The following is a 72,089-nucleotide window of genomic DNA, read 5'->3' as shown; positions in this document are numbered from 1 at the left end:
GAAAAGGCTAAAATTATTTATGAAGGATATACTCGGTGACATGCAATAAAAAGGCACTTAATATCCTAGTGCTCTCTCACAATAATCTTAAGAAAATTTCCATTTTTTAGATGAAAACAAACACCAGAGAGATATAATAATTGGCAAACAATTTAACATTTAACAAATGTTTATCTCTTTGTCTTGCTGCCTCTAAAAAAATTTAAATTTATGTTATATTTTATAAACTTACATTTTAATCATACTAGAATGATTCCTTTTGAAAACAAAACACACTATTCATTAAAAATGAAAATCATGGGGCGCCTGGGTGGCTCAGCGGGTTAAAGCCTCTGCCTTCGGCCCGGGTCATGATCCCGGGGTCCTGGGGTCAAGCCCCGCATCGGGCTCTCTGCTCAGTGCAGAGCCTGCTTCTCTCTCTCTCTGCCTGCCTCTCTGCCTACTTGTGTTCTCTGTCAAATAAATAAATAAAATCTTTAAAAAAAAAAAAGAAAATCATTTGCATATATATTTTAAGTGAGCAAAATGAGTATTTATTTTTGTACAAATCAGAGCATAGTTTATATCTTTAGAGGTAGAAGAAAAATGATATTCTTTTGTAGGTTTCAGAAATCTGAAGATTTATCATTGAAAGAGGTGCCCTAGACTTTCCTATATTTCATTCATATCAACATTCTATCATCTTTATTTTTTTATGATAATATAAACTATATAGTAGCTGAAACATTGACAAATATTTTAATGAGATATTTCCAGTGTTATTAGAAGGTTTTTAAAAAATTGTTCTCTTTTATAAATAAAGAAAAAAAAAACCCAAATTACATCAAACTATCTCTCTTCCTGACAACCCTTATAAACTTCAGGTTAAATTAAACAAAAATTTGAGGGCATAGGAAAGCAAAAAAAATCAGGCAGAAAATTAGAGAGGTTATATCATTTCAAATGAGCAGAGAAAACTAGGGGTACTCCATGGTTAACTGGCATATTACTTCAGAGATCTCCTTAGTTCATAAGGAACACAGGAGATAAGAGTACAAGACAAAGATGCAGCTTCATCAGATGAAGGATTCAGAAGTTGGAATCAGAGCTGACAAAACTGCTGAGAAACACAGGGAAGGTGCCAGAAAAGAGGAAGCCACTCGGAAATGAAAACATGTCAAACTCAATTCAAATTTGCTGGTTTTCAAATCATACATTTACAAAGTGAGACTTTACGGAATATAGCAGAAATTAACACCTTGCAGGATAAAAGTGATATGTATAAATTTAATAGCTACGGAAAGTTTGAGAAAGAGAGTCTGAATTTCAATTACTGCCAATTTGGAGGACTTTGATAAACACCTTGGACTTATTATTGAAACTCCAGACAATCTAACTTTAAGGAGGTGCATCCTAGGCCTAAAGGCAAAATCAAAATGGTTATACTATTGGATAATGCCCAAAAGAAAGACCTTGCAGCATTAAGTTGATGTACCAGAAATTTCGCTACCTGTCTGAATAAGCCTAACACTTTTCAACAAAGATAACAGAATCCAGAATTCTTACCTATACATCATGAAAATATACATGACTAAAAATGTGATTTCCACAAAGTGGGAAATATGACCCATAATAAAAAGAGGAAAACAATCAATGGAAGTAGAAAAAATTTTAAAAAAGTATTTATATTGGAATTAGCAATTAATTAAAATACTCTAAAATGATTGTTAAAAGTATTTTTGCATGATTCAAATGAAGATGGATACAATGAATGAAAAGTTAGAGAATTTCAGCAGCATATAAACTCTACAAAAGATTCAAATATAAATATTTGAAAAATATCTATAGAAGCTGAAATTTTTTAAAAAATTACTATATACTTTGTAACAATAAAAAGATCCTTGACTTTGGGATGCCTGGGTGGCTCAGTTCTTCAGCTCGGGTCATGATCCCAGCATCCTGGGATCAAGTCCCACATCACGCTCCTTGCTTGGCAGGAAGCCTGCTTCTCCCTCTGCCTCTGCCTGCCATTCTGTCTGCCTGTACTCGCTCTCTCTCCCTCTCTCTCTCTGATAAATAAATAAAATCTTTAAAAAAAAAATCCTTGACATTGAAGACAGGTTTGTAATATTACCCAACCTGAAAATAGGTGTACCAATGGAATCCCACAAAGAAAAAAAAAATTTATAAAAATAAGCAGAGCCTCAATGTGGAGTTATAGTAAGCCTAAGTGTAATTACACTCCTAGAAGGAAAGAAAAGAATACTGTTTTTGGTTAATGTGTTTTGTTTTTCTTTTGTGGGGGGGTTAGGGGTGCAGTGCACAAAGTTTTGTAAATTCAATCCTCAGGTCCAAGAACTATAGTGAAAAAACAGCCAGTATGATAAATCTATAGAAAACCACTTTTGAACATGTCACAAATATAAAGAAAATATAAAGAAAACATTTTCAAAATAACTATGAGCACAGTAAGGAAGATATATCACATAAAGGAAATGATAAAAATTATTATTGAATTCACCCCCAAGGAACATAGACCAGAATAGAGTAGAACATTTTTAAAGAAACAACTATTTTTTTTTTCAATTTGGATTTTTAAGTTGAATGAGACTATTCTCAAAAATGAAGTGAAAGTTGAAAGGCTTTCATGGCAAGAGCTATCACCTCATTCCATTAGTGTGTTCTATAACGTAAATTATCTATAGTACATTATATGTGTAGATAGGATTTTGATTGAATTAAGTAAGTGAGGAATAATATTCACTCAGGGTTGAAACATTGAGTGCAATTTCATTACTTTGGAAATCGTTTTTTCAGTCAAGCAATATTATTTTGAAGATTAAATGTGAAAAATGTTTTTGTGATGATGTTATCGGCAACAATTTGTGCTGGATAGGTTTTGTTATATCTATTCCATTCTCTTCCTAATGTTTTACCCTGCAATTTAATGTATAAACTACATTTCCAAGACTATTTTGGAATTAGGAGTCTGGTGCATTGGAGGCTTAGCCAATCAGATGTAGTCACAAGATCTGGAAAGTGAACGTGATGCAGAGGCCAGACGTCTGCTGTGGCTTTTGTTTCAATTCACCAGCGGTGTTCAGGTTTTAGGGGTTTCAGCGTCAGCATTAGTAGATGTCTCAGTGTTCAGACTTCTGTTTCATGAGAGCTGAGAGGCTAGATTTGAGTCAGTGATTCTGCTGATAACAGAATGTAACTAGTATTACACAGTTCTGCACTAACAGGTTCCAATTTTGGTGATTTCCATATTGTCAGGAGCTCAGCTGAGCTGTGAAAGAGCAAGCTGAGCTATCAGGTGCCAGAGGAACCAATTAGATCCACAAGCCAAAAATGAGAATTAAGTCTCTTTATCACTTACTGAGATAATATAAGCAAGAGTCTAAAGCTAGAGAAAGTGCTGGCTCCCTCTTTTCCATTTTGCCCTGTGGAATCCTGCACAGGTCCAGGGTCAGATGGATCAGAGCATTCATGGGCTGTTTATCTGTGAAGGGACCCCAGACAAAAGACTCTTAACAGTTTTATAGAGGTTGGGGTTGGGGCTGTGCACCAAGCCTAGTGTGAACCACTCAGCTTTTTCACAGGACCCGCAGGTGAAGCCTTTGTAATTGCCTATGGTCAGGCCAGAAAAACCACACCTAGTTTTTAACCAGGAACTGGCCACCTTATATATTTTAGCTTCGTACTATGGCACTTGGTGGGAATATCATCTAGGGGCTTTCTGATCATAGAAGAGAGAGTAATATTTTTGTGACAAAACTTTGTGACATGGTTCTAGGAAGCATTCCTTAAAACACAACTTTAAATAGGTTTGTTCAGCCATCCTAAAGACTCTATAAGCTGTTTGTAGTTTAGGCTACTATTTTTCTCTTTGTAAGAATTTATATATTTTCTACAAAAAGCCTCAATTTTTTCTTTCCAAATATTATCATAAAAAACCTGGTGTCCTAAAGGGAAAAATGAGAAAATGAAAGAAAAAAAGATCTTTTAATTTATTTACTAACCTACAGGAAAAAGAAAAAAAATCAGGGCTCTTATGCTTGAGAGTAAATTATAGTTGGGAAGGAAGTTAAGTAATTTTCTATGAATAGGCAGTGTCACTTTTTTTTTTTAAGTTGTTTTTTGTTTGTTTGTTTGTTTGTTGACAGAGAGAGGAGGAGAGAGAGAGAGAGAGGCAGGCTCCCTGCTTATCCAGGACCCTGCTTGATCCCAGGACCCTGAGATCATGATCTGGGCCGAAGGCAGAGGCTTAACCCACTGAGCCACCCAGGCGCCCCTAGGTGGTATCACTTATTAAAACCCTCCAAGATTGCTTTTAAGAAGGAAGTTTGAGCGTGTCTATCAAATAGACTTGCTCTACTCCCTCATAGTAAGACCCCAAAGTGAAAGAGAAAAGCATAAGTAAATATTTTATTAAAACAGGGAATAAATGTCCGCTATGATTGTGACTTTTTAATTTATTTAGTGTTTTAATAAGTTCAATTATATAGTTATCTTTATAACAAGAATGCTATAGGATGATATTAATCTCAACATACCATCTTACTTCATAAAAAAAGAGTCTGTATATCCTCTCTGGCTCAATCTTTTAGTGAAGTGGTCACTTCACTGAAAAAAGTAGCTCAACTCTACCCAAATACTTCCAGAAATTACTCTTCATGAGTGAACTTATCTCCTCTACATTCATTCACTTCTCATCCAGAATCAAATCTGTGTCATAAAATAACTGTTCATAAAATAGCTTTCTTCAGATTCTTAAATTTTTAGTTCTACCCAAAGTTAGAAAATATATTTCACCCACTTCAAAAGCAGTTTCCTATGTAAAAGGGTTGAGCTCATGAGCTATCATAATAGATTTTTTCAAATTAGTATTATTTCAAGATACTGGCTTTTCTGCTCCCAAAATAACTCCTTTTTCTACACAGTTCTTGGATCACATATTACATATTGATTTATGTGGGTAGTTTTAGAGCATGGATGGTTTTCAAGAATTAACTAAATAACGTTAAGTACTCATGTACTATTAGTACCTAAAACACTTTTTCAACTGGTATATGGAGCTAGGCCACATTGGGCTCTTCCAGATGAAGGAAAGTATCATGAAATGTGAAGTCAGTGCCAGTTGAGATATGGAGGTGAGAATTTTAGCAGATTAGATTTAAGTAAATCCTGACATGCCAAGTCTCTCATAAGCAATTTATATTAAAAATTCTTTACCTAAAAATCATGCTTACATTTCTTAGGAGACGTAAATTATATTACTTTGTCCCCACACTCCAAGACAAGTTAAATTTGAAGAAAATATGAAGCTATTTAATCTGAATGATAGGGAAATCACTAAAGCACCAAGACAAATTCCAAATGCAAAGGGACAAAATCTATGACTGGTTCTAATCCACACTGTTGTGTGGTCAGATTCCAGCCATACTGGCATTTAAGAAAGCAGTATTTATCAAGACATATGACTTACCAGCAATATGGATTTGGCTAATAAAGTTATACAGACCCCAGTTATCCTTAACACAAGTCATTCTCCTTTTATAGAAGCTATAATGTTTGAGTAGAATTAACTTCAGGGGCTCAAAAGTGATCATGTAAACCTAACTGTTAAAAATGTGTTAAATTTTATTTTATTAAAGTTTATAATAAAGTCATCACAAATATAAACTATAATGCTTCTAATTACAAATATTAGAAAACCCCTACCCAAATGGATTAAGCAAGCAAGAATACAAGTGGGCTATCATATATGCTTGAGAAAAAAATCACATAAAGTGCAAAAAGTTGTGGCCTTTGAACACATTTGATCAAGACTTGAGACAAGACTAGGCTATGGTCTTATCTCCCAAGATTCCATTTGCCATTCTCCAAAGTTGTAGCCTGCTTTATTTTATAAGAATACTGCTATGCCCTCCTCCATATTTGTGATTAAACCATCTTGGGAAACTGCAGAGGAGGCTGAGGAAGCTGTTGCTTGTCTAGTCATTTGTTTCTGCTGTGAACTAGATGGTAACTAAATTTTCTATGGGAAAATAGAGGATAGCCACAATTAAATGTTTTGAATCTGGTAAAACTTTCCATTTTTTTCATAAGTTTACATCCATAATTCCTGATGTACCTCCAACTTTCTTACAGAAAACAACACTGGTATTCTCTCTTATTTTTCTCTTCAACAAAATTATCAATTTCTGAGTGTAATTTTGTTTTGTTTTGCACTCTTACTACTCACTCAAAAGTATACATGTGTTGTTGCCCATGTGTTGTGCATTTCCAAATTAATAAGCTGGTAGGCAAAATTATAGTATACAAGTAAGTCTCCACTTATTTCAAGGAACAGTTCATGTTTTTAATAACCCCCATAATGCATGACAATCATTTAACAAATGTATCCTTCCTTAATCAATAGATTATAAAATATTTATCAAGTTCTTAATATGTACCAAACTCAGTGATTACACCAAACATATAGTATACATCATGACAAATCAGGTATCTACAATTACAGGAAACAGAAATATTTCCATTAGATGTTTTATAATATGATTTCATTCACTGAATGAACATGTTTTCATCAAATATAAATATTCTATCAAGAAATTGATTTGCTGATTATTTATTACAATCACTTTACCTGTTAAGATTAGGCAACTAAAATGTAACTTGAATATTTGGGGAGAAAAACTGAAGAATCTTCATCAGTAACTTTTCCTATTTTCATGTATGGCTATCTCTATGAAAGTTAATAAAAATAAGTATTTTAGACAATTAATTACAAAATGCACCCACCTGAAAACAATGAAAGAACCATTACTGTGTTTTTAGTACATATATATTACAGAATTTAGACATCACACTTTAAGCCTAACCTTGACAAATTGAAGTATTCCCAGAAAAATTGAAACCAGGATTTAAAGATGATTATATTTATGACTATATGAACTAGTTCTGTTACTTTAATTTTAAACTTTTGAAGCTTTCTTTATAATGTATTAATATAAATAAAAAGGACATTTGTTCAATGAAGAAGCACATAAATAATTGCCTGTTAATATATAAATCACAAATATTGGCATTCTAAGCATCACAAAGTTTCTCAGTGTAATGCATATATGTGTGTGGTTATGTGTGTGTGTAGAGAGAAAGAGAGCAAAGGGAGGAGGAAAAAGAAGACAAGGAGAAGGAGGAAAAGAAGGGGGAAGGGAAGGGGGAGGGAAAGACTTAGAAATCTGTACTTTCAGGTTTCAGATTTTTTGTGTTTTTTTTTTCCCCCTAAACTCTTTATTCAGCACCTCCTATATGTCTTCACTACATGCCAGGCATTATTGCTGGTATTGTAATTTGTCCCTGTCCTAGGACAAAACAAATAAAATACATAAGTAATTTTAGGAGAATTTTTTCTAAATTCTAAAAGCTGCTTAAAGTACAGGGAAACCACCAGGGACGTTGAGTACCACTGAACTACGAAGAGTGGGGGATTCTAGGCAAACAGATAGGTTATGAAACACTGGAAACAAAGCTGCTTTGCAGAAGCTATGACCTTTGGTTGATGGATGAAGTCAGCTGATGGTGTTCTCACAGGGAGTTGACTGAAGGAATCAATAATTGACCTCAATCCTCTCTTTTTATTGTCCACCACTGTATGAGCCCCCACCATCCAGAATCCCTAAGGCAAGGGATCCATTTATATGTTCCAATCAAGTCAGTTGCCAAGGCACAGAGCATGGCAGTGAGGGATGAAGAGTGCTTCAAAAGGTAGACCTGTGATAGTCAGCCCAAGGAAGAGATTTTGTAAAAAAAAAATTTCTTTTTCTTTTGTATACCTAGTTAAATAAAAGCCGTGTTTTTCAATGTTCACAATTATATCCACCAAACTTTTCATAGAGTAAATTTTAGAAACACAATACATATTTTTAATGAATGTATGCATGAGTAAGGGAGCAGTGGCAGCTATTCTTAAATTATTTAAAACCAGAATATAGAGTACTCTTGTTCTACTTTGCTCCAGAGAATTAAAATTATGATGAAAGGATTATACATAGGAGGAGGCTAAACAAAAGAAATACATTTTTAAAAACTAGAAATTGTCTGCTAAATAATGAAATACCTTATTAGTGCTGAGCTTTCTGTCAATGAACACATTCAAATAGAGATATGTTTTAGAATGGCCAGAGCACAATGAGTCCAGGAACTGAATAGGCTCTTGGACCAGCTGCACACTAATATCTCTACCTCTTCTAAGATTCTTTCATTATGGGGCTCACAGGAGACATTTATTTCTGTCTTAGTATCAGGAGACTGGTACTTCTCTTGAGGAACTGTTTGTTGTTAGCCCATAGGGACATTCTAAATCTCTATGTGGATCTTAGCTTTGGCAGTCAAGAATTTTACTATCAAATTTGTGGTTCATTTTAGCAAATGTGTAGAATGTTTTATGACTGTTGTATTTGCATACTAACACTACCTCTGGTTTTTCTTATTTTTCTTCAATGCACCATACATCTAATCTATTTTTTATTCTTACTTATTTTTTTTCTAATTTATTTATATGCCTTTTTGGGGAAAAAAGCAGGTTATAAACAAAGGCTTCCATATTTCTGTTGTTTAAAAGTTCTAAATAACTCCAGAGAAGAAAAATAAATAGGTAGCTGACAATTTATTTAAATTCTCTTCAAAAATACACGGAGCAGGGGCATTTTTGCCTTGTAAATATTGCCCCATCCCTTCACCATTTGGTTGATAGAGATCAAAGTTGTAGGGGAGGTGCTGATAGACTTGCATCGTATAAAAGCAGACTCCTAAAAGGAATAATTTTGAATTATTTCTCTCTTTAAGTTTTAAATTATTAAAATGTCTCTGATACTTGAGATAATCTTGCAAAGATGAGTATAGGAAAAATAACAATGAATTATTGGGAGTAATTAACTAAGGTGGAGAAAGGTTATGAAATGAAGGACCAGGTTCAATGCCAGGGCCTCTCCCATGGTGGCATAACGGTTGTGTTCACATTGTGTAGATATGCATATAGTGGAAGCATTCTTTGGAGTTAACAATTTTAGAACTAGAAACAGTCATTAATAAAAGACTGAGTGTAAATATAAAAAACACAAAAGTAAAATAATTTGGGGATCAAATATAAAATAGTATGTGTTAAGCAGATTTGAGTATAAGATGAGCCTTCCCCTACTCTATTCTCACCCCATCCCCAAATATGAACACAGATATCAGGGAATCTTCAACATTAGTACAGAAGAAAAAGGGTCATTATTCTTTTTTGAAGAGAATCATATTGGAAACTACTAGTTTCCAATAATCTCTCTGTTTGATGCTTGTAATTAGGATGGACCCTGCTATCAAAGTTTGAAAGTAATCATAATTCAAAGAAGTGTGTGTGTGTGTGTGTGTGTGTGTGTGTGTGTGTGTGTTGCATATCCCTGAATTCCTAGCTGAAATAATAGGACATACTAGGGATATTTATACCGATCAAGCTGAATTTTAGTTTCATGTAAGGGAAAAAAAATCATTTGTATTGGCATCATTTGATTCTCACAAAAATCAAGTGAAATAAAAACCATAAAACACTTTTTATCTTAACAAAAAACAGGCTCAGTGGATTTATGTGACCCAAGGACATCACAACTGCATTAATTCATGCCAAAGTTGGGATCAAACCTGGGGTTTTATCACAACTAAGTTTTCACAATAGTAAATTATTAGGACTTTCAAGAATGACTTATTTCCCATCAATATAGGATGTTATAAGAGCCACAGCAACCTCTTTTTAGGAACATCACCAAAGGTAAGGGAAGCAAGGGCAAAAATGAACTATTGGGACTTCATCAAGATCAAAAGCTTTTGCACAGCAAAGGAAAAAGTTAACAAAACCAAAAGACAACTGACAGAATGGGAGAAGATATTTGCAAAGGACATACCAATAAAGGGCTAGTATCTTAAATCTATATATAAAGAGCTTATCAAACTCAATACCCAAAGAACAAATAATCCAATCAAGAAATGGGCAGAGACATGAAAAGAAATTTCTGCAAAGAAGACATCCACATAGCCAACAAGCACATGAAAAAGTGCTCCATATCACTCAGCATCAGGGAAAACAAATCAAAACCACCATGAGGTATCACCTCACACCAGTCAGAATTGCTATTAACAAGTCAGGAAATGACAGATGCTGGCGAGCATGCGGGGAAAGGATCCTCCTACACTGTTGGTGGGAATGCAAGCTGCTGCAACCACTCTGGAAAACAGCATGGAGGTTCCTCAAAAAGCTGAAAACAGCCTTACCCTATGACCCACCAATTGCACTACTGGGTTTTTACCCTAAAGATACAAATGTAGTGATCCAAAGGGGCGCGTGTACTTGAATATTTATAGCAGCAATGTCCACAATAGCCAAACTAGGAAAAGAACCTAGATGTCCATCAACAGATGGATGGATAAAGAATAGGTCACACACACACACACACACACACACACACACACACACACTGGAATACTATGCAGCCATCAAAATTGAAATTTGCCATTTTCGACAACATGGATGGAACTATAGGGTATTATGCTTAGCAAAATAAGTCAATCAGAGAAAGACAATTATCATATGGTCTCCCTGATATGAGGAAGTTGAGAGGCAAAGTGGGGGGGTTTGGGGGGTAGGAAAAGAATAAATGAAACCAGATGGAATCAGGAGGGAGATAAACCATAAGAGACTCTTAATCTCACAAAACAAACTGAGGGTTGCCGGGGGAATGGGATAGGGAGAGGGTGTTGGGATTATGAACATTGGGAAAGGTAAGTGCTATGAAGTGTGTAAACCTGGAGACTCACAGACCTGTACCCCTGGGGCTAATAATACATTATATGTTAATAAAAATTAAAAATTAAAAAAAAAAAAGACCACTGGCTTTGTAAGAGGCACCATGCACCAATGAGAAAATAGCTCAACAAGGTTGTATTAATAAATCCTTGAATTTCTCATTGAAGTAAAAAATACATATGTTTATTATAGCTGAGTAGAAAGTGTAAAGATTTTTAAATATTGCCTAATGTAAATATTAAAGACTAATTTATTAAATTGAGAACAAAATCTTAATTTTCCAATTTATTAATAGTAAAATCATTGAAATTCTACTAGGATTTCGTAGTAAAAACAAAAACATTTCTTTTAGTCATGAGACACACATATACTCAAACATGCACTGTTACTTTTATATTCAGACTTATAAGACAGGATGGTCTCATATGTTTGGTACCTAGCATGATGGATCCAGAATGACATAGTAAGGATGAGGCAGATAATGGAATATTGTGCAGGCTAATCCCATAAATGTAGCCTAGAAAACAAGAACAATCTAATGTTGTAATTTAGTCTACCATTAGCACTAGTCTAGAATCAGCAGTCTTCAAAATGTGACTATAATTACATGGATATTACATGAATATATTATAATAAGAAGGAATTCGGACAAAATTCTTAATCTGTTCCTAATTTTCTAAATTTTTAGTTTTCAATGAGGACATTTGCTTATAGAAAATAGTATTTCCAAAGAGTACATTGGGATGAGATTAAGTTCTAGTCCAAGCCACCATAGATTTCTTAAGTTTCCTTACACTGTTCCACTCTTAAGGGAAGAGTAGAATACATGAGTAGGAAGAGGACCAGAATGCTTACACACTAGGCTTACATGACAATATGGTTGGGTAAAAAAAGAAGACATCAACCCAAGATAACATAAGCATACCTAAATTCTCCATGAGTCTTTAGTGCTTGAGGTCCTACTGGGAACAAAAGACACTCAGAGAATGGTAGGAATGTGCATTTACCATACCAACAGTTAAAGAAGATAAGTTATGATTATCTTAAAATACAGAAAGCTTATTCAAAGTAGGCTGGATTAATTAAAGAAAATAAAACATATAACTAGTTAGTCAAAAAACCTTAATTTGATGAAGTCTTAATAAGGGAAGCATCATAATTTGTAACAGACTTAATATTTTTGAAGTTAATTTATATAAATACTACTATCATGACTTCCACTCAGTATTACCCTGAAAGACCAAGCCAAAGCAAAACAATCACTAGGACATTACTAGTATACTATTAATAACTTTAAAAAAGTCTAACAAAAAATCATAGGAGAAAATCTATATTTTTTAGCAATCATGACAACATCTACAAAATTTGCAGGGATAATTTCATAAGATTTGTACTAGAACATAATAAAGAAAAGTATGAATATATATATATATATATATATATATATATATATATATATATATCCCTGTATATATACAGGGAGATATATAAGAAGTTCATGGAAGAATGTACTGAATATTATACAAAAAATAATTCTCTGTATCACTTAGGATTAAATTTGATGGTATATGATATATATGTGTTCACAGTAACATAACAAAATCAGAGTTTATTTTATTCATTCAAAATTTTTGGACAAAGCCTATGTGGATTAGTAAAGCTGCTCCATGAAAAGATCTGTCCCAGTTTCCTTCTATCTTTCTCTTGTATTAATCTTCGCTTAAGCATATTTTGAAAATAAACAATCTTTTTGAGGACTGGTTGTTGGTTATGTAAATGTAGGTTAGAAATATCAGTAACTCCAAATTGTTTCATAATCACTTTGAAGGACAGAGTTGTCATCAACTGAGATAGGATGCTGGGTCATGGCAGGGTAGGTCAAGAGTTCATTTTGACATTCTATTAAGCAAAGTTTGGATGGATGGAGGTCATGATTATATAGATGTCATTTAAAGTCTGTACAGAAATTTAACTCCAAGGGAATACATGCAGAAGAAGGAAGGATTAAGAATGGAGCCCTGAAACAGTCTAGCAATATATGTTTATACAGAAAAGAAGAACTAATACAAGTATTTTTTTAAAAGTATCCACTGAATTGAAAGGAAAATTAAGAGGATAATGACCTGAAAAAGAAATGAAAAGGACAGATTGAGGGACTGTGTCAAATGTTTCTGCGATACTATGCAAAATGTAAAGATTAAGAATTGACTTTTGGTTTTAGTAGTATTAATTGATATTTTTATATATTACACAGTGTTTGTATAATGGTTGAGTTAGAAAAGTTAGAAAGGTTGATTTGAATTAGGCAGGAATGGGGAAATAATTGATGCTTTTATTTTTTTTATTTTTTTTTTTATTAAAGATTTTTATTTATTTATTTGACAGAGAGAAATCAAGGTAGTCGGAGAGGCAGGCAGAGAGAGAGAGAGAGAGAGAGGGTAGCAGGCTCCCTGCTGAGCAGAGAGCCCGATGCGGGACTCGATCCCAGACCCTGAGATCATGACCTGAGCCGAAGGCAGTGGCTTAACGCACTGAGCCACCCAGGCGCCCTAATTGATGCTTTTAAATATTACATAATTATTTTATCTTTTGAAGTATGTTTTGCTCAAAGGAAATCAAATAATTACAACTATAGCTGGGGGAAAATATATATAGTTTTTAGTAAAAACTAACCTTATAATGTTGTAGCGAAAAGAGTGCATTTTTCATGGATGTCCTAATGCAGATGAAAGTGGCTAGAACCTAGGGCCATTATGGAAGGGTTTGATTTTGATTAGAGTGTAAGTAGTTTTTAGGTTATCAGCTGGGAACATGGCATAGTTGTATTGGTGTGAATCATTGGATGATTCCATTCTGGTTGTTGATGTTCATTTCAACAACTTCTCTCTCCTGCCTTCCTAGCAAAAAAAAAAAAAAAAAAAAAAAAAAAGGAAAGAAAAAAAAGAAGAAGAAGAAGTAATGATGAGGAAGCAGTAGAACCCACATCAAGAAAATTATCCCAGGGGCACCTGAGTGGCTCAGTTGGTTAAGCCTCTGCCTTGAGCTCAGCTCATGATCTCAAGAGTCATGGGATCGAGCCCCGCATTGGGCTCTCTGCTCAGCAGGGAGCCTGCTTCCTCCTCTCTCTCTCTGCCTGCCTCTCTGCCTATTTGTGATCTCTGTCTGTCAAGTAAATAAATAAAATCTTTAAAAAAAAAAAAGAAAGAAAATTATCCCAGATATTTTCAGTGGAATTTCATTTACTAATCACTGGCTACCATTTATCTGACACTGACCAATGTTTTGCCTTTTCTTTTTAGCTGAATATATTATTGCACTGAACAAAATGGTGGGTTTTTAGCAAGGTTGAATGAAGAATGGAATTTGTATAGGTAAGTATCAGTGTCTTTTACACTCAATGTGTAGCTCAAGATAATCTTTCACAGAACCTGATAAGTTGGATTTAAATTCGTGTCAACAAGAAAATTGAAAAAAAAAATCGAGAAGTTTGATAAAAAGAAGACAACAAAAAGAAATTTCTAATGTCTGGATAGTGAAACATGAGCAAGCAACTACAATTAAATGAGAAGTGGTTCCAAAATGAACACTTTTATTAATGTGAAAGTATAAAGTCCAGAAAGAGATTTAATATATAATGTAACCAGGATAACTGTAGCATTCTCTTCAACTTGACTACACAGATTTCTTCTCAACTCTAGGCTCCTGACCTACTTTTTCTCAGAATGTTTATGTTAGAAAACTTAAAATTGTAAATACTTTCTTTGCTCCTTGAGATATAAACATTTCCCAGTTGTTTTTTCTATCTCTCTCTCTCTTTTCTCTTTTGTTTTTCTTCCAAACTTCACAACCAAGGAATGCCTTTCTCAAGAACTTGGGAGGTATCCTTCTGAAGTGTATTCATCAAGAAAGCTACAGCTCCTATTGCTCAGTCTCTGTGGGAGGATAAGAGCCTTCTTTCAATAAGCACCAATTAGCAAGCATATTGACCTAATTACATTGACAAATCTTTCTCTAGTTCTTTTCTACTAGCTCAACTGAGTGCTTAAAAACTTCTGCCTTTTGTTTCAGTGGAGGTTGGATTCAATTTCTCTCCCTATTCCCTTACCCCCTTTTCGAAATAAGCCTCCCTCTTTAAGTATTCCTTGCCTGTTTAACTTGTACAGTGTAATTTTTCTTTGACAAATGAAGTTATGTATAATGGTATTATCAATCTGTAGGGAAATGATTTTTTATTCATAAAATTACATGAGAAGACTAGATATCTAATTGGGGAAAATGATCTTATTTCACAATGTTTGCAAAAATAAAAAATTAATTAAAAAATAAAGGTTTGAAAAAATGTAAACTATAAAAAGATAGGATAATGCATACATTATTTTATTCATGAGGATACTTTTTGTGTGTTTTATTTGTTCTGGGGTCTAGTAATAATAGTAGGAATTTGTAAACATGAGAGATGTTATTTATCTCTGCTCTCATAAAAACATAAAAAAATGATCAATTTGACCAAAGAAAACCAACAAATCAAATAATCAATACTTCTATACTTCAAATGATATTATACAAATAGAATAAATATAATTGAAAACCTAGAAGAAAGTATGTCCAACAAATATATGAAAGCTCTATACCGAATATATCAAATATTTCCGCAAAACAAAAAAAGGAAACAAAATCTTCAAAGGAAGTTAAGCAAAATATATGAATGAGTGGTTTGTAGAAATGCATATTGGTTTCAAAATATATTAAAAAAGAAGCCCATGCATGTCTCTTTTTCATGGCACCTCAGATGCAACAGGGGGGCTTTATCTACTGGCTGCCAGAAACTCACTGAAGTGGATTATGAACACAAAATTAGAAGCTATGGCCACAGAAGGTTGCTGCTAAGGCTGTAGGTGAAGAATGGAAGGTTATGTGGTCCAAATCATTGGTGGCAATAAAAAACAAGTCTTCCCCATGAAGCAGAGTGTCCTGATCCATGACCACGTTCACCTGCTGAGTAAGGGGCATGCCTGCTACAGACCATGAAGGACTGGAGAAAGAAAGCACATACCTTCTCAGGGTTTCCATGGAGATGCTAATTCTCAGTGTTCTCAACTTGGTCACTGTAAAAAAGGGGAGAAGGACATTCCTGGACTCATCGATACTATTGTGCCTCACAGCTTGGGGTCCCAAAGAGCTAGCAGAATCCACAAATTTTTCAGTCTCTCTTAAGAAGATGATGTCTGACAGTATGTTGTGAGGAAGCCCTAAACAGAAAAGTAAGAAACCTAGAAATATGAAAATGTGGCTTTAGAAAATAAATTTGATCATGATATTTTAATATTCTCTACTATCCAAGATTTGGAATTTTGACTAAAATACATTTCTATTTATTCATAGATTCATAATAATATAAAATGTATGATCTAAACTTAGAAGTAAGTAATTTTTAAACTATAGTTCACAATAGTAGTAATTACAAACATTTTAATTAAAATTAGTATGGAAAATATTCAAAAAAGATGTTGAATATTAGCTTTGCTTTTTAAATTTTTTCTATCTATAGTAAAATAATATGGCAATGTTTAACTTAGAAGGTGGTAAAGGATCTACTTTATTAAAAAACTATAGAGATTTTTCCCAAAATATGAGCAGGGTACTCTCATTCAGAACAGCATTTGTTATTTCCTTTCAAAATATGCTCATTTTGCATATAATTTAGTCATATTGTTTAAACTTTGCACAGCAAATTGCACTACATCTATAATTCTCCCTTTTCATTGTTTATAAGTGTTTAAAATACATCCAATTCACTCTAAGTTTCCTACTAAAACTACAGTTCATTGTCTCAAATACTTTCCTATTTGAGTTTTATATTATAAGAGCCTCTGTTGCAATTTAGCAGTTATAAAACAGAAAGGCTTTGCACTTACAGGAAACCTATTGCTGGAAATGATGTTCCACTTGTCACTTCAAAAAGTTTCAAGGGTTTCTCTTTTTCAGTATTTAAATGCTATATACTTTAATTTAGGATGATTTATTTAGATGACTCTTGAGCTCTCAGTTACTATGGAATCTGCTCTAGAAGTAAAACAAACAAAATTACCCAGAAAATACACCTTAGAATCATTTCCCTTTTTCCTTTGAATGTTTTCATTAACTAGACATTCCTTTCACATTGAAAAACACATCTTAAGCCTTTAAATGTGAAACAATCAACAGATGGACAATTATATTTATTGATAGGATTTTGGATTTAAAAGCAGGAGAAATGAGTTCAAATACTATTGCTATACTAATAGCTCTGTATCATTAGAAGAAATCTATATCCTTAATTTTTTCTTCATTTATAAAATCAAGATTGGGATAATTTTATTTTATATGTATTCAGCCATTATTTTTTAATTTCCAGCTTTGTGCCATTTAATTTTCTGGATGTTGCAGACATACCATTAAACAAAACAACATACTTGTTCTCAAAAATCTTAAATCATTTGGCAGGATTGGGGTAGAGAGAGACCAAATGAATAAAATAAAAAAGTAAATGGATATAATAGATTAGAATCAATACATTAGACAATGGACACTTGTTTGAAAGTAACAGGCAAAATAATGGAAGGAGCATTGGGTGAAGAGGAGTGGTCCATATTTCTCTGTTAGGAAAAATTGCATGTGAAAGCCTTACAAATTCTTTTTTTTTTTTTTTAAAGATTATTTATTTATTTATTTATTTGAAAGCAAGTGAGAGAGTTAAGTGAGAAAGAAAGAGAGAGTGCACATGAGCAGGGGGAAGGGGCAGAGGCAGAGGGAGAAGCAGGCTCCCCACCCCGCAAGGAGTCCCATGCTGGACTCCATCCCAGGACCCAGGGTCCCATGACCTGAGCAGACCTAAGACAGAAATTTAACTAACTGACCCACCCAAGCACCCAGTCTTACAAAATCTAAAGCAATAAAGAAATACTGAATTTTCTATTAAGGATATATGATTACATTATACATTCCACAGTTTAAAGAAAGATATTAATTATTAAAGTTACAGGGACTTTCTTCTCAGTTTATCTAATTTAATCATTGCTTGGAGCTAAGTAAATAAAAATTATCTCATTTCCTTTTCTTTCCCCCCTAACACTGAGACTTGCAAAATATTATTTCTTCAGCTAAGGACATGAAAGATATAACCACTATGAGACAAATTTCTATAATTTGAAGGAAGCTACAGAGGCATGGTACATTGGAAAAAACTAAAAGCTAAATTAAGAAAATGCACAAATTCATAAGAAGCAGTATATGGATGCACAATTAAATGAACAGAAGAAAATTCTATAACTAAAGAGAAAATAAGAGGCAGATGAACACAGGACACAGAGAAAATGAACAGAGTAACATGGTGTTAGGATGTTTAGCAGGTCATTTCGTGTGTGTGTGTGTGTGTGTGTATCTCAAATGTTTACATTATCCATATAAACTGGAGCTTTTGAAACATGAATTTAATCATTCAAAAATAAGTGGTAATACTGTTTTTACTAGGAGAAATTTTTTTCTTGATATTCTTACAGACACTGTTGTTTCTATATCTGATTAAAGATTAACTTTTGAAATTTGTTTTCAAGTAAAAAATGTTTATGAATTTTCTAGCTATAAATTTGTTTCACATATATATTATACCTGATTTTTATTAATTTGTTTCATAAGACATTAGAATGGCTAAATTCTATAATAACTGAAAATTTTGTTTATGTTTTTCCCTATTTTTTTCTTTCCTTTTGTTATCCCTCATATTTTATTATTATATACTTACAAAGACTTGTTTTACAATCGAGAAAGTTCAATATTAGGGGGCAGAATTTACAAGGACATATCAGTCATCTTTATTGTAAGATTTGTGAATTTTGTTCCAATGTGACATGTGGATATGTTTTCTCAAGTTTCTAAATTGATTACTTCTTTAGATTTAGGCCAGCAAAGCCAAGTTATAAAGCAAATATTCACCATAAAGAAACAAGGGAAGCCATTACGAACATTAAAAATATAGCTTTAATTAATTTATGTGTTTATCACAGTGATAGAGTATGAAATGAGAAAGAATATGGTACAGACTTTAATAAGATTTAGTGATCTTGAATAATATTTGCTGAGAATAATTTCTAGGAATAAAAATCAGATTTCATCTACTTTTCAATTTTATTAAATATAAGTCCTATTTTAAATTATTGTTTTTACTTGTAAATAGACATGCAATTAGTGCTGTATGTGGAAAAGATGTTTTGGAAATTTAATCCAAACAGTATATTTTAGCTATTCAAAGTATGAACTATAGATTCACCTGGGATTCAAATGCTGGTCCTGCATTTTATTCTTACTAACTGTGTTACCTTGGACAAGTTGGAAATATTCTCAGTGCATCTGTTTCCTAACTTATTGAATGAGTATGACAATAATACCTATCTCTTAAGGTTATTATAATAATTCCATGAACTCCTCTACATAAGATACTAGGAGTATATTGGGCTTATCTTAGTACTCAGTAAACAAAACTATTTTCAAAGATGTTCTATTTATACCTAGGAAGCTCCAAAAAGCAGTTAGAGTCATGTTGTTAGTTTACTGAAACAAGATTCCTGAAATTGACAATTTTTTTTTACATCTATCTCTATTATTCTACTGTCTCCAAAACATCACTTTATTACCCTATTGCATTACATCTAGAAATAAAATTAGGTTTAATCATATGAAAGTACCAGTATTTGAACATTTTGCATACTCAGAAACAACAGTTTAAAATGATTCGATCTATGAATGACCCTCTAATTCTTCATTCTGGCTTCAACTCCCTGCTTCCCCATTCAATATGCCCATTATACTGCTACCAAAGTAATATTTTTTAAGTATGATTTTCATCCTGTCAATATTCTACTGAAGCTCCAAGAGATGGACAGGTGTCTCCTGATATTTTAAAAAATTCTTTGAATGTGGAACAAGATTCTTTATGATTTATCTTAAATTTAAATTTTCAAATATATGCCAAAGTATTATTTTTATTTTAAGTCATGATTCTTTTCCTCTGCAGCCCCTGTTACTCCTTTACTCTGACTACTGGATTCCTAGGAAACTTTACTAATCTCAGGGACTCAATTCTAAAGAACTTATTATTATTATTTTTTAAATGAATTCGAGTTGACACTGTCTCCTTTCATGAAACACCTTTCAGGGTTTTCCTTTCTCATACTGACTTAACAACTAACTAGCCTTAGCCATTGCAAGCTGTGAGAAGAGGTACTGGGAAGAACATATATGTAAATAGTATCTTTGCTTAACACTTAGGTATAGACACTCTAAAACTTTTTCATCAAGGTGTCTCAAAATCTTGCTACCAAGGATACATTTTGGTCCAATTAGCTTCTCACTGATTCCTGACTATTATATAACATTAATAGACAACACAGATATTAAATTGCTATAAATCATATGCATCAAAAACATATAGCTGTCCAATGCAAAAGGGTTATGAAATTTTACTTAGTGGACTGATGCACACAGAATGAAATGAAGAATATTAACAACGATGACAGTTCCTAAATGGATAATGAGACAGAAGAACTATCTAAGTCTTCCAGATTCACATACTAGCTTCTTACATTAGGTTCTTTATATTCTCCAACACTAATTTTATTACTATCACTATTTTTAGCCTTGATAATGTTCTCTATTCTTGGACTATGCCAATGTTCTCTTTAATTTCAGATATTTAGCCTTTCACAGTCCTCTATCTTAAATCTCTTCCTGTGATTTATAAACATCTTACCTTCTTTAAGGCCACTAAAGGATCTGTGACCCAAGAGTAAATATTAATAGCACTCACTTTCAGACTCAAAAATTTCCTGTATAGAATGATAAATTACACAATTATAATGCATAAAATAATTGAAATTGCAGTAATATGTGCTACTCATGGGAGTTTTGTATAAATTTCAAATTTCCATAATCTCATTATTTTTGAGTACAGTGAATTGATATAATTTTAAAATAATTAGTAAACAATTAATTTTTCACTTGCATGGAAATCAATTTTTCTCAAACTATCAATTGTTTTGTTTTATAATTTCAAGTCATGAATCTCATACTGCAAACCATTACAAATTAAAAATATTTTAAAAAGCTCTTAATAGAATACAATGTCTTCTGTGTCTTTTTAGAAATTATCTCACTTCAGTGTCTAACATGAGTAATATGACTAATGAAAATATTGCTAATTTTGTTTTTTAAAAATATTTAATTTATTTATTTGGAAAAAAGAGAGAGCGCAAGAAGGAGAGAGAGAGAGAGAATATAAAGCAGACTCTGAGCTTAGCGCAGAGCCAAATACAGGACTCAGTCCCATGACCACAAGATTGCTATCTGAGCCAAAACCGAGAGTCAGGAGCTTAACTGACTGAGCCACCCAGGCACCGTGAAAATGTTAAATAAACAGTAAATGAAGACATTTTTAATGGTTGTCATTTTTATTACTATAGTTTACTGATTATAAAAGATATAAAAATATTAAAAATACAACTTTAAATTGTGTATATTAAAAGAAATAATTATCTAATAAGGGAAACACACTCTGGTTAGCCTAACAAGTGAATAACTTTAGGTGATAATTTCTTATGTATAGCATACAACTATCTTCAAATGGTTCTTCATATTCTGTGGTGAAGCATTTGCTTTATGAATTGAATCCTAGGTACTTTTGCCTTCCCAGTATCCATTACTCATCTTTCTGGAAATAGCATCACAAAACTGCTTTGGAAATAAGACTTTTCTCACAGACACAATCTTGCTAGTACAATTAACTTTCTTCCTGCTCCTTTTTAACCCAAAACAGTTCAGTCATGTGAGTTCTCACTGAAATTTGAATGTTGAACAACCACACAGAACAGGAAATAGATAGCTCTGCATACTCTAAAGAAATTCTCCACTAATACTTGTTAATTAGATTCTACTGATGCCCTAGTTATTGCCATTTCTGACATAGTGTTCTTCAAATCACACTTAAATTATTTGAGGTATTATATACCCATTCAGTAAATTCACTATTTTCTTCTGTTAATAGGGTACACTTCCGTTGCTTGTCATTGAGGGATCTAAATTAGTATACCATAAAACAGAGATGTTTATCATCTAGCAAAGCAAATAGCCAATTTCACACATAGTTTAAATAGACAATTCAGTAAATAATCTAAGTAGGCTTTTAAATGTCCTAGTTAAGACCCTGGCCTCAAGCCAGACTGTCTGATTTTGAATCATGGATTAATCACTTATGAGCTATATGACCCAAACCTTACTGTCAGTGGCTCAATCTCTACAAAACTCTAAAAAGGGTAATAATACTTTCTAGAGCTATTTTGAGGAGAAAGTGTGTTAGCAGATTTGAAGGCCTTTAAAGAAGTCCTGAACATTATATGTAGCTAATAAACAGTAACTGTTTCTTTAAAAAATAATTTTAAAGAATGGAAACACATCTATTGTGGAAGGGGGTTCAGGAACTTGTTAAGGTAAGGTCACACTGATCTACCAGTACAAGGTAAATCTTAAAATCTGAAAAAAGTGAAGGTAATGATCCAGCCCTGAAATTCTACATTCCTGATTTGCAGCTTCAATGCTAAATACCACTAGCTGCATATTAACAGATGTAAACAAAATCTGTGATAAAATCTTGGCAATATGAATGAGAATCATAATTTCCCCTTAGAGTTCTTTAAGAAGAGCTTGACAATTATGGAAGTACCAGAGTGTATCTCTTCTGAAACACAAACATATATATTTTCTTCTTAAAATTTTCAACTGTACATCTGGGATGAAAATAAACATATTTCAATTCCTCCTTAACAGTGTTGTAATTCTATTTCATTTGAGGCCAAGATACAAAATATATTTGCATGTTTCCTAATCATACTTTTCATAGGAAATAAAAAATATTTCCTTTAATGAAAAATGTGTCAAAGTAATACTATTACAGAATTCTGATATTGCATAATATGCTTATAATTTGTTAAATTAGAATTATTTGTTATCCACGTGTTTTCATGAAAAAAAGATGACTTCTAACTGAAAGAAGGATGTGCTTAATTTGTTGAAAGGATATTGTAGATGACAAATTGTAACCAAGTTTCTGTAATGCTGGTGGTATGAAATAAAAAGTCTCCAATACCATTTATTCTGTTCATTCTGTGTCAAAATAATTTTATCTTGTAAGCTTGAGAGATGAACACTATTATTTAGTTGAAATTCAAGATGAAAATCTGAGAAGTTTAAATTAGCTATAGTAATTGCAGTGTTTATTCAAAAGTGGCTGTAGTGAGTTCTGTTTCTACCTATGGAGAACTACCTCATATTTGACAAACTTCCTTCTGAGAAAAACTGACGTGTGCTGGATCAAATATTAATAACACACACACACATATGATGCCTGATTTATAATAGTTGACTTATGAATTTTTTTATTTATAATCCTTAAAAAGTGATGCACATTCAGTGGAGACTGTAGTTTGGATTTTGAATTTTGCTCTTTTCCTGGGCTAGAAATATGTGGTAAATATTCTCTCATGATGCTAAGCAGCAGCAGGCAACCACAGCTCCCAGTCAGCCATGTGAGGGTAAAAACCCACACACTTACAATCATTTTGTACCCATACAGCCATGCTGGTTTTGACTTACAGTATAGAAGTCAATAAATTACACGATATTTTCAACACCATATTATAAAATAGGCTTTGGGTTAGATGATGTTGCCCAGCTACAGGTTAATGTAATTGTTCAGAGCACATTTAAGTTAGGCTAGCCTAAGTTATAATGTTTGTAGAATAGATGAATTAAATGCATGTTTGACTCATGATACTTTCAATTTATAATGTGTTTATTGGGACACAATCTCATCATAAGTCAAAGATATCTATCTATCTGTCTGTCTGTCTATCTATCTATCTTTCTATCTATCCTCAAAGTTATTTGAGAGATTAAACCCCCTCAGATTTGGGCATGGAATTATGAAGAGATAAGCATTAAATTCAGAGCCACTTTTCAACTTGAAGCAAATCAAAGTTGGTGGATAGGAATTTGTGAACTAATCACAGTATTCTGTAGTTTCACTCTATAACAGAGACAAAAATTGAAGTCCCTGTCACACCAACATAGGCTACACCTCAGGCTTTCAGTTGAGATCTGTAGGGCTAAGAACTAGAAATAATGGCAACTGGAAATGAATCAGGTCTTATAAATGATGTTCTCCAAACTCAAATTAATCTCTGACTGGATTAATATTATTTGCCTTCAGCCTAAATTGCCCTGTGACTCTGAGGAGGTAAGAAGATATTTCAGCAGCCTCAAAGGTTTCAGGTGACAAAAATTTGGATTCAAGAAAATTATGTTTTCAGCCATGAAAAAAGAGCTAATATTAGATGAGCAATCCACCCCAAATGATTAATCCAGATTAAGATCTGGATTAAATATATGAAATAACTGAGAGTCTCAGAGAAAATCTAAGCCACTTATGACTTAAGGGTCTAAGAACCCAGAGAAAACATTGGAGTACCACAATGACTTCCACATCCTACTTCACATTTTTAATCAAGGCTTTTGCTGATGTGTAGTTTAGAGAATAGAGAATATAGATAAATGAGAAGGGGTAACTAAGACCTGCAACAATCTGATAGGAGTTTGAAAAAAAAAAAAAAAGTTGGAATTCAGAGTTCCCAAGACAATTAGGACTTGAAGGGGCCTCCAGAAGTGTGACTAAAATTTCAAGTGAAATTTCATTTCAGGACTTGACTCCTATACTAGGGAGGTATAAGACAAACCTAAGAAAATAAGGGGAAAAAATAGTCAAAACACCATCTTAGAGAATAAACCTTGAGCACAGATTTCAGCAGTCTTGCTGTTCTGAGGAGGCAGGATTTAGAGTTCATAGGTGGCAGATTCCAAGACTGCTGATAATTCCAGAAACTTTCTTTCCAATGAGAAGCTGAAAGGGCTGACCTCTAGAAGAAAATAAATTTCTAGAGGCAGAAAAAATAAATTGGCCAACACAAATCATACTTAACAGAGCATAAAACTTTTGTTAAATCTCGTGATTATTTTCCATTATCCTATCATCCTACTAAAGCCTGAGAATTAATAGCTTTTTATACAAATAATACAACAGCCAATCAAAGTTCACTAGGATGGATGGAGGCAAGATGGTGGAAGGATAGGGGATGTCATTTCATCTGGTCCCTTGAATTTAGCTAGATAACTATCAAATCATTCTGAACACCTATGAATTAAGCCTGAGATGTAAGAAAAAAATGTCTGGCATGATATATTCAGGGTACTAAATGAGAAAATATGCAGCCAAGAATACTTTATTCAGCAAAGCTGTCACTCAGAATGGAAGGAGAGATAAGGAGCTTGCAGACAAATAGAAACTAAAAGAATTTATGATCACTAAACCAGCCCTGCAAGAAATACTAGAGGGGATCCTGTAAGCAAAAGAGAACCCAAAAGTAGCACAGCCCAGAAAGAAACAGATACAATCTACAGAGACAGGGACTTTATAGTTAATACAATGACACTAAATTTGTATCGTTCAATAGTAAATGGGCTAAATGCCCCAGTCAAGAGACATAAGTATCAGATAGTATAAAAAAGCAAGACCTATGCTGTCTACAAGAGACCACAAGAAGATCTAAAGACAACTCCAGATTGAAAGTGAGGGGATGTAATCATTTATCATACCAATGGACATCAAAAAAAAAGCTGGGGTAACAATCCTCATACTAGACAAATTAGACTTTAAACCGAAGTGTATATAATAAGAAATGTAATATATATGATATATTATGTTATATATTATATATATAATAAGACTTAATAAGGGATGAGGAGGGTGTTGGAGGTCACAGCATGTTTGGAGTCGTGGATCAAACCAGGCCCTGACTTGTGTCTCCTGTAAAGTCCCGATGCCTTGATAAGGGGTTAAGGACAGGAAAGTCATGTCTCAACCAGTACCAAAAGACTGGGATTAATCCCTGCATATTTTCAGGCCACAATGCTTTGAAATGTGAACTCAATTACAAGAGAAAATTTGGAAGGAACTCAAGCACTTGGAGGTAAATGGGCATCTGTTAAAGAATGAATGGGTCAACCAGGAAAATAAAGAAAAGTTTAAGATTTTCATGGAAACAAATGAAAACACAACTGTTCAAAACCTTCTGGATACAGTAATGGCAGTCCTAAGAGGGAATTGCATAGCACATACAAGCCTTTCTCAAAAAATTAGCAGTCTCATATACACAAGCTAACCTTATCTCTAAAGGAGCTGGAGAAAGAACAGCAAATAAAGCCTAAATCAAGCCTAAGATGAGAAATAATAAAGAATAGAGAGAAAATCAGTGGAATAGAAACCAAAAGAATAGTAGAACAGATCAATGAAATTTGAAGCTGGTTCTTTGAAAGAATAATATCAATAAATCCCTTGCCAGACTTATCAGAGAGAGAGAGGACCCAAATTAATAAAATCATGAGTGAAAGAGGAGAGGTCATGACCAACACCAAAGACATACAAACAATTTTAAGAACATATTATGAGCAACTATATGCCAACAAATTAAGCAATCTGGAAGAAATGGATGCATTCCTGGTACCTTATAAACTACCAAGCTGAAACCAGAAGAAATAGAAAACCTGAACAGACCCATAACCAGAAAGGAAATTGACGAAGCAATCAAAAACCTCACAATAAACAAGACTCTAAGGCCAAATGGGTTCCTAGGGGAATTCTACCCAACATTTAAAGAAGAACTAAGACCTATTCTTCTGAAGCTCTTTCAAAAAACAGAAACAGAAGGAAAACTTGGAAACTTGTTCTATGAGGCCAGTATTTACCTTATTCCCAAAGTCAGACAAAGACTCCCTCAAAAAAGTACTACAGACCAATATCGCTGATGAACTGGATGCCAAGATTCTCACCAAGATATTGGCTAATAGGATCCAACAGTACGTTAAAAGGGTTATTCACCATAACCAAGTGGGATTTATTTCTGGGATACAAGGGAAGTTCAACATCTGCAAATCAATCAATGGGATACATCACATTAATAAAAGGAAGGACAAGAGCCATATGATCCTCTCAATTGATTCAGAAAACCATTGGCAAAATACAGCATACTCTCTCTCTCTTTTTTTTTTTAAGGTTGAAAATAACAGCATACTCTCTTGATTAAACCTCTCCACAGTGTAGGGATAGAGGGAACATACCTCAATATCATAAAAGTAATCTTTGAAAAGCCCACAGCAAGTAACACTCTCAATGGGGAAAACCTGAGATCTTTTCTCCTAAAATCAGAAAGATAAAAGTTATCCCCACTCTCAACACTGCTGTTCAACATAGTACTAAAAGTCCTAGCCTCAGCAATCAAACAACAAAAAGAAATAAAAGGCATTCAAATTGGCAGAGAAGTCAAACTCATATTCACAGATGACATGATACTTTATTGGAAAACCCAAAAGATTCCACTCCCAAATTGCTAGAACTCATACAGGAATTCAGGAAAGTAGCAGGATATAAAATCGATGGCCACAAATCAGTTGCATTTCTATACACTAACAATGAGGCAGAGGAAAGAGAAATCTAAGAATCAATACCATTTACAATTGCTCCAAAAACCATAAAATACCTAGGAATAAACCTAATCAAAGATATAAAGGATCTATACTCCAAAAACTACAGAACATTTATGGAAAAAATTGAGGAAGAAATGGATAAGAAATGGATAAGAAATGGAAAAACATTCCATGTTCATGTATTGAAATAATAAATATTATGAAAATGTCTATGCTACCCAGAGCAATCTACACATTCAATGCAATCCATTAAAAAATGATATCAACATTTTCCACAAAGCTGGAACAAATAATCCTAATATTTGTATGGAACTAGAAAAGACATCAAATAGAGGAAGGTTGAAAAAGAAAACCAAAGCTGGTAGCATCACAACAGTAGACTTCAAGCTATATTACAAAGCTGTAATCATCAAGAAGTATGGCACTGGTATAAAAACAAACACACAGATCAATAAAATAGAATAGAGAATGAAGAAACGGACCCCCTGTGCTATGGTCAACTAATCTTCGACAAAACTGGAAAGGATTTCTAATGGGAAAAAAAAAAAGAGAGAGAGAGAGTCTCTTCAATAAATAGTGTTGGAAATATTATATAGTCACATGTAGAAGAATGAAACTGGATTATTTTCTTATACCATACACAAAGATAAACTCAAAATGGATGAAAGACCTAAATTTCAGATAGGAGTCTATCAAAATCCTAGAGAAGAACAGAGGCAGCAACTTCTTCAACCTCAGCTGCAGCAACTTCTTGCTAGACAAGTCTCCAGAAGCAAGGGAACAAAAGCAAAAATGAACTATTGGTGCTTCATCAAGACAAACACTTCTGCACAGCAAAGGAAATAGTCAACAAAACTAAAAGCAACCTATGGAATGGGAGAATATTTTTGCAAATGACATAACAGATAAAGAGGGAGTATCCAAGATCTATAAAGATCTTTCCAAACTCAACACCCCAAAACACAGATAATCTAGTTAGGAAATGGGCAGAAGACAAGAACAGACATTTCTCCAAATAATGCATACAAATGGCCAAGAGACAAATGAAAAAATTTTCCATATCAGTTGACATCAGGGAAATACAAATCAAAACCACAATGAGATACCAACTTACACCAGTTAGAATAGCTGATATTAACAAGACAGGAAACAAGAAATGTTGGTGAGGATACAGAGAAAGGGGAACTGTCTCACACTGTTGGTGGGAATGTCAGTTGGTATAGCCACTCTGGAAAACAGTATGAAAATTCCTCAAGAAGTGAAAAATAGAGCTACCTTATGACCCAGCAATTTCACTACTACATATTTACTCCAAAGATACAAATGTAGTGATCCAAAGGGGCACCTGCAACCCAACGTTCATAGCATCAATGTCCACAACAGCAAACCATGGAAAGAGCAGAGAGGTCCACCAACAGATGAATGGATAAAGAAGATGTGGTATATACATATACAATGGAATATTATTCAGCCATCAGAAAGGAGGAATACTTACCATTTGCATCTATATGGATTGGCTGGAAGGTATTATGTTGAGTGAAATAAGTCAAGCAGAGAAAGGCAATTATCATACTGTTTCACTCACATGTGGAATGTGTAGTGGAAACAGTGTAGATGATCATAGGGGAAGAAAGGGAAAACTGAATGAGAAGTCATCAGAACAGGAGGAAAAATCATGAGACTCTTAACTATAGGAAACCATCTGAGGGTTGCTGGAGGGGAGGTAGATGGGGAAATGGGGTAATTGGGTGATGGGCATTAAGGAGGGCACATGATGTGCTGAGCACTGGGTATTATAAGCAACAGATAAATTACTAAATATTACATCTGAAACTAATGATGTATGAAACTAATCTGATGGCTAATTGAATTAAAAAAAAAAAAAACACTATGATGCCAAGAGAGAGGACCAATGATGGAAAAAAAAAAGGAATAGCCAAAAAAAAAGAGGAAAAAGTAGCAATATATGAAAATAACCAAGGTCATCTAAATATTGCATATATCAAAGAGACTTTCAAAAAACTGAAAAACATGTTCAAGGAACAACAGTGAATTGAGAAGCTCATAAGATAATGAAAATGTACATGAAAGAGTCAAACAGAAAAATTAGAATAGAAAATACAACTAAAATTAATAATGGTGGTTATCAGGTGACAGGAGGTAGGGGATATGGGGAGATGTTCATTAAAGAGTACAAAGTTGCAATTATATAAAATGAATGTTTATAGATCTGACATAAAGCATGAAGACCATATTTAATAGTACTGTACTGAATACCAAAAATTTAATAATAGAGTAGATTTCAAGTGCTCTTCCTCACACACAAAAATTGGTAAATATGTGAGAAGATAGTTAATTAGCTTGACTATAGTTTTAAAAAAAGTAATTTTTTTAAAAAAGTAATGTATTCATTTAACAACAGATTTGTCATAATAGAAGAAAGGATTAGCGAAACTAAAGACAGTCATTAGGATATATTAAAACTGAAGTATAGAGAGATAAGAGAATTAAAGAGCAGAAAATGACTAGTTATTTGAAATACAGTGTTAACAAAAGTTTAATGTGAATATAATGGGAATCCTAAGGATTGAGGAAACTGAGAATGACTTAAAAGCATTATTACAAAAAATAATATGTGAAAATATCTTGAAAATGATGAAAACAATAAAACATTAATTTTTAAAGCTCAGTGAATTCTGAACAAAAAATATGAAGAAAATGATACCAGAACACTGATAAAATTGAAGGAATAGTTAATTAGAGGAAAAATAACATTGACAACTAGATTAATAGCAGAAATGACAGAAATCAAGAGAAAAATGAAATTATACCTCTAAAGTGTTGGAAAACAACAATGACAAACTTAACAGCTTGAAGTATATAGCAAGGCAAAAGATTCTTTAAAATAAAAGTCAAATAATGGGATTTTATACAAACTAAAAATGATAGAAATTGTTCACAGGAGAATTTCATTAAAAACAAAACTTTTATTCTGCTTTTAAGGGACTTTAAATATAAGGTGACAGAAAGATTAGTTATAGAAGATGCCAGCGTCTGTAATATTCTCTCTGTCATGGAGTTCAAATTCTTACCTCTCAAATAGAATTGATAACAGATAGTTGAAAGAAGACTTGACTTCTCCTGCCTCTCATCCCATGATCAGTACCACTGAAAAATGACCTGGTGAAGGATTATGAAAGCACTAGTCCATGAGTCCTAGTTGTTTTCCAAGAAACATCCCTTACAGAAGACTTTCATTTAAAGATACTGGATACAAATTCATATTTAAATACCTTTCTTCATGAATTCAAAATTGATGCCTCCTTTCTCAACTGAATGTATTGTATCATCATTGGTTAAGCTTCATAATAGAGCTGATGATGTTAAAATAGGTAGAGAAGCTGTTTAAAAGCTAACATTTTCTCATTTTAAATCACCTATTACTTTCTTAGGATTACTTTCAACATGTGTTGTTGTTGTTTTTCCCCCCCTGAATCTATTCCTATTCTCTAGTTTATGTAATTAGGCACAAGAAAGATGAAATATCTCACAATATGCTGACTCGGATTACATAAAATTAGTACTATGTAGATAAAAATATAAATAATACATTAATCAGTTATCACATTAAAGGTTATGACTAATAATTACAAAGCTCCTTAGAAAAAGATGTTAAAGATTATGTATGGGTTAAAAGAGTACTTGTCAATTATTCCATATAAGCTCAAATAAATTAAAAAGAAAATAGAATAGGAATGTATTAAATACTGTGACCATGGTGTTTTTCTTAGTTTGCTCATTTTCGCTATTAAGTGAATGTGCTATCAAAACTCAGAGTGGCAACTTACTAGATCTGTGATTTGAGAAAGGTTATTATCTTTTATTCTTTTAGTTTCCACATTTATACATTTAGAAGAGTAACCCATCACTTACTTATGAAAGATATATAAAAGAGTATTTGTAAATCTGAACAGAATGCCTGTCATATAGTAGGTGCTGCAAAAGTTTGAGTTTTCTCTCCCTACACTCCTCCTGCTAATATTACTATAATTAGGTAACTACCTCTGAGCTATTCAAAGTGTGGATAATGTCATATGCTTTTGTGATTTTTTTTTTCAAGAAAAATACTGGGTCTGAAAATCAAGTGAATAATCAAGCACAAGACATTTTATGAAGGAACGAAGAAATGAATATAGTAATTGCAGACTGAAGCATTCTTCTTGAAACAGAGATGTAGTGATGTGTTTCAAAGTAGAAAAATTCTATTTGTTACTTTCTCTTAAAGAAGACAGGCATACAATTTATAGACAATTCTTTTGGAGTGGATTAATTGTAAGCAATCCAGTGCAAATTAATTTTTATTACCCTACAAACTTCCAAAGCTAGGAATATAAAGAGAGAATGATGGAGAGGGAAAAAAGTCTGATTGCTTTCTATGAACTTGTAGCTATAAAACAGTCAAATAAATTCCCTTTATTTCCCATGTAACTCCAGCCTCTTTGTCAGTACACATCTATCAATTTAACCACAGATATGTTATTATAACTTATGAATTCAATAAATGTTAATTAATTTACTATAGTTATATTATCATTTTCCTATTCTTTGTGGTGACTAATATACTATTGTCTAATTACACATAAAGGTAAGCTATAAGTTTCCTTTTTTTTCTCTTTTCTTAAAGATTTTATTTATTTATTTGACACAGAGAAAGAAATCACAAGTAGGCAGAAAGGCAGGCAGAAGGAGAGGGTGAAGCAGGCTCCTGGCTGAGCAGAAAGCCTGATATGGGTCTTGATCCCAGGACCCTGAGACCATGACCTGAGCCGAAGGCAGAGGCTTAACCCACTGAGCCACCCAGGTGCCCCTGCTGTAAGTTTCTTGACATAAAGAGACCTTTAATAGCTTTTCCCTTGTTTCTCCAATTGATTTACTATTAATCTTGCACATTATAAAGAAAAAATTGTTTTAAGAAAATTTCTAAAATATCGATGAGTAAACCTTAAATAGAGTCATGTAAACCATATGAAATTAGTTTGATACAAAATAAAAAATAACATTATTCTGTCTTAGAATGAATGGTATTAGAAATGTGCTCATTTACTTTATGTTGTGAAAATAAGTACTTTTTCTATTTTTGTATTATTGTACTTAGCTTTAAGTGTCTTAGTTTAAACTAAATAATAGTAAACATTTAATTGTTATATAAAATATAAAGTTTAATATATATGTGTATTAAATATATAAAATTCTTTATTTTTGTATTTCACATTTTTATTTAAATGCCTGTTATAACATACAGTGTAATATTAGTTTCAGGTGTATAATATAGTGATTCAACACTTGCATACAATACCTGATGATCATCACAAATGTACCCATCAATTATTTCACCCATCCTCCCACTCACTTCCTCTCTGGTAATAATTTGTTCTCTATAGTAAAGAGTCTGTTTCTTGGTTTCTCTCTCTCTCTCTTTTTCTCTCTCTCCCTCTTTTCTCCCCCATGCTCATTTGTTTTGTTTCTTAAATTCCACATATGAGTGAAGTCATATGGTATTTGTCTTTCTCTGACAGACTTATTTTGCTTAACATTATCTCTCTGGTACATTATCTCTCTTGTCATTATAAATGGCAAGATTTCATTCTGCTTTTATAGCCAAGTGATATTCCATTATGTGTGTGTGTGTGTGTGTGTGTGTGTGCATGTTTATCTATCTATCTATATATATCACATCTTCTTATTAGTAATATAATCAATGACTTATTCCTAAACTTCATTACTTTTCTGGTTATAAAAAATTTGTTATTCGAAATACTTTAAAGGAATAAGCAAGATGGCATAAATCCCACTCATTTAGGGAAGACCACATTAATCTTTTTTTTTAAAAAAGATTTTATTTATTTTTGACAGAGAGAGGGAGAGAACATAAGCAGGAGAAATAGAAGGCAGAGGGAAGTGGAAGAGGGAGAACAGGCTTCCATTGACCAAGGAGCCCAATGTGGGGCTTGATCCCAGGACTCTGGGGTCATGACCTGAGCCAAAGGCAGACACTTAACTGACTGAGCCACCCATGCAACCCTTCAAAGTCCTTTCTATGCCTAAATGTTTGCTTATATTTACTGTTATATATGATAGCAAATTCTTAGTGCTTACTAAATTTTTAGGACAGGTGATGTTCTAAAGCTTAGATATATTATTATTCATCATTCCACCCATTTTACAAATGGAAACTGTGGTACAAAATGTTTAATAATTTGATTGAAGTTAATTAGTGAGAAAAAGGCCAGTGTTTAAAGGGAAGCCCATGAAGTTCTTGCTATTAATGACAGTTGTGTCTCTCATTCAGACATATTATTGTTGGAGGTATAGCTCAGTGGCAGAGCATTTGACTGAAAACATATTATTGTTATCCTTTTTAAAAAATAACATTACAATTTATTTTATTTTATTTTTATTAAAATTTTATTTGACAGAGATCTCAAGTAGGTGGGGAAGCAGGCAGAGAGAAAGGAGGTAGCAGGCTGCCCACTGAGCAGAAAGCCTGATGCAGGGCTTGATCCCAGGACACTGAGATCAAGACCTGAGCTGAAGGCAGAGGCTTAACCCACTGAGCCACCCAGGGGTCCCAATAACATTACAATTTAGATACTGTTTTATAACTAACTATAATTTAATCAACCTATTACCTATTGTTAGGTATATAAACTACTCCAAATCATTTTATCATTGAATATTTTGGTTATTTTCAACTTTTTAGTATTGCTTAGAATTCAGAGGAGTATAGTATTTAAAAAGAAGGAGAAGAGAGGGGAGGAATCAAGATGGCTGAGAAGTAGCGGGCTGAGGTGACATAAGGTAGCAGGAGATCAGTTTGATACCTTATCAAACCATTCCAAACACCAACAATTCCAGCAGAAGATCAAAGAGAAGAAGAGCAGCAATTCTAGAAACACAAAATTGACCACTTTCTGAAAGGTAGGACCTGCAGACAATTGAATCCAAAGTGACGGAAAGATAGACTGCGATGGAAAGATAGACAGCTCCCAGCAAGTGGCAGAGCAATGGAGCACAAAATCAGAACTTTTAAAAGTTCTTTTAAAAGTTCTTTTAAAACTTTTAAAAGCCCCACTGAGGGATGTTGCTCCAGAGGCTAAGCTGGAAGCCCATGTGGGGCAGAGTGGTCTCAGGTCCTTCAGGGTCACAGAAGGATCAGGGGTGTCTGAGTGTCACAGAGCTCACAGATATTAGAGTGGTGAAGCTGGCTACAGAGACAGAGCCAAGGAGTGAGCTTTGAACTCGGGGTTACCTTAAACTGTGATCCATGGCACAGTTAGACCACTGCTCGGTGAGCAGAGACCCCACAAGATCCAGGGAGAGCCCCCCTGGAAGTGTGCAGGGACATGCTGGGTTTGGAGACTCAAGGCGGGGCTGTGTGCCAGAGACAGAGACGCTTGGTCACAGGCGGGGTGAGCTCTGAACGCGGCCAGAGGCCAGGGAGATGGGAGTGATTGAGCACCTTTCTCTGAGGGCGCACAGAGTAGGGCCCTGAGCTCTCAGCTTCTCCAGGCAGTCAAACACTGGGAGGCTGCCATTTTCATTCTTGTCCTCCAGAGTTCTACAGAAAGCATTCAGGGAACAAAATCTCCCAAAAGTAAACCCAAGAGGATTACTTAGTCCAACCTCTGGTAAGGGCTGTGCAATTCCTCCTCAGGCAAAGACACTTTAGAATCACTACAACAGGCCCCTCCCCCAGAATATCAGCAAGAAATCCAGCCCAGACCAAGTTCACTTACCAAGGAGAACAGAGGAATTCTAGAGGAGGAGAAAGCAAAGCATGGAATTCATGGCTTTCTCCCCATGATTCTTTAGTCTTGCAAAGTTAATTAATTTTATTTAATTTTATTTTTTTACCTTAAAATTGTTTTTTAACTTTTACTCTTTTCTCTTTTAACGTTTTTTAACTAGTTTATCTTAACAATACCGTTCATTAAAAAAAAATCTTATTTAAACCTTCATTATTATAGTCATATTTTATCCTTCATTGTATCTAACTTTATTTTTTGTATACACATAAGGTTTTTTCCTCCAAAATAATTTGGGATACAACTTATTCTAATAGATCAAAATACACCCCGAGTCTAGCACAGGGTTTTGTTCTAGTCTCCAACCTGAGTAAATTCTCTCCACTTTCTTTTTCTTTCTTTTTTCTTTATTCTCCCAACCAACTTATCAACTCCTTTTTTAGAAATTTTTTAAAAAATTATTTTTATAGTCATATTCCACCCCTTCACTGTGATCGTGTGTAGCCTTATTTGTGTGTGTGTGTGTGTGTGTGTGTATTTTTTTCATTCTTTAAAATTTTGGGAGGTAGTTTCTTCTAAGAGAGACCAAAATACTCCCAAAATTAAGTGTGTGACTCTGTTCTATTCACCAGTCTAATATACATATTTTCCTTAAAAAAATTTTTTTTTCTGAACTTTTTTTTTACCCCCTCTTTTCCCCCCACAATTTGGGGTCTCTTCTGATTTGGTTAAAACACATTTTCCTGGGGTCTTTGCCACCCTTTTAGTATTTTATTCACTCCTTCATATATTCTTATCTGGATAAAATGACAAGGCAGGAAAAACTCACTACAAAAAAAAAAAAAAAAAAGAACAAGAGGCAGTACCAAAGGCTAGGGACCTAATCAGTATGGACATTGGTAATATGTCAGATCTAGATTTCAGAATGACGATTCTCAAGGTGCTAGCTGGGCTCAAAAAAGGCATGGAAGATATCAGAGAAACCTGTTCAGAGAAATAAAAACCCTCTTTGGAGAAATAAAAGAATTAATATCTGATCAAGTTGAAATTTAAAAAAGCTATTAATGATGTGCAATCAAAAATGGAGGCTCTTACTGCTAGATAAATGAGGCACAAGAAAGAATTAGTGATATAGAAGACAAAATGACAGAGAAGAAAGAAGCTGAGCAAAAGAGGGACAAACAGCTACTGGACAGTGAGGGGAGAATTTGAGAGATAAGTGACACCATAAGACAAAACAACATTAGAATAATTGGGATTCCAGAAGAAGAAGAAAGAGAAAGGGGAGCAGAAGGTATATTGGAGAGAATTATTGTAGAGAATTTCCCTAATATGGCAAAGGAAACAAGCATCAAAATCCAGGAGGTACAGAGAACCCCCCTCAAAATCAACAAGAATAGGTCCACACCCCATGACCTAATAGTAAAATTTACAAGTCTTAGCAACAAAGAGAAAATCCTGGAAGCAGCCCAGGAAAAGAAGTCTGTAACATACAATGGTAAAAATGTTAGATTGGCAGCAGACTTATCCACAGCATCCTGGCAGGCCAGAGAGAACTGGCATGATATATTCAGAGCACTAAATGAGAAAAACATGCAGCCAAGAATACTATATCCAACTAGGCTATCATTGAAAATAGAAGGAGAGATAAAAAGCTTCCAGGAAAAACAAAAACAGAAAGAATTTGCGAACACCAAACCAGCTCTATAGGAAATATTGAAAGGGGTCCTTTAAGCAAAGATAGACCCTAAAAGTAGTAGATCAGAAGGAACAGAGACAATATACAGTAAAAGTCGACTTTCAGGCAATACAATGGCACTAAATTGATAACTCTCAATAGTTACCCTGAATATTAATGGGCTAAATGCCCCAATCAAAATACACAGTGTATCAGAATGGATAAAAAAACAAAACCCATCAATATGCTGCCTACAAGAAACTCATTTTAGACCCGACGACACCTCCAGATTTAAGGTGAGGGGGTGGAAAACAATTTACCATACTAATGGACTCAGAGGAAAGCTGGGGTGGCAATCCTTCCATCAGATCAATTAGATTTTAAGCCAAAGACTATAATAAGAGATGAGGAAGGACACTATATCATACTCAAAGGGTCTATCCAACAAGAAGATCTAACAATTTTAAATATCTATGTCCCTAACATGGGAGCAGCCAACTATATAAACCAATTAATAATAAAATCAATGAAACACATCGACAATAATACAAAAATAGTAGGGGACTTTAAACTCCCCTCACTGAAATGGACAGATCATCCAAGCAAAAGATCAACAAGGAAATAAAGACCTTAAATGACACACTGGACCAGATGAACATCACAGATATATTCAGAACATTCGATCCCAAAGCAACAGAATACACAATCTAGTGCACATGGAACATTCTCCAGAATAGATCACTTCCTGGGTCATAAATCAGGTCCAAATGGTATCAAAAGATTGGGATCATTCCCTGCATATTTTCAGACCACAATGCCCTGAAGTATTCACAAGAGGAAGTTTGGAAAGAACCCAAATACATGGAGACTAAAGAGCATCCTTCGAAAGAATGAATGGGTTAATCAGGAAATTAAAGAAGAACTGAAAAAAATCATGGAAACAAATGATAAGGAAAACACAATGGTTCAAAATCTGTGGGCAGAGCAAAAGCAGTCCTGAAAGGAAAATATATAGTGATACAAGTTTTTTCAAGAAATAAGAAAGAAAGGTCTCAAATATGCAACCTAAACCTACATCTAAAGGAGCTGGAGAAAGAACAACAAAGAAAGCCTGATCCCAGCAGGAGAAGAGAAATCATAAAGATCAGAGCAGAAATCAATGAAACAGAAACCAAAAAACCAATAGAACAAATCAATGAAACTAGGAACTGGTTCTTTGCAAGAATTAATAAGATTGATAAACTCCTGTCCAGACTTCTCAAAAAGAGAAGAGAAAGGACCCAAATTAATAAAATCATGAATGAAAGAGGAGAGATCACAACCAACACTAAAGTAATACAAACAATTATAAGAACATATTATGAGCAACTCTACACAGCAAATTTGACAATCTGGAAGAAATGGATGCATTCCTAGAGACATATAAACTACCACAACCGAACCAGGAAGACAGAGAAAACCTGAACAGACCCATAACCAGTAAGGAGATTGAAACAGTCAACAAAAATCTCCAAACAAACAACAGCCCAGGGCCAGACGGCTTCCCAGAGGAATTCTACCAAACATTTTAAGAAGAATTAATTCCTACTCTCCTGAAACAATGACAACAATGACAACGAGCAAATGACAACCACAGTATTACAGGGGCTTGAATCTTGCAGAATGTGAGTTATACAGATGCAAAATCTGACAGTATATGGTTAATACATACAGAACCTAATTTTGTCTTTGGCTAGTCGTGAATATGAGACACATGAGTTATAAAATGTTTTGTAAAACTGAATTTTAGAAAATATCTAAACTTCTAAAATATTTTATGAAATATGTTATAATATGCCTTAAAAAACTAATTTACTAGAAAATGATGACCTTAACTAACTTAATTGTATTTTGAAATTGAAATAAAAAATAAGAAATTTCTATTTTTGAGTGTAGTGTAATGAAATGGTCCAGTTTATTCTTCTGCATGTGCCTGTCCAATTTTCCCAATACCCTTTGCTGAAGAGACTGTCTTTATTCCATTGGACATTCTTTCCTGCTTTGTCGAAGATTAGTTGACGATAGAGTCGAGGGTCCATTTCTGGGCTCTATTCTGTTCCACTGATCTATGTGTCTGTTTTTGTGCCAATACCATACTGTCCTGATGATTACAGCTTTGTAATAGAGCTTGAAGTCTGGAATTGTGACGCCGCCAACTTTGGTTTTCTTTTTGAACATTCCTCTAGCTATTCGGGGTCTTTTCTGATTCCATATAAATTTCAGGATTATTTCATTTTTTCTGCTAAGGTCAGGAACACGGCAGGGCTGTCCACCATTACCATTGCTATTCAACATAGTACTAGAAGTCCTAGCCTCAGCAATCAGACATAAAAAGAAATAAAACATACAAATCAGCAAAGAAGTCAAACCTCATTCTTTGCATATGATGTGATACTTTATGTGGAAAACCCAAAAGACTCCACTCCAAAACTGCTAGAACTCATACAGGAATTCAGTAAAGTGTCAGGATATAAAATCAATGCTCAGAAATCAGCTGCATTTCTATAAACCAACAGCAAGACAGAAGAAAGAGAGATTAAGGAGTTAATCCCATTTACAATTGCACCCAAAACCATAACATACCTAGGAATAAACCTAACCAAAGAGGCAAAGAATCTGTAATCAGAAAACAGCAAAGTACTCATGAAAGAAATGGAGGAAGACACAAAGAAAGAGAAAAACATTCCATGCTCATGAATTGGAAGAACAAATACTGTGAAAATGTCTATGCTACCTAAAGCAATCTACACACTTAATGCAATCCCTATCAAAATACCATCAATTTTTTCAAAGAAAATGAGTATTTCTTGGTAATGATATTTACCTTTTACATCACATAGACTTTAGGAAATGGCCAAAGCCAAGTATAAAATCCTAAAAAAGAAAATCAAAATAGACACATAACCACTACTAGTATGATTGACAGAATAGTTAATCATTGTACTAATGACTTAAAATTGCAAAAAAAAATAACTCAAATATTTATCAGTTCTAGAATTATTATTACACTAACTTGAGAGTTTATATTTAAATAAGAAAAGTTTAAGCTTCATCATAATGTTTTTATAAATTCTAAGAGAGTTAGGAATCAGTAATACATGAGTTTTAATGTCAAGTGTTATCTTATTATAAGTGCATACAATTTACCCAATGGATCACTTCTTGAGTGATTCTTTAATTGTAATATTTAACACAGTATATAATTTATTTAAGCTTGCATCCTAATTCTTAGCAATTTGTTTTACTACAGATTAAATATTATGCAAATTTATTTGGTTTCTAGGCTTTTACTTAACAGGAACACCTTTGTGAATGATTTATTTAGTACTTCCACATAAAATAAATAGCTTTAGAAATATTAATCAGAATGAAAGTTGATAATTTGTATCCATAAGAGTAAATACATCATTTATAATCAGTGAAAATGAACAAATGATTTGCTTTATTCCACTTTTGAATGACTTCAAAATAATCTTAATACAATGAGATGAAATAACAAATGTACTAAATTTCTGAAATAAGCTTACCTTCAAAATAAGATTTTGAGTCTATTAAACTTTTTTTTCTGGGACTTAACATCAACAATAAAGAGCTTTGAAAGGGATCAAATGATCTTTTAAATAGTAGTGTTTACTACCTTCTCTTTATTAAAAATAAAACAAATTGAAATTAGGTTCTAAGATATTTGGAATAAACAAAGTTGTATTTTAGGCAGCTCATGTGTGAATCACTGTAAACTGCTTTCACAATAACTCAGGGACTAATTTCAGTTTTTATTTGCAAGCACTTGATTTATTCCCCACTCCCTCTAAAGCCCATTATGGTTGTGCCAAAATGATATTATGCCCATGATATCTGTTTTTGGATGCTGCCAAGACTTTCTGTCCATCTCTCATGACCCAGACTCTAACCCTTCTCTGATGTCTTCTGACTTCCCTCTCCCCCAAATCACTATGACTCAGTTAATTGTCTACCACCTGACACATAATGACTTTCTTATTGATCTTCATCATAATATTCTTGATTCCTATTTTGAGATACATAATTTTTAAAGATTTTTAAAAATTTATTTATGCATGAGAGACAGAGAGACAGAGACAGAGAGAGGCAGATGGAGAAGCAAGACCCTGCAGAACAGGGAGCCTGATGTAGGATTCCAACCCAGGATCCTGGGATTATGACCTGAGCTGAAGGTAGATGTTTTTAACCGACTGAGACACCCAGGTGCCCTCAAGATACATAATTTTAAAATTTTTCAGACCATGCTTGCTCTGCTTCCCAATTCAGTACATTCAGAATAAATACCGAAATGACTTACATAACAGCCTTTTTCACCCTTTTTCTTACCCAATCTATTCTGCTTCATGTAATCGTGCTATGCTGTTTCTTGAACTTTCCGGGGTTCTTTGTCTTGGTTCTTTCCTTTTTCTGGTATTGATGTTTTGGCTAAAGATTTCTATGATATTCGTCTTCACTGCTATCAGGCTCAGGCTATACTTAAAAACCAGTGAGATCTTCCTGATAATCCTTTTAAAATTATCTCCCAATACTCCCCATATCACTTTTTGATTAATTTTTTCACTATACCACATATTACCTTTATATAATATATGAGGTTCTTTTCTTTTTGTTTAACAACTTTTTCCATGTTTTCCTATTTCTCTTACTTGAAATTAAAGTCCAGAAAAAGGTTTTATTGTGCATATGAATGTATTCTTAATACTGTATTCCAGATGTTGTTATAGTGACTGATAGACACTTAAAAAGTATCTGTTGACTCTGATGGCTGAATGTTATATCTCTTTAATGGCATTAGGGATTGATAGAAGACTGCTTTTTCATTTTTTAAAACACACACACACACACACACACACACGCAAACATGCACATATGAGCCAAACAAGAGTCTGTTCCTAATACCTTAATAGCTAAACATAAATAAGGATCCCTCTGAATGAAGTTAATCTAACACAGTAAAAAAGAATGGATTCAAAGACTAAGACATTACTAATCTACTCTTTATCTGTATGTTTATATGCCAAATTAATTATGTTTTCTATATTTAGTTGCTGTTTAAAAAAAACAAACTACCACCTAAGAAAATACTGGAAATACTCCTGGGTGTTCTATAAATGTACATTTGTAACATTTGAGAATAAAAGATGGTTTCAGAAAGTAGCATGCACATGTCTATCCAATATTGGATGTTAGAGTGAGAATGTGTTCAGCTTATTTGTGCTTGATACTACAAAATATTACTAAGCTTCTTCCATTTTTGTATGAAATGTGATAAATAGTTGTATCTGGAATGATAGAATTTTCAAAAGAGGCAAATTTCCATAGTAACAAAGCTCCAAGAAATTTAGTTATGATTTTTTTAAAGGTAAAACTGTGGTAGGCTTATAAAATAAAGTTCTCTCACATCATCATATACCATTAATGAGGAGAAAGGAAAAGCACTAGTTTTTACAAGAAATACTAAATCATTTATTTTTATCATTCTTAATCAGTGCAGATATTTCACAGGAACCTTACATGTTCACATTGAAAGTAAGGAACACACAAAGAAAAATGTCTGCTTTCAATATCTATAATCAAAGCTTAGATGTATTCTGTTTTTACTTTTCATTCAAACTTGTAAATGATTAAGTAAACAAAAATGAAAGATTTTATTTTATTTCAGTAAATAATAGTTAAAAGTTTTATGTTTATATAGTGAGATATAGGTAGAATTTGAATATAGAGGTTTTAAAATAAAAAGTGTGTGCCATGCAATCTAACTTTAATTCATTTCACAAAAAAATAATAATGATTGGACATGTATATGATGTAGTTAATAATTAGTTGTATATTAAGATAAGTAAAAATATTTTTCTTCTGTCATTAAATATATTTTACCAATCTCTGTGAAGAAGACTATGCTTACTTTAAAGTCTTTTAAGCTCCATCAATGTTATAAAACTAACAGGTAGTTTCTCTAAGTAAAATAACTATATTTAACTCCAAGAAAGATGTAGGGAATATCTAGTAAGAAATGATGGCTATAATTTATTGAATGGTGGGTCTCTCAGCAACATCATTCACTTGTTGATTGATTGCTCTAACAGAGGTTCTTTTGGACCTCTATCAACACACAGTGAAGTCAACATTTAAATAAATTAAAATGTCAAGTTCTTACCATATAAAGATTACAATGGGTTTTGAGGGAAACGATTTCTAACTGGAGGTCAAAAAATAAGATAGTGACACTGCAGTTGTCAGCAGTTGGTAGCACAAGAGAGCAAAGTAGAAAATAATGAAATCAGAAAAATAAAGATAATCAAGGAATAGACAGCAGTAGAAACATTTACAGAAGGATTGTTCCTTAACTGGAAGTGGGATTTATTCTTCAATCGTATATAAGCTAAATATCCATGGTCACTAATCACTCATAATTATATAGATGGCTTATAAACTAGAGCATTCAAGCAAGAAGAGAACTTCCAATAGAGTCCAGACTCCTCCTTTCTCAGATGTGGAAATTGCGACTAAAAAATAAATTGCTAGAGGTCACATAATTAATTACTGACAGCCATAATTGCTATTTACTTAGATTTGTTATTTCCTTGATATCGTTTAGGCTAGATGGTAAAATAATTTTTTTTGTGATTATCTGTATCAAGTTTGTGTGAAGATGCCCAGTGTAAAGAAAAAGAACTAAATTTTGGAGTATTTCACCCTCAGGATCAAATCTGAGAAATATTATCATATGTGTGATCTTGATTACATTGCTTAAATGTTCTACAAGTAATTTCTCTAATTTGAAGAGAGTAAGTTCTGCTATCTACAGAGATATTATATACATTAAATGTCATTTAACTGATATTGTTAGTGCCTATTTATTAGCTATTTATTAGATATCAGAATTTTATACCATAATTATCTCCTTGTTCTGAGATCTCAATAAGAGGTTCTCAGTACATGTTTTTCAGTACACTCAAGAATTTACAGTGTTTAAAGATCCATATTCTTCTGGCCCTTAATTGCTGTAGGGAAACAGCTATCAGTATTAAAACTTGAAATAGTGTCCAATTCAGCCAAATTTTACAATGATTCTTCACCTACAATGACTGTTATTATAAGTTTTAAAACCTTGGCTTTTCCTAAGAGAATAGAAATTTTCCTCCTCTTGAAAATCTTTATATTGAAAATGCTACTTTGCATCTTAAAAGTAAATAAACAAATTAAAAACATGGGATTTAATATTCAACAGATTTATTGCCATCCCTGAAAGATGCCATTTATTATATGTAACCATGGGCAGGTTAATATTCTATCTCTAGGGCGCCTGGGTGGCTCAGTGGGTTAAGCCGCTGCCTTCAGCTCAGGTCATGATCTCCGGGTCCTGGGATCAAGTCCCGCATCAGGGTCTCTGCTCAGCAGGAGCCTGCTTCCTCCTCTCTCTCTCTCTGCCTGCCTCTCTGCCTACTCGTGATCTCTCTCTGTCAAATAAATAAATAAAATCTTTAAAAAAAAATTCTATCTCCACACTTCAGTTTTCTCAATGATAAAATAAAAAAGGAAAAATATAAAAATATAAGAAACCTTAGTAACCATCTCACAGGATATAGAGGAGTGACTAGGAGATCTAAAATGCACAGAACAACACTGGATACAGTAATAAGCTCTTAAAACTAGATATTAGTCATTTAATAAATTAGTGGGTGGGGGCGCCTGGGTGGCTCATTGGGTTAAGCCTCTGCCTTCAGCTCAGGTCATGATCTCAGGGTCCTAGGATCGAGTCCCGCTTTGGCTCTCTGCTCAGCAGGGAGCCTGCGTTCCCCACCCCTTCTTTCCTCTCTGCCTACTTGTGATCTCTCTCTGTCAAATAAATAAATAAAATCTCTTCTAAAATTTAATTAATTAATTAATTAATGGGTGTATTTGGTTTTAAGAGTACTGTTAGTTTACAGGAGCTCCCTGACTCTAAATTCATCTGCTAAAACACACCAGACATACACACACTTCCATATCCTCTGTGACCGTTAACTATTTAGGAAAGGGATGATTTATTTAATGGTACTTTAAACTGATTACATGAAAAACAGAAACCATTTTATTACTGCTTAAGAATGAAACTGACAAAGTTTCTTGTATCAGGAGACTGATCTTTGATCTTAATATAAATATATTAAGATAGATATATCACTAAATTGATAGTAATAAATGATTATTTATTATTACTTAAAAAGAAGTCTCTACTTCTAAAACTATTTTATAATATTTCAAGAAGAAGTGCTTAAATATACATAGTTATTTTTATTGATTGCACAAATTGTAACAAAATTTCAACTTATCTACCAGGTCTTTTGGCTGTTAACAGGCAGACATGATTTCTGATCTCATACAGTTCACACTTAATTAAAGCAGCATAAATCAGGAGTTAAAATATATTTGCTTAATATAAAGATGACATACTCACATGTGAAGTGTATGTCTACAGGGGATCAACAAGACTGAGGGAAGTGATGCGTGGGTGGCTCAGTTGATTAAGCATCTGCCTTTGGGTCAGGTCATGATCTAGTGTCCTGGGATGGAACCTGGCATTGGGTTCCATGCTCAATCAGGAGTCTGCTTCTCCCTCTGTCACTCCCCCTGCTCATGGTCTCTCTCTCTCTTTCAAATAAATAAATACAATCTTTAAAAAAGAAATACTGTAGGAAAAAACCTCTCCAAGGAAGGTTTACTCATATTGAAATTCGAAATGAGTATGAGTTAGTCAGATGTAGCAAGTAGAGGAGTGGTTCCACAAAGAAGGAATGACATGTTAAAAGCCTAGAACCTAAAGAAGAACATGCTACATTAAAACACCTGCTAGAAAACCTTTCAAAAGCCAAAAGAATGTAAGAGTAGTCAAAGATGGGAGACTATGAAGGAAAATATGACAGAGTTAAAAACAAGGATTCTGGGTTCTCCTCTAAATTCAAAAGGAAGCAATGGAATGATTCAAAGGAATGTAGTGTGATATGTAGCTCTGTCTGGAGAACTTAAAATTTGTTTTAATAAAGAAAATACCAATAGAAAGTAAAAGAATTTAGAGGCTGTTGCAGTGTTCTAGTGAAGTGAAGACAGTACACACTACTAAACAGATTTTGTTTGTGATATAAATAATTAACATATTTGAAAATTTAATTATGAGATGAATAGTGTGGCAATTGGTAAATGTATGTAGGGAAAGAGAGAAGGAGAGAGAGATTAGGAATAATGTTTATGTATATTTGGGGTAAGGCATGGGTGATAGCGACTTGTACAAAGTCTACTGTACTAAAAAAAAAAAAAACACAAAAATTCCCAAAGAGAAAATTTATTTTGGATATTTTGGATATCTATTTATTAAATGGGATTAAATGGCTGTGAGGTAGACAAAGAATCAGAAGACACATAATTTGGATGTAATTGAAAAGAAAAGGGAGTAGATGATACTGCCTGAAAAGTTTTTAGAATTGGAAATGAATAAGACTAAAATTTAATGTTGGTTGGTCTCAACAATTCAGGGTTAGCTAAAAGAAGCATAAATGACAAGGAATTCTCAAAAGTAGCTAAGATAAGAGTAAAAAAATGTGTAAGAAAAATGGGAGGCCATGCATGGAACTCAGGGGAAAATAATATTTCATTATTCCATAGGGAAAGAATGATCAAGAGCATTTATTGCTGTAGAAGCAAAAATAAAGCAAAATAAAGCAAGCAAAATTAAGACTAAATTATGCCCATGGGATTTAGAAACATTTAGGTCACTAAAGACCTTGGTTATATAGGGTCAACAACTTAGACAAAACAGGAATTAAAGACAAAAAATATCTTTGAAAAAGTACCATGTACTTGCGAAGTATTAACTTAATCAATATTAGTGTTATGAAGAACTATTTGATAAACTTAACAATGCGGTGGACTACATTAAAAATTAAAATTTTGTTTTAGCTCCTAATTGGAGTAGTGATTTGACACAAGTTATGTAGCATCCAAAGAGGAATATTTTTGAGTGAAGCACAGTATTAAATATTTTTAAAAAGAAAAATAATATTAAAAAGAAAAATTAATGACAGAATGAATTTTTTAGATGATATTTCAACCAGGAAAGGACTCCTTCTGCCAAAAGGTTTTCAAAACAGCCCCTCATTGATAGTCTTCGGAGAATGCTGATGATACAGAGGATAAAAAAAGGCATTAAAGCGCATACATTATCAATAAAACCATAAGGAAGAAGAGATAGAAAAAGCCAGTTCCACTGGTAAGTAGTATTTGTAATATGTGTATGATAAAACCCAAATACTGAGAAATAATTTAACAAAAATATATTACAACTGTTTTAGAAGGAAGATAGTGCAAATTCTTATACAGAAGATCAGAGAAAGATTCTACATAAAAAAGTAATTCAATGGTAGATATTTGAATCTAATGAAAAATGTTGGTGTTCCAATAGGACCCAGAAGAATGCTCCATGATAAAAGATAACTCTGACTATTCATTGTAATCTTTTTAGGTTTCATGCCAGACTTTTCTTTAATGTAATGGTAGAAATATTATACCCTCAGTACTTGGCACCAGAAGCTAATAATAAAAGAAACTCAAGCCTAGCCAGAGATGTTAGGGAGATAATTGAGAGAAGGTGACAGAAAGGAGGCACAGTCTTTTGGGATTTGCAAGTCAGAGAGCCATGGACTAGCCTATGTGATATGATCCTTTAACAGTAACACATTAAAAATGACAGTTTTATAATACCTTTTAATTATTTTGATAAGTGGAGTTTTGTAGGAACTAGTAAGACAGTTGAGTTGTCCAGTAGGTGGTTAAGATGGAACTGAAATGGGCTTCTTACACACAGGCAAAAAAACACTCATGATCATAGGGAAGAAGGAACTCTTACTTCATTGAAATCTTGTGGTTATCTCTATGTTCTCATAAGTCAAATTGGGGGGTTTGAGACAATTTACCTAAATCCCTAATAGTTAGAATAGATTCTTCTATCCAAGATTCCTTCCTCTATGTTAATAAAAAGGAACAGAAGTTATAACCATAAAACTATTGCACAATCTTAGTATTATGACATATATTTATAATCAAAGATATTTTCGGGGTATGTTCATTTCAATGTGTAGTATCACATAGGATTTATTATAATGCAATATTTTAATACACAATTTTTATTTTAAAAAAGCCCTTTATTAACTTTAAATACAAATAATTATTTCAGGTTTCTAATATAGAGATATATAAAATAGTTAAAATAGTAGTTGACTAATTCAACCAAGATTATAATATCTACAATTACTAAAAACAGAGCAATAACATTCTGTTCAAGATTAGCTTATGTCTAGTTATTCTATACTTTTATATATTTATTAATTAGAAATTGGACTCCTATTTAATCAAACAATTGTTAAAATGCTATATGAATAAGTACATATAGAATTTTTTTCTATTTCTTTCCTATGGAATCACTATTAATACAGCATTAGTAGAGAAAGAAAGAATATAACAATTTGAGAAATATATTTGTAGCATAAGGCTATTCTAGATTCAGAAAAGAGTACTGTAGTGAGTTGTGAAAGAAGTGTGGGAGAAGAAAACAAAAGAAAAACTAAGGAGGAAGAAATATGAGGAGAAAAGAATTATAGAGTAATAGAAGCACACCAATTGATGTGGGAGTGCAGTTATGAAGTTCTATAAGTCTGACCTTAATTCTCAATTATTCCAAAATTAAACGAAAGAAAGTATTTAACTTTCCCTATTGGCAAAATGAATGTATTGGACAAATTGACCTTAAAGCACCCTTCTAACTTGAATTTCCTATGCTTCCAGGAATAAAAGTTAGTGACTATTAATTATCATCATAATAAAGGGAAATGTTAAATGATGACAAATATCAGAAACTACTTTGGCACTGTTTCTGTGAACAAAGTGCATATCAATCGCTAGTAGTGCACTGAATAACATCAACCTCAAAAAAACCTTGAGAAATTATATGACTCCAACCTGCAAGTCATTATTTAATGCCTAGAAATATCATTCCATTTGTAAATGCCCTGCTGCTTCCAATGAATTATACATGCCTTAGATAAAGATTACATTTTTCTTATGCTTTGATTTGCTATCAATAAATGTTTATTAATTAATTAATTAAACACATATTTTTCTCAAGAATTTGACTTTCTCTTCTCTTTCCCTCTTTTTACCTTTTCAACAGATACAGACTCTAGGTACAGATAACCTCAACAGATACAGATCTAGATATAGATAGGTACTGAGAGAGAGAGAGAGAGAGAGCAAGTCAAACTAATGATTAAAGAGGGACAATGGCTTTATGTTTAAAAATTGTGACATATTGCTACATTAGATACTAAAGGCAAATTATTTTAATTAAACTTCAAAAGACACTGCAAGATAGGCTTTTCTTCCCTAATTTATCTGAGGAAAACATTACTTTTGAAGTTTCATTAGTTGAATCAAAGTCCATTTTTTACTCACTAAAATAGGGCACTACATTATTTTAAATCTACTTTATAACTATTGCACCTACTTAAAATATGTTTTATTATATATTTTCTATATATGGGCATCCTACCTACAGTTTCCTTAATATTCCAATAAATATTTGCATGTACTCAATTTCATTATCAGAAATAAAACAAAACAGTTAAAATAAGTGAGTCACTATTGTCATTGAGCAAAGGTGTACTAAGTGACAGGCTGTCAGAAATTCGGTTTGGATTTAAGGATTACAGTTTGCCCTGTGTGTGTAGTTCTAGGAAGAAGAGCCCCCTTATTGAGAGGAATAAATTCAAGAAGAAGAGGCTGTCTTTTTTCCATGGACATTCTTTCCTGCTTTGTCGAAGATTAGTTGACTGTAGAGTTGAGGGTCTATTTCTGGGATCTCTATTCTGTTCGATTGATCTATGAGTCTGTTTTTGTGCCAGTACCATGCTGTCTTGATTATGACAGCTTTGTAATAGAGCTTGAAGTTCGGAATTGTGATGCCACCAACGTTGGCTTTCTTTTTCAATATCCCTTTGGCTATTCGAGGTCTTTTCTGGTTCCATATAAATTTTAGAATTATTTGTTCCATTTCTTTGAAAAAGATGGATGGTACTTTGATAGGAATTGCCTCACACCAGTCAGAATGGCTAAAATAAACAAGTTAGGAAATGACAGATGCTGGCGAGGATGCGGAGAAAGGGGAACCCTCCTACACTGTTGGTGGGAATGCAAGCTGGTGCAGCCACTCTGGAAAACAGCATGGAGGTTCCTCAAAATGTTGAAAATAGAACTGCCCTATGACCCAGCAATTGCACTATTGGGTATTTACCCTAAAGATACAAACGTAGTGATCCAAAGGGGCACGTGCACCCGAATGTTTATAGCAGCAATGTCCACAATAGCCAAACTATGGAAAGAACCTAGATGTCCATCAACAGATGAATGGATCAAGAAGATGTGGTATATATACACAATGGAATATTATGCAGCCATCAAAAGAAATGAAATCTTGCCATTTGCGACAACATGGATGGAACTAGAGCGTATCATGCTTAGTGAAATAAGTCAAGCAGAGAAAGACAACTATCATATGATCTCCCTGATATGAGGAAGTGGTGATGCAACATGGGGGCTTAAGTGGGTAGGAGAAGAATAAATGAAACAAGATGGGATTGGGAGGGAGACAAACCATAAGTGACTCTTAATGTCACAAAACAAACTGAGGGTTGCCGGGGGGAGGGGGTTTGGGAGAAGGGGGTGGGATTATGGACATTGGGGAGGGTATGTGCTTTGGTGAGTGCTGTGAAGTATGAAAACCTGGTGATTCACAGACCTGTACCCCTGGGGATAAAAATATATGTTTATAAAAAATAAAAAATTAAAAAAAAATTCAAGAAGAAAAATACAGTCCAAGCTTACTACTCCTGACAAACATTAATTCTGCAAGAACATCACTTTTATGATAATTTACATAAAATTAAGAGTCAGAAAATAATATCTAATGCTAATCCAATCTAAATTTCAGAACAGGCCAGGGGAGCCTGGGTGGCTCAGCAGGTTAAGCAACTGGCTCTTGATTTTGGCTCAGGTCATGTGTTCAGAGCCCTGAGATTTAGCATCACTTTGGGCTCTGTGCTCAGTGGGGAGTCTACTTGAGATTCTCTCCCTCTGCCCCTCTCCATCCCATTCTCTCTCTCTCTCTCTTTTTCTTAATATTCATAGTAATATTTTAACCAAATAGCAGTTGCTCCCAGATTACAAGAGAACTACTATTTTAGTTTTCCATTTACAAGAAACTGTCAATAATATATGCAAGTAATGCTGTATGAAATACACTCACTAATTCCTCATTTGAAATTTAAATCTTTAAATACAATTATCAGTCACATTAATTACAGTGGGAAGAATATTCAGGAATCAAGAAGTTCCTAAATGTGCCAATTTGGATATTTTCCTAATATTTCTGTAAAAAACTGAACACTCATGATTACTGGGAAGCTTTTTTTTTTTTTTTTCTCACCCATCTGTAAATGATAAATAATTATAATTGGTTTCAGGTATATAACTCATGCTTTAAGATTTTGATAGTCTAGGGAAAAATGCAATGGTTCATAGTTTTCAGAAATCTGAAGATAATCACATAAAGGACCTCTATTAGACCATGATTGGAATGGAATATTTTCCAAATATAGGGAGCCTAAGAAAGAAACCTGAAAATCAGTTGGAAAATGCCTTTGATTCCTTCTTTAATATATCAACCAAATGTCTCATTTCTCCCTCATCACTAGCCTTCCTTCTCTTCTTTTTCTCTCTCCCTCTTTTCTTTGTCCTCACCTTCCTTCTCCTCTCCCTTCCTCTTTGCTCCTTTTCTTCCTCTTACTTTTCCACTGTGCTATATCATTTTCTAATCCTCTCTCTTCTTTTTCTCCATTATTTCATTTTTAAATTAATGTACATCCAAGTTTCTAAATTTAGCACTAGTAAAATTTTGGGCTATACATTTCTTTGGTGGCAACAGTCCTAGGCATAAAACATTTATCAGTATTTTTGGTCTTTGTTCACTAGATGCCAGGAGCAAATGTTCTATAGTCACAATAAAAAACAACAACAACAAAAAAGACTTCAGATATAGATGCTTAAATTAGTCTTAGCTTTATTGTGAGTTCTTGGTGGAATACTCTGTATTTTTTTGAATATTTTTACTTCCATAAGAATTTATTATTTTAAAGATGTTAACAAATTGCTAAATGCAAAAATACATGCTTGATTCCTTGTATTATAATTTTTTCTTGGATGATACTTTTACTTTAAAATTGTTATGGTATATTGAAAGCTGTAGAAAATATATAAAGAAAAGTATTAAAGAAACACAGAAATTAAAAACTATATTTAATCTAGTCATATCTACTGAATAGCAGTTTAGTTTTTTATTGCAGCTGCCCTTTAAACAATTTTAGTTGTTTGTATAATCAACATCAGAAACTCCTTAGTATCTCAGAATTAGAGATAACTCCTTTGTCTACCTTATCTTTGTTTTTCTTCTTGTGCCACTTAAGTAATACAATTTCTAAAAATCTTTGATATCATAATTTCTTCAATTGGTTTTCTCTTTTGGTTTCCAAAACATATTGGTAGATAAGATAAGATAAGATATTTTTTTATTAGTATAGGTAGATAAGATTTTTTTTTTTTTAGTATATAGAAACTTCATAATATTGCTTGAGTTCAGTCTCAAGTCAGCGAACATAGAAGAAAAAGGTGATACGTTGACATAAAATAATCAAAGGGTGGTTATACAGAGATGCCTCCTAAGAATCTGTATAATGTTCAGTGACATGCCAGGTCATTTATACGTTGAGATTGGGACATTATGCGGTACTGTATACCAGACTTTCAGAAGGAGTATTCTTCCTGAATATAGCATGATATCTTCAGCCATGATTATATGGAGTATAACCTTTCTCTATAAATTAAAAAAAATTAAATTCCTTGTCTTCTCTAGTATAATATTTGAATTATTTGCAAGATCATAATGGCCATAAGGTTTCTACTCTTTCTCTTCCCTAATTCTGAGAAAAAATGAGAACATAAAATTCGGATCCAATTTTTACCTATTCTTAAATAAAACCTAGCCAAGAAAAAGAGGAAGGAAGGAAAAAAAGGGGGAAAGAAAGAAAGAAAGAAAAGAAAAGAAAAGAAAAGAAAAAAAAAGGCCTACATTGGACAACAAAACTGTTTTTAGTAACAGCAACATACCTGGAAGGAAAACTTGTGAGGAGTGGAATAACACTCTTCCAACATCAACCAAATGAGAGGGTTTCAAAAAGACTGTTAAGGAGGGGGAAAAAAGAAATTCTGGTGATGCTTTTCCATAGCAGAGAAAGACACATAACAAGCAGGAAGCCAAAGCAGTTAAAAAAAAAAAAAAGGAAGAAAAGAAAAAAGGGCTATTGAAAGATATATAAGAAGGCTACCTTAAAGCACTGAAGAAATAACTGTCTTTGAACTAGATTTATTGTTCTGAGTAGGACAGGAACATAGAAATTGTGTGATTCATATCTTCAAAAAGATTAAAAAGAAAAGTTTCTTCTGAGAAAGTAGAACTAGCCTTCTCAGGGAAGGACACATCAGCAATAAAAACTGTTAAATGTTGTTTAAAGGCAAAGTTGCCAAATTAAAAGTTGAGATGTACTCATTACAAAAAGATATCATGAATCAAATCAAGCAGAAACATAAAACTGAAAGAAAGCAAAAATACAACCACAAGCCAGTACACTATAGCATACTACACAAACAACTGTTCATAAACATACATCATGTCTATATAAAGAAACACATCTATATATAATATAAATACCAGAAAAATATATTAATTATATTATCTTATATATGATAAATAAAACCAGAAAATATACTCCTTAAGGAGAAATTTAATAATCTCTGATAATCATCTCTACTCAAAATACACTAAAATTAAAAATGAAAACATATATATACATTTAGATTTTAAAAAAATAACCCCTTGGGTATAATCTAAAGTTTATCACTAACACTTAGGAGAAAGAAAATGTCAAATGTACATTCATAGCTTAACTAATTTTAAATATTAAAAAGACCTCAGGGTGCATGGGTGGCTCAGTCAGTTGTGCCTCTGACTCTTGGTTTCAGTTCAGTGATCAGAGGGTTTGAGATCAAGCATGGCCTCAGGCTCCATGCTCAGAAGGGATTCTGCTTGAGATTCTTTCCCTCTGCTCTTTCTTTCTCAAATAAGTAATAAAATCTTCCTGGTGGTGGGTATTATGGAGGGTACATATTACATGGAGTACTGGATGTAGTGCAGAAACAATGGATTCTGGAACACTGAAAAGAAAAGAAAAATAAATAAATAAATAGCAAAATCTTAAAAAAAAAAAGAGAGAGAAAGAAAGGTCTCATTCACAGAGTAGTTAACCCTTTCATGTGTTCAGATTTCTTTTATTTATTTGACAGACAGAGATCACAAATAGGCAGAGAGGCAGGCAGAGAGGGAGGAGGGGAAACAGGCTCCCTGCTGAGCAGAGAGCCGGATACGGGCCTGGTTCCTGGAACCCTGGGATCATGACCTGAGCCGCAGGCAGAGGCTTTAACCCACTGAGCCACCCAGGCACCCCTCATGTGTTCATACATTTTTGATCCTGTAATCTTTTTTTTGTGTGTGTGAGATCTAAAATCATTTTTCTGAACAGTACTTATAGGATTTACTCTCAGAGATGCCATACCAGGCCATACACAGGATAATTTTCCTAATTACTCATCCCTGACCACAACTTTATTTATCCTCCTCTTTCTGAAAAGCAGGTTGTGATGATAAAATGTAGATCCCCTTGTGATAAGACCACATCAAAGCTAAACCCCATCATACCTATTATTTGTTCAAATATCACAGCTATTATTTGCTCAAATATTTTGACTCTATTATTCTGAACTCTTTGTTTTCCTTAAGCTCAGTCCTTAGCTTGTAAGAAAGCAAATGTTTTCCTGATGGTGTTTGAGGCATTAGGAAATAAAATTTTTGGTACAATATTCACAATTCCCAAGATTCCTTATACCAATCCCCTCCTGTAATCATGGAGGGAGGGTGTAATAAAGGATGAGAAGGATGGCTGAGGAAAGACACGTGGTTGTCATTAGTAAGAAGAAACAAGCTGTTAATGCACTCTGAGCTATATTTCCCATTTCCAATGCATTTGCTGCTATAAACACTTTTTTCCAGGTAACCTATTTTGGCACACATATGAAAGAGTATCTCAACTGCTTATGTGTGTGTGTGTGAGGAAGAGAGAGAGAGAGAGAGAGAGAGAGAGAGAGAGACCATTTTATTCTGTATCTGATGATTCCATAACACTTTCTCTGGTTATTATTTCTGCCAGCACTCCATGGTGGGACCTTATTTTTCCATGCGTTCTGAGATTTTTTTTATTGTATGATCATGTGTGATCAAACTTTACCTGTGGCAATTCTTGGAAGAAAGAAGTCCTCTAGAGAGAATTTTGTTTGCTTTCCTAGGTACCTGGTTTCCTAACATCCAAAGACCATTTTAAAATAATTCCTTGCCTCCAGGATTGTTGGATCTGAGGTTATTTCAAACTCACATGTGACTTGTGGTTGTAAAATTTCTCAGTTTTATTATGTTGGTTTTCTCCTACTTTCCAACTCTTCTCTGTTTGAGACAGTGAGGTGATTTCTTATGGTCTCGTTTTGTGGATTTGATTTTATGCTAGTTTATTTTATTTTTTTAGATTTTATTTATTTATTTGACAGACAGAGATCAAAGTAGGTAGAGAGGCAGGCAGAGAGGGAGGAGGGGAAGCAGGCTCCCTGCCGAGCAGAAAGCCCCATGTGGACCCTGCGATCATGACCTGAGCGGAAGGCAGCGGCTTTAACCCACTGAGCCACCCAGGTGCCCCTCTAGTTTATTTTTTAACAAAATAACTTAAGTTTTGGATTTTGCAGCTTTATGTTTTCATCTCCATAAGGTCTCTGTCTCCTGTTTAAAAAAAAAAAAAAAAGTCTACTCTTGTTGTTAGAGATTTTCAGTTATCCATAAGGATACCTGGAGCTTCAGAGATGCTTACTTTTCTGGATTCCAATTTTTGCGTATTTGATGTCTGAGAATTTCTCTTATTGATTTCCTTTCCTTTTCAGTGATGTAAAGTCATTTTATTACATATTTAATATTTTGCCATGCAACAGTTATTCAGATTCTCTTGTTCATTGTACTTATGCAGTGGAACATCCTTTCTGTTTATGGCATGGTTTGCATGTTGTCCTAATTATTCACCAAAATGTCAATTGATTTATTAACAAAATATGATTGCCTCATTTTTAAAATTTTCAATATTAAATATTCAAATGTTTTGTTTCAATTCAATGCATTTGGATCGATGAAGGTCAATACATCAGACCTTAATGTCCATAACTATAGTACTTTTACTTCTTGTCACATATAAATTTAGTTGTTTTTTTAAAAATGTTTTATAGGTATGTATTATATTAGCTCTAACACAAAACAGAACTAATGAGTGTAGCTATACTGAGTGCTTCTAATCCCTTTTCATTTCAAGGCACTTTAGAAATATTTGAAATTAATTTTGGCACACAAAGGAACCAATATATATTTTTTAAAGATTTTATTTATTCATTTGAGAGACAGAGATCACAAGTAGGCAGAGAGGCCAGCAGAGAGAAAGGAAGGGAAGCAGGCTCCCCACTGAGCAGAGAGCCCGATGAGGGGCTCCATCCCAGGACCCCAGGATCATGACCCAAGCTGAAGGCAAAGGCTTTAACCCACTGAACCACCCAGGTGCCCCAAAAGAACCAATATTGAGGGAAAGGTTCACTTTTCACTTAATTTTTACACTTGGAAACATGAAAAAATAGCCATTTTTGTTTTTTTCAAACCAATATAAAAAACACACAAGAGTATGTGAAACTGAATACTTAAACAGAGAGAGAATACATAGAAAGAAACAAAGATAGTGAGAAATTTCACTCACAATGTGGTGATAGGAGAAACTAGTTATTCTGAATATGTAAGCTATAGCTAATCCTATATAATCTACTAAGAATATATACTTTTGACAGATCACAGAGATGTATTTATATTAAGTAAATAAATAAAATGAATATGCAAATCCTTATGACTTAGCTTAAGAAATATTTGAGCACATTTGAGACTTTTCTCAGTTATACCCCATATTTCCTCCTAAATGCAGCTGTAATCATGATTTTTGCATTTTAATAACTTGATTTTTACTAAAATTTTGTATCACAGGAAAAATTTTTGTATCACAGGAAAAATATATTACCTGAGTCTTTGTTGCTCCCTCTATACTGCTTCTACTTATCTCTCTTCCACGTGAAAGATACTGTTAGTCAACACTTATTCTCCTTATAGTTATACGACATACTTGTGCATCCTATGTTTTTCATCTTGGATGACATAATATTTAGTGTATTTTTTATGACTTACTTGTGTTCAAAATTGTTTTGATTCATTCCACTTGATGAAAATATCATTACTACCTGATATTTATAGTGTGGATACATCTATTCCAGTCTTGATGGGCAGTGACATTATTTGTTACTGCATGCCATAAGCATTCTAATACATGTCTCTTCCTCAAAATGTAAAAGGATTCATTTATACTGTATCTAAGTAGTGGAATTATTAACCTTGTATCCTCAATGTGACTAAATAATGTCAAATGCTTCTATGAAATGATTACAATCATTTAAATTTGAACTGGCAATAAGTGATTGTAACTGTTACTCCAATTCCTCAGGAAGACTTGGTGGCATCAAACCTAAAATCTAATAAAATTGTGAGTATAAAGTGATAATAACTGAGTATGTTATTTGCATTTATCTGATTGTTAATGTAGTTTATAATTTTTCATATAGTTATTTGTTATTTCCATAGACGTTTCTTCCTATTTAAATGTTTTTTCTACCTTTTTATTAGTTTATGTTCTAGTTGATTTGTTGTTCTTTATATTCCAGAAACAATGCTTTTTATAAATATCTAATTCTAAATTTGAAATACTCCTTTGCTTCTCTAACAGATTTTTTAAAGAATAAAGCTCTAGATATCAATATAAGAAGTTACCAATCAAAAGTATGCATCAATGAAAAGTTTGTATTTTAAGATACATTTACTTGGAGAAAACCTACCTTGAGATCTTAAGTAAGTTATCCTAGGTTTTGTAGAGGATATTCAACATTTTATTTTTGTCATTGTATCATTAATCTATTTGTAATTGATTTTGAAAATATAATGTAAGGTAGTATTTTGTTCATAGATAGCCAATTGTACCAGTAATATTTATTAGACAGCTGTATTTCCTTAGAAACCTGAAATTCTAATCTTCATTAGAAACCTGTCATATTTCATATTTATATAAGCTACTGCATTAAGTTCTGGTTTTATTTTTTGTACCATTGACTTAACTTTGCCAGATAATGCTGTCTCAATTACTCTAGCTTTATAATAAATTAGATTATTCTGACTGAAGCATTATTTAATACATAGACTTAGGATATTTGAAATTTCTATTATATTAAAAATATTAACTGATTTTTATGTTCAATATACTGATCTATTTTCTAATGTTTTTCAGCAAACACATGTGTGTCTCTCTTAAACAAGTATATGCATCTTGGTAGATTTTTCCTAAGTATCTAATTTTTATTGTCATTGTATAAAATGACCATACACACACAAGTTTTACTACTTAAGTGAAATTATACTAGGACAAATTAGAATTAAACTTTTGAAAATTAAAGAAAAAGGAAAAAAAAAAACCTAGAAGGCAGGAGAAACAACTTATTACCCAAAGGGAATCACTAATTTAAATGACAGTGTAGGGGCGCCTGGGTGGCTCAGTCGTTAAGTGTCTGCCTTCGGCTAAATGACAGTGTATTACTCATATGAAATCATAGAGGCCAGTGGAAAGTGGTACAATATTTTCAAATGGTGAAAGAAAAGATTTGTTGAATGAAGATTCTATATCTGGTGAAACTATACTTTAGGAGAGAAGAGCAAATAAAGATATCCTCCATGAAATACTAAAATACTCTATTGATAGTAGAACTTTAAAAGAATGCCTAATGGAAATTCTTGGAACAGAAAGGAAATGATAGAAGCAGAAGGCTTGGAGCTTTGAAGAAAGAAAGAACAGAAAGAGCAAAAATATGGTTATATATAATAGGCTTCCTTTTTTTTTTTTTTTGTAAAGATTTTATTTATTTATTTGACAGAGAAAGTGAGCACAGGCAGATAGAGTGGCAGGCAGAGGCAGAGGGAGAAGCAGACTCCCTGCTGAGCAAGGAGCCCAATGTGGGACTTGATCCCAGGAGGCTGGGATCCTGACCTGAGCCAAAGGCAGCTGCTTAACCAACTGAGCCACCCAGGCGTCCTAATAGGCTTCCTTTTTAAAAAGTTTTATAAATCATGTAGGTGATTGAATTAAAAATTATGACACTATCTGGTTCTCATGACTGTGATATTTATAAGTGAGGAAGGTAAAAGCATGTAAATTGAAGTAAGATTTCCATACTCCACACACAAACACACATACATGTGTATGCATACTCAAAATGGAAAAAAACATACAAAGAGGTATACTCAAAAACACCATATATGTATATGTGTGTGTATATATATGTGTGTGTGTGTGTGTGTGTGTGTGCATAGATATAATCCTAAAGATATATTCAAGTAACCCAAGAGAAAGGCAAGAAAAGAAACAGAAGAAGAAAGAAAAGAGAAACAGAGTAATGAGAACTAGAGGAAATAAACAGAAAAAGATGATAGAGAGACATTACCTCTAACATACCAATAATTACCTTTAATGTAAATGATCTAAATATACCAACAAATTACAAGATTGGTTGAGTGGATAAAAAAAATATGAACCAACTCTATTCTCTTTACAAGAATTGCAACTGATCATAACAAACCATACAAAGGTATTTCTTCACTTCAATAGAATTCTTTGTCTAGCCTTGGTGCTGTCATCTGACCAGAAAAACTTCTGCAGAATTCAGAGATTCAAAACCATCAGTCTTCCCAAGTAGGGATGATTGTTGTGATTCCAAGGACTCCTAAAGTTTACCCTTACTTTTATTCCATACTTCATCACAGAGTATCTTTAGGGTTTTTTTTTTCCCTATAGGAAATAGGAGAATTACCTAGAATGGATGGAATTATGTTTGCATTGTCAATTCATTTTTCTTTAAATATCTATTGATTGTTTCATCTGTAAGTTTATGTAAGAGTTGGTTTATATATTTGTATGATTTTCTTGTTTAAGATTTTCGTCTGATCTACTTATTTGGTTACAAAACAAAAATAGGAGTAATTTTGGATATATCACACACCTGCAGATTTCCACAATATTGAAAAAATAAGCTCTGTTGACTTTATATCCAAGATATACATTACTTTTGTTATTTTTCTCTGTTCATAGAGCCTGTACCCTGATTCGACCGACCCTACTTAATCTCTCACTCAGACTACATTAGTCTTCTAAATGATTTTCTTCTTCAATTCTTGCCCCATTTTATTCAACAGAATCATCTTGGTAAAATCAAAATCTTATTTCTGTTACTCTATTTAGACCTTTTATTTTCTTCACATTTTTCTTGGAATATCTATGACCAGTTCCACTACAACATAATGATATGGGGCTCCATTTGATCTTAATTTTTTAATTTGTTAACAAAGTTTACTTCCATTTCTGAGAGAACATTCATGTTACACATCTACCTGGTCAAGTCATTTATTCACTAACACCTATTTAGTCCAATTTCTGTTGCCACTATGCCTTGAAATATCTTCTGAATAAACGGCTTCCTGGAGACAAATCCACTGTAATTTCTCAGTACTTATATTGCCTGAAACATTTACAAAAATTGAGAATATTGACTATTTCATTGCTTTTTCTTTTTTTTTACTTAATTTTTTCAAAGACTATTTATTTGAGAGGGAGCAAGAGCAGGGGAAGGGGTAGAGGGAGTGGGGGGGAGAGAATCTCAAGCAGATTCTGTGCTGCACACAGAGCCCAAGGCAGGCTCAATCTCTCAACTCTGAGATCATAATCTGAGCCAAAACTAAGAGTTGGATGCTAAACCAAGTGAGCCACCCAGGTGCCCCTCCACTGTCTTTTTAAACTTTCTTTTTGGCCTATGAGGTTTTCACTCATGTCTCCCCTCCTATAGTTCTGTACTTATATTTCTGGTATCCTCACTGTATAGTATTATTATTTCCCTTATGAAAATATTAAGTTATTGAGAGTCTACTCTCAGACTTAATCATCACTATTATTTTTATTATTATAACTTTTAATATTATTTTTATTTTATCCTCACTCTCTTTGTATATCCCTTCCAAAATGTAAATCTAATAATTTCAATTTTATTGAAACCCAACATCTAACCAGATGGGTCAGGAGCATTTCTAATAAAATATTATCAAATAAAAATACAACATATTAACTATCTCCCTTATGCATGTGTGAAAGCACACACACAAACACATGCACACACACACAAACACATACCATAAACCTAAACTTTTTACATTTTCCATCTTTTATTGATTGGACGAGGGGCTGACTGGTTAACCATTTTCCATTATAAAGCAAAGAGCTATGTCTCAGAGAGTTTAAATGACTTTAGCAATACCCACGGGATAGTAAATTAAAGAGTTCAAACTCACTTTCAAAGGCTATAACCATCAAAATTAGTCTTTTTTTCCTAAGTATAAGTTAATTTATGAAGTTATTGGAAGGTGATGTTTTTATTAAATATTTTTCTTTATTCAAATTCTTTGGCTATGGTTTAGGTGCCCATTTGTTTTAAAAGTAAAGCATCAACCAACTCCAACAAATTGAGTTCATGGGCTACATAGGTGAGTGGTAAATCTGAATCTTCACCTAGTTTCCAAATAGTTTATTGAATAAATTAATGGTTTGTTTGTTTGTTTGTTTTTCCGGCTGAGCTGCTTTAGAGTCAAACACCAGCATTACTGTAACTCAAATAAGAAAAAAATTGAGCTATAGATAGAGACTGGTAACTAGACAGAGAGAGCCAGAGAGGAAAAGGAAGAGAACAAATTAACTCGCAGTAAAACACTAAGTTCTGATTTACTAGTCATAGTCTAGATCTCCTTCGCTGATGGCAACTATTTTGCTATTCATTAATTAATTGTTTCGAAGGTTTTGTCCAAATAATTAGTTGATATTTTAAAATTACTTAGAGTGATTCTGTTGCTGAAAATTATGTGGCTTGTTAAAAAATTATTGGCTATATGACCTATATGTTGGGCATGGTAGCAATTCAATGGAAGCATGGTGTTCTTATTTTTTTCTACACTAAATGAAGGACATGAGGGGAAATATGAAGTACAGAAATAAATAGGATAACTTCAAAATAATTATAAAACACTATGGGGGATTTAACTAATGAGTTTGTAATTACTAGACCATAGCATTTTAATTAAGGTTCTAATTTGAAAATATGTTTGGTTATTCACAGGAGTCTTTAAACTTTCTTTTTATTATAATTAATTAACCCAAAGTAACATTTAATATTCCTTTAGCAAATTAGCTTAATAATTTGAAGGAAAATAATATAATCGATAGGATCATAGGTTAACATGAAATTACCATAAAAGTACAAATGTAGAATTCTAGGATGATTGAAAGACATCCTATTACTATGCACTCAATATGAACTATCATTTGAAAAGGAAAGTTAAATGCTTTATTGAGTTAAAAATAATTTCACCATATTTTAACTTTTTAATTTCTATTTTAAATAGGCATTCTATCTTTTAATTTCCCCCATTTATTTTCACAAAAAATACTTTTGCATTACTGTTATTCACTTTGATACATATTTTGGAGGGCTCAGATTCTGATGAAGGATGATATTATTTTGGTTGCATGTTTACTAAATTCAAATCATTTTTTGATATATTATTTATTTATTCATGTATCTACAGAGCATATGCAAATTTAAGTAAACAAACAATAATGCTAACATTTCAGTGTTCATGAAGAATTGACTATACCTTAGACTTTTTTTCTGACATATTAAAGATTAAAGACAAATTTAGTGGATAGTAGGAACAGGGAAATTGACAGGTAGAGAATGGAGGAAGATGTTAATCCAAACTATTTGAATATTGATGAAGTAGAATGTCCTCTTACCTACAATAAAGACAAGGGATAATATAGGCAAATCTTTATCATTCCATTTTACTCTAGGCTAACTATTTCAGGACTATCATAGATACCAATCTTGGCTATTTACACAAAACTTAGTTTACCTGTTTTGTTTTGTTTTTAAGATTTTATTTATTTATTTATTTGAGAGAGGGGGTGAGTGAGTGAGAGAGAGAGAGAGATTGAGAGCACAAGCCAGGGGAGAGGTAAAGGGAGAAAGAGGACCCTAGGATTATGACCTGAGCAGAAGGCAGATGCTTAACTAACAGTGACACCCAGATGCCCCCTTCTAGTTTATCTATTAAACATAATTTTCATTTAGTCACCTGTTTTCAACACAGATGACTTAAAATGCTAATCACATGTTTAGCTAGTTAAAAGAAAAAGAGGTCTATGTCAAATGTGTTCACTTTTAGGGTGCCTGGGTGGCTCAGTGGGTTAAAGTCTCTGCCTTCGGCTCAGGTCATGATCCCAGAGTCCTGGGATGGAGCCCCACGTGGGGCTTTCTGCTCAGCAGGGAGCCTGCTTCCCCTCCTCCCTCTCGGCCTGCCTTTCTACCTACTTGTGATTTCTGTCTGTCAAATAAATAAATAGAATCTTAAAAAAAAACCTAACTCCTACAATGATAGATAAATTAGCTAAGAAGAAATTTGTGTGTGTTTATATATAAAAATATTTTGGATTTATATCCAATTTTCTTTCTTCTTTCTTTGTTGAGTGAAAGGACATGGCATAAAAGTGGAAACTATCCCATCAAAACCCACAAAGATATGAATCATTTCATGTACATTCATATGGCCCCCTCAGTAATTAAGTTAATGGTTAGATTAATGTTCTCTGTATTGTTGAAATCTCTGAGTTATCTGAATAAAACAGCATTCTTAATGAGTATAAACAATAAAGTTTTACCGATAAATTGTACATGTTTATATAGCATGATAATTGGGCCTCCTACGGTGATAGTTGATACAAACACTTTTTTGGGGGGGTGAAATTGATATGATATGATAATGCTGAATGCATATTCTGTGAAGATTGCCCTTCTCTGAAATATATCCCAAATGCCACACAAAATTCTGCCAATCAGAATTTCACAGAATTTGATGAGCCAATATGCAAACTATACCCATCTACGCACAAAGCATCGCTGCCAACATTTGGGTTTGAGTCATTTTAAAATCCAGACCAGGGTCAATTAAAGGTTCAGAGACTCAGTTTAAGAACTGGGGTTCTTGGATTAATGTGTTATATTTGTCAATAATCCAACTACAGAAAGCATGAGTGAGTAGTTTGTATGGAGAAGTGGGATGGTGAAGGAGTGAATACAATTTTCAAGCACTTTGTACTTTGAGTAAAGGTGAATGATGACATTCTCTAATGCGGGATATACTTGAGTAGTCTAAATGTTTATGAGATAGTAGATGCTAGAGGAATTCATACACAAGGAGAGTTTTGTTAAGAGTGAAATAAAGGCGTATACGTAATTGTAAAATGATAAACATTAATTTTAAATAAATATTAATGGCAAAAAAGCTCTAATAACTCTTTTCTGAAACATTCTTTGATTCCCAGCTCATAGAATCCTCTCTGTTGACATTCCTTCTATACCCCAATAATGGATCATTTTAAGTTCAGTTTTGAGACATGTCTTCATCAATTTTTTCAATTAATGACCATCGAGAAATTATCATGCATAAAGCACTATTCTAAGTTCTGGAGTGACAGCAATGAAAAACAGATTAAAAACGGTTTTCACCATGGATCTTATTTCTAGTGGGGCTGTTATGAAAAAAAAATTAATCTGGGTATGAAATGGAGAAGGTCTTTGTGATAAATCCATCCAACCAGGACAAAGATGGGCTTATGCACCTTCTGAAGGATATGCCTCTCTGTGTATATGTGAAAGAGAGAAACCTCTGGGTATAAGAATCACATCAAAGATTATGAGTTTAGCTAGATTTAACTGCATCTTTGAATCTATGAATTTAGGCAGATCGCCTTCTTTCTCCTTGGAATTAGGGTGAGACCTGGAGTGAGCTATACATATCCTTAGGGTAAGAAAAAGTCTAAGCAAAAGGGCTGCTTTTTGAGTTCAGAATGCCTTACCATTATAAAATTTCTTTCAGTAAGAAGACCAGTACTTCTGAATTAAAAAAAAAAAAAAAATAAGACTACACACACACATGCAAGCACAGAAAGAAATATCCTGTTTTTCATATGTTCCTTGAAAACATCTTAGAAGAGGATGCCTACTCTATCAGGTGCCAAAATGCACCTGAGCACCTCAGAAGACAACTGAATATCTCAGCAAATATGGCTCAGAGCATAATGAGAATAGTAGAGTCACACCAGTAAGGACTAGGGCTTTTCAAGGATTTGATTACCAAGTTCAGTGAAGGGATGAAGGGTTCTCAACTCTTCCTCTGATTTGGTTTGGCTTCCAAGAGTGGTCTCTAATTCTACTCACATATTTCAACTGCTGTTTCTCTTGCATTTATTATTATATTGAGCAATATCAATGTTTGTTCATTTCCATTTTACTCTGTTACATGAAGCAGGGAATATACAATTTTCCCATAAGCACCTAATATACCCAAAGCAATCTATATATTCATTTCAATCTTTATTAAAATGCCAACAGAATTTTTCACAAAACTATAACAAATCATCCTAAAATTTGTATGTTGCCACAAAAGACCCAAATAGCCAAATAATCATGAGAAAAAGAACAAAACTGGTAGTATTACAATACCAGATTTCAAGATACTCTTTAAAGCTATAATAATTTAAAAATGTGTGGTACTGGCACAAAAATCGACATGTACATCAATGGAATACAATTGAGAGTCCAGAAATAAACTCATGCTTATGTAATCAATTAATCTAAGACAAAGAAGCAAGAATATACAATTGGGAAAAGACTGTCTCTTCAATAAATGGTGCTGGGAAAGCTAGATTGCTATGATCAATTGGCACTCTATGATAGAAATTTTATTTTATATCTAGCAATAAGCTACTATATGGTTATATATAACAGATAAACTTACTCTGACAGAGTTTATGTGACTCTTGATTCAGTAGTATTTTGGAAGGTGCTAAGAAAAGTAGTCTCTGAATTTTCAAGTGTTTCTGGTTAGTAATGAGAAAAAATAAAATTGACATGATTTCATAACTCAGGGCAAATTTACTTTTTTTCTTTAATAAACTGTACATATCAGTAAAATATACTTGTAGTTTTTTTCTTAAATTTGTTTATGAGTATTTAAAAATTTCCTTTACTATATTTTAATCTTTAGGTTAATCAAAGGGCAAATACAAAAAAGTATATACTTCTAGAATATACACTGACTGTACATCAATTCAAAAATAAATTCAGAAATTTTTTCTTGATTTGAGTATTATATCGGACAGGGAACAAATTCACAAACAGAGAGATTTCAAACCTGCAACTGGTATGAAAATCAGAGGTCTGACCTTACAGGAAGACTTATAATGTAGAAATGAGAAAGTTGTTTATCTCTAATGACTGATTATTACCATGGAAGGTGTCCAGAAGCAGGGAGAGAGATAAATATGATTATCTTATATCATTTTAGGAAATTACTTAAGTTTCATTTATGATTATCAGAGGCATTTAAAAGAAATATTTTTCTTATATTCATGATATGAGCTAGATTAAATTTTGCTTATGTGGCTTACCTGGATTTTGTCTGTTTAGGGGGTCTTCAAGATTAGGCTCCATTTTATTTTATTTTACAATATAAATATGCTTTCCCCATAATAATGTCAATAAAAATTCTAATATCATTAATATCTCAACTAACTATTTAAAATACTTTATAAATCCCATTATTCTCTGACAAACATTTTATTTTACTTGCTTTTTCATTATGTTATGCCATGAATAATTAGAGTTTTTGCTAATATTACTAATGTATTACAATAAACTTAGGTCAAGGTATAAGCATTTTAGCTTTCAGAACAAAATGGCTTTACTGAAATCAGTCAAAAATCAAACCTCTAATTTTTATGGTAAAAATAGAATGTCTGGATCAGTTACAATTCGTTCCCATTTTCCCATATTGGTCCACAAGAAAAATAAATGTGTTAGTCTCTCTCCTGACATTTAAAGGAATTAGTATATCCTATGGAGTACTTTACCTTTTCAATCAGCTTTCCTCTACAGACTTCCTTCCTTCATCAGATTAGTCAGCAGTGGTCTTCTGATGAGGAATTGAAGATAGTAGTTTTCTTTTATTCAAGCGCATCAGGAAGAGAACGCATTTATGTAGCTGTTCTCTGGCACAAGTAGCTCACTGCAGGTGATCATAAAAAGGTTCATTATTATTATTTGATATAGTAATTTGGCAAGCTGGGCTCATGAACTTTCTTGCAAGACCGTTTTGATATCTTATAAAAGGTGAAAAAAAAGTTCTTTCAGGAAACCAGGGCACCATTTTATGCTTGCAGATAAAAGCTAGCATCTTGAAAAATTAAAATTAGATTATACCTCTGTGCATTAGGTAATTTCAACAGATAAGAAAGGACATATTGACTCTAAAATTTTCGGCAACTAATCTATAGCATAAAAGAGAATAACCATGTTGCTTTTCTCAATTCTGACTTTATTTTAGTTGTAGTAAAAGATAATTTTAAGCAGATGGTCTTTAATGTACAGCCTGGTGCTGATATATGCATAATGCAGATGCATTTTGAAGGAGCAGAATAGGGGAGACAAATATAAGTAATTACATTTTTAAATTATTTTGTAATTTTCTGATCATTTTGTAATAATTTGTGTACATTTACCAACAGCATTTTGACATACCTTTCATTTATTTTTTAGTTTATTTAACGATCAAAAAATGTGCCCTGCAAGTACATGCAAACATAAAATAAAATAAAATAAAATAAGAGAACTAAAATAAAATAAATAAGTAAAATAAAATAATAAAATACTTTTGGGCGTTCAACTTCCTCCTCAGTGTTCTATAATCCTAGGATTAATGAATATGGGGTTTCTAAATATGCTCTGAGGAAGGAAAAGAAAGTGGGGTGCATGGTGACTGTGGTAGCTCTTGTCCCAAGATGGTCCCTAATGAAGTGCAACCCCTAGTGTTCAGCTCTTTTTGTGGTCTCTTGCCATAGTGAAACTGATCTGGCCTGAGATTCATTTAAGCCATAGAGGCAACAGAAGTAACACACAGCCAACTTTGGACAAAATCTTAAGGTAAGACAGGTAGATTTTGGACTTTTGGAAGCCTTGAGCTGCCCGGTAAGAATAAAAACGTGGATAGAGTGCATTGAGAAACGAAATGGAGAGGAAGAGGCCCTGAGACTATGTGGAAAGAGATCAAGCCATTTCAACATCCTAGGTGATCCTAAATTTCCAGCCCTTTCTGCCTCAGAGCCAGGCAAATATGCAGAATCATCTTGGATATCCCAGTCACCATCTGATTACAACTACCTAAAAGACCCAAAGGAAAAACAACAGAGCTGCCCAGTTGAGACCAGATAATAATGCATTATTGTTTTAAATCACTAAATTTTGAGATGCATTCAGCAACCAATAACCAAAGCAGTGATCCATGAACATTGCCACAGCCAGGAAAGCCTGGTAACACAGAATTTTGGCTTAGTATATGGTTTATATCATTTTATCACTTAAACAGCCCTACACAGAGCTACTAATAATACTGAGTCCCTATCAGATAAAAAGAACTGAACTTTGTGGATTTTTTGATAACAGATGTCAGACACATTGAACCTACATTGAACTCCAGTTACTGAAGACACAGTGAAACCATTCACATATGCGTAAAGCTGAAAAGATCATGTCATACTCCTGCTGAAAATTTCCCTGTGTTTTTTCTTTAATAGTCAAAGTTAAATCCAAATCCTTACCTTGGCTTTCCAGACTCTGAACGATCTGCTTCTCTGCAACCTCTCTATCTTCATTCCTAGTCTCTTTCCTATCCATCTACTTCTGATCCCATTTTCTGCCACTAGCTTCCTTACTCATCCTTGAAAAACATATTCCTGCTCTAGGGTTGTTAGCTCTTGCTGCTTACTCTGCTAACAGTAGCAACTAATTAAATTCCAGAGTACTTAGTATGTGCCAGGTGCAGAGCTTTAAGTTATTCATCTGTTGCTAATAAAATAAACCCACAGGGGTACTGTATATCGGGAAAAACTAATGCAGAGAAAGTTAAGAACCTCGCCAAGGTAAAAGAGCACATGAAAGGACCAAAGAGATCAAGCTGACCCTCCCTACAGTATCAATGTACTATGGTAGCGCTGCCTAAAACACTCTTCTATTAGATATCTACTTACCTTGTCCCTCAACCTTCTCCAGGACTTGGCTCAAATGTCACTTCACCAGAACAACTTTAACTTTACATAAAATAGAATCCTTGCTATCTTCATACATTTACCCTGCTTTATCTTCCTTCATAGCACTGATTGTCATTTGATATACTATGTATTTATTTATTCACTGTCCATCTTTCTTCACACTAGAAAGTGAAGGAAGAGGTTTTTCTTTGCTACTCATTATTGACTTCCAGTGCCAAAAAAAAGTGCCACACAAATAAGAGGCACTAAAAACAGTTGTCAAATAAAAAATAATGATTGGAAAATTTAGGTTTTGAATTCATTTTGTGGTTTGAATCCAGTTTGAGCATATTTGCTCCTATATTTGTCTTCTCTCACTCTACACATTGTTATTTAAACTTTAATTTACATTTATATTTTCTGGTGCACATTTTTATCTTTTAGGGCTCAAATATGTGTTAAGATTTTTGAGTACTGGAAATAACTTATTTTTTCTATACCAATATAACATGCAGAAAAGCAAATAAATCATTTCGTAAGTATATTCGATTCTCTTCAACAAACTCTGAATGAAAATATGAATTCTAGCAAATAGTCACATTGAAAGATTGGTCTAAATCTTGGTTCTAACACTTAACAACTTTAGCTAACATCCCTCCCATGAATGTTTTTATTGTACAGTGGGTATGGTGATATTAATGTCTAAATCACATGCCTGCACATAAGTCATGGTAGGTATATCATGATTCAGTGATAATATATGTGTGCACATGCGCGCACACACACACACACATGCATATGCATACATATATTCGCCCTTCTCAAGAGACATTTGCTTTGAAACCAATTTACTCCTTACTGCAGTACCTTTCATATGCTTGTTTAAAATTCCAGCTGTCAATTTAATGGAACTTTTATAGTGAGACATGCTTCTAAGTTTGTTGTGGCACAGAAAAGGGACATGAAAAAAAAAGCATTAGTCAGAGAAATGATGAAATTCCCAAATACAGGAAATGATAGAAATAAACTTATATCAGATCCAAATAAAGTACTACTATGGAAAAAGATACATAGAATTATAAAAAAATCAAAAAACTAGGTTAAAAAAATTATATCTAAATTAGATATCCCATCGATTTACTAAATCAGAAAATAACAAAGGCCAAAACTGACAGATTTCTAAATGAGAATGGGAAAAAATCTTAAATAACCATGAAAAAAAATCTTATTAAAAATATTTCTTTGTTTAAAATACATATATGAATTTCATGATTTTCTAGGGAAAAAAACCCACAAAAATTAACATCAGAAGAGGCAGAAATGAAAGAGGACAATTTCTATTAAACCAATAGAGAAAGTTTTATAAGCACTGATCCCAGATCTTTTCACACATGAACTCTATCAATTTTTCAAGCAACACACACACAATCAGAATGGCATTTAATCTCGTTCAAGAGAAAGGGAATTAAAAAATAAAACTTTCCCTAGTTTATTGAACTAAATCATCGTAACTTTAGTAATTTAGAAAAAGAGCAACTACAACCAGATCCTAATCATTAATTTTTATGTGGTACTCAAAGATACTAAAGCTATTTTACAACATCCAATTCTAAAATATACATATTCTTGAACACATATGTATATTTCTGTTTAGTTTACAATTAATATAGAATTTAATTTATAGAATATGTACATCTTCAACTTTTGTAGATTATCCCAAACTGTTTTCCAGTAAAATTTATTGTATGTTCATACAATGGGTTCCACAGTGAAGTATTACATATTAATGGAAATAAATTCCAATTATACATGTGAGAACAGATAAATCACAAAAACATCGAATCTTATAAACACAGATGCAAGAGGGTAGAAGGCAGAATACCATTTTTAATAATGTAATCATTACCCAAACTGCACTTTGTTATTAGAAGACAGGGGGTGCTTAGGTGGCTCAGTAAGTTAAGTGTTTGCTTTTGGCTCAGGTCATGATCCCAGGGTCTTGGAATGATGCCTTGTGTCAGGCTCCCCACTCAGCAGGAAATACACTTCTCGCTTTCTCTCTGCCCCTCCCCAGTCTTTTGCTTGCACTTTTTCTCTCTCTCTCTCTCAGTATTTCACTCTCTCTCTCTCAAATAAATAAAATCTTTAAAAAGAAGGAAGGATTGATGGAGTGACTGTTGTTTAGAAGGGAGTATAGGGGCACTTCTGGGATACTAGCACTATGGTAATATTCTTTCATGATCTGGATGCAAATTATGCATGCTTAGTTTGTGAAAATTAATGAGTTATACTCATATATATAAAACCTCCATGAAGAATTAAAAAATTAAATGTTTATACTTACATACATGTGTTTGTGTATAAATACTTCAATTGAAAGGTTTTAAAAATCCTAACCAAGTTTGATTTGTTTTAGTAATGAATAAAATAGTCTGTTAGAAAATATTTTACTAAAATACTGATATCCATATTAAGTAAAAAAAGAAACAAAAATGAAAATATCAATG

The sequence above is a fragment of the Mustela lutreola genome, chromosome 13 (assembly GCF_030435805.1).
Source record: "Mustela lutreola isolate mMusLut2 chromosome 13, mMusLut2.pri, whole genome shotgun sequence".
Taxonomy (NCBI): Eukaryota; Metazoa; Chordata; class Mammalia; order Carnivora; family Mustelidae; genus Mustela; species Mustela lutreola.
The sequence above is the reverse complement of the archived record's forward strand: the minus strand, read 5'-3'. Positions refer to the sequence as shown.